The 72089-nt window shown below is 37.5% G+C and overlaps 1 protein-coding gene and 1 non-coding gene across 4 annotated transcripts; one reads left to right on the forward strand and one right to left on the reverse strand.

The window, feature by feature from the left end:
* Positions 1-229: 229 nt before the first annotated feature.
* STRIT1 (small transmembrane regulator of ion transport 1) lies at positions 230-23450 on the reverse strand. Of its 3 annotated transcripts, none has more exons than XM_090273051.1 (3): positions 23325-23433; positions 20109-20207; positions 230-463 (listed from the first exon to the last, which is right to left on the reverse strand). In XM_090273051.1, the coding sequence occupies exons 1-2, from the start codon at positions 23335-23337 to the stop codon at positions 20113-20115; spliced, it is 108 nt and encodes a 35-aa protein (XP_090129177.1). In that variant the 5' UTR covers positions 23338-23433; the 3' UTR covers positions 230-463; positions 20109-20112. The 3 variants fall into 3 exon arrangements, with proteins under 3 accessions (XP_090129177.1, XP_090129193.1, XP_090129186.1); XM_090273067.1 differs by having other exon boundaries at positions 20109-20204; positions 23325-23409; XM_090273060.1 differs by lacking the exon at positions 230-463 and adding an exon at positions 19086-20009 and having other exon boundaries at positions 23325-23450.
* Positions 23451-52691: 29241 nt separating this feature from the next.
* Positions 52692-52798, forward strand: LOC150020755 (U6 spliceosomal RNA). The gene has a single exon (XR_016513905.1). It is a non-coding gene; the product is annotated as a U6 spliceosomal RNA (small nuclear RNA).
* Positions 52799-72089: the final 19291 nt, after the last annotated feature.

Below are 72089 nucleotides of genomic sequence, written 5' to 3' on the forward strand. Positions count from 1 at the left end.
ATCTTCTATACCAGAGCCATCTATCTGCCAGTGGGCATCTAAACAGTAACCCTGAAAGAAGATGTCCCAGGGGATGCTGTCTCATGGCCCAGTACTTCAGAGAAAGGCCTCTCCTATAGCCATCACCCCTGTGCTAGCAGAGAAAGGGGTACTTAAATGCCAGTTCTAAAGATGTAACATAGACCACTGTGTCTGACCCATATGTCAATTTTGAATAAATTAATAGACAGCATTTTCAATACATATATTTGACATTTTAAAAGTAGAACTTTTCAGAATCTTCTAAAAAAATGAAAGACCTGATCAGAATGGTTTTCACAATCCAAAATCTTGCTCCAGATGAGTAGCAGCTTTCTGCTTCAGATGGGGCATTTGTTTCCAGATCCTCTGTTCCTTCTCGACCAGCTTCATTCTTCCCTCGCCTGGACCCTGCAGACATTGGAGTTTATAGCCCATGCTTTAGCTAAAAGGAGCAACAGAGGAAGAAATACATGTTTCAGAATGAATGATTCCGATTTCAGCTCTACAGTTGACCAATGTCTTTGGTAAACTTTCAGAATTTTATCTACTTTACGTTTAAAAATCCCGGGATATAGAGAATTTCACTGTCATGAGAACATAAATACATGAGTTTTAAAACACATAGATGATCTTGTTTTAAGGAAAACAGTAAAAGAGAGCTTATATCTAAATTTTATTTAATTTAATAGTATAGTTTCTAGGAGCCCAATAAAACAAATATATTCATTAGCCAAAGAGAAATAAATGTCTATTTTTCTAGTTTTGAGATGAAGGAGACGGGGAAATATAAGCTAACCGAAAGCTAAAATCTTCTCTTTTAAGGGAAAAAAAAACAGAAGTGACATTTCCTTTTCTAAACCTTTGTTAGAGGAAAAGAAATCAGTACCACTTACTTTAAACTTTTTTCATGCATAAATTTTTAAAAGTGCCAATAGAGCAGGTTAACATAGCATGACATTTGGGCAATGGATTTTATAATAATAGTAAAACAAATTTCAACTGAATAGGTCATAGTATTTGGAGATTCAAACTAGTCTTCAAAAAATAAAGCATATGAATGATTAAGCAAAAACAACTAATTAACAAATTAATAAATTCAACAACATATTTTTAATTGAGCACTCACTAATTTTTAGACCCTGTTCTACATGCTTGGGATTGGGTGTCTAAATTTTACATTTTAGTAAGTTCAACTATTAATAGGAATTTCACCTTGATGGCAAGTGTCTCGGGTTTGAATTTCCAAGGGAAAATAACTACAATACTATATTTTGAGCAAGATTCAACGCATGGATAATTCAGATCCTTGGTTAGTTTGATTTGGTATTCTTTTACCTTAATTTCTAATAAGAATATTTCAACCCCGTATAAAGTATTAAATTTATGTTATTAGAACCATAAAAGATGTCAAAACAAAGCTATAGAAATGTTAAGCACAAAATATTAGCTATTATGAAGACATATATTTCCCATGATGGTTTTATGTAAGTGGTATAATATTTAAATATTTAATATTTAACATTTTGTTTTAATTGTTATTACAATATGTTTTATCTGCTGTTTAGGATGTTTGAAATGTTCAAAGGCACCCATAATAAACATTTTGTATTCAATGTTAATTGTCTAGGGATTTTTAATCAATAAAATCAATAGGTAGGTAATGCTTACATATTTAAGAAAATTTGGTTTTCAGTGTTCATTTGTTTGGTCTGAACTTCAGGGAGAGCTTTCAACATGACTCTGGATTTGCTTTTTGCAACTCTTCCATCTAAAAAGTAGCAAGTTAAGATAAAAGTAGAATGTTGATTGCTTCATGCTGTATCAAGCAGATTATACTCAGGTATCAGAACTGTTCATTGTTACACCTCTGATTGATGAGTTTTATCTGTATTCAGTTGGAATGTTCTAAAGGAGGGTTGCCTGGAATATACAAAGTTGGGTGAGAAATGATAAAGGCTCCATTTCTAAGTTGAAGTGGTCCACACATGCTTCCATTTCATCTTTATTTTTGCATCTTTATTTTTTAAATAGTTTATTTTTTATTGTATGTTTTCTTCCTATAATTTTTTATCCAAAAGCCCAAGAGTCCTGTATCATGGTGATCTTAGATCAAAAAAGTATACTTTATGCTAGTTCCTCTCCCTCTCCGTACTTTGGTTTCAAGTGGCAGCTGTCTTGGATTTGCTCATGGGTATATTTCTTAACTTAATGCTAAGTGAAATCAGGTGAGGAAATAAAGGCAAGTCATTATAGAAAGATTTCAAAACCTGCATTAGTCTTTCAACCTTGTTATAGCTTTGATTTCCTATAGTCTAGCTCAAAGCAAAGAGTTTTACTGCACTACACATTTTTAAATTTTTTATTTATTGTTCTTAGAAATAGAAAGGAAGGGAGAGAGAGAAAAACATAGATTTGTTGTTTGTTTATTTATGCATTCATTGGTTGGTTCTTGTATGTGCCCTGACAGGGGATTGAACCCATAACCTTGGGGTATCAGAACAACATTCTAATCAACTGAGCTACTCAGCCAGGGTGTACTACACATTTTTATTTTCTTTTATATACTTAGGTATATATATATATATATATATATGTGTGTGTGTGTGTGTGTGTGTGTGTATGTGTGTGTGTGTGTGTGTGTGTAATTCCAACAGCAATCAGAATTAAAGTCACTATTTACAAATCCTTTTCTTGAGAATTGACTTGTAAGAGATCTTTTAAGTCTTATTAACTATAGTGTAAACCAAAGGCTGTAGACAAACATGGTCTGTTTTAGCAGACCATATTCTTTTAATATGAATTTTACTCTCCATTTGTTCTCATAGTTGTTAGTGTTCTCTTCTTTCTTACATTGGTTTTGCATCTCTCACTTTTGCTACCTTGCTGTCACCAAAACATGTGGGTTCTTGACCCCTGAATCACCAATGAATGTACCAGCATACTGTTCACCACAATTAAATTAGAGCCAGACTCAGAAAGAGAACAAAAACCATTCTGTAATCTTTACTTTTAAAAAAGTCACAGATTTTAAGAAACACATTGTGTCAGGTTGTTGATTGATATATACCCAAACTGAGATGATATTTCAGGGAAAAGTTGAAGAGGTGGCTTGGAGACAGTGTTTCTCAGAATTACCTAGAGGACTTATTAAAACACCAATTGCTGCCCCCACTTCAAATTTCTAACAGTTTTCTAGATAATGATGATGCAGCTTGTCTGGGGACCAAATTTTGAGAACCACCTGAGTAAGAAATACCCAGAGACTTGAAATAGTTGTAAAAGAAAGTAAACCATCAGATTTATTTTTCAAGTCACATACACATGCAGAGCCTTTATTTTCTTTACTAAATGATTAAAATTTCTTTAGATAGAATTTAGTGAAGCAGTAATGCCAATGAATTACTAAAAAGGAATAACTATTATTTGGAGGGATATAGCGAGATGGGTAGAAGGTGGTTTGAAGTTCAGGCTTTGTCCACACGGAGTATCCTGATTTGAGAGAAACCATCTCTAACTAGAATACACCAAACAACAATGTGATTTTAGACCCTTATTTGCCAAGATAATTCAGACTACAGAGGTCTTTGGTCTGGTTGTTTAAAAAAATTATCAATTTGCTAGGAAAACAAAAAAACTGTGTTATGTTCTCTTATCAAATGATACATGAACCAGGTGTGAAAAAAAGTACAGTGCTTTGAGTAGTTTTGTCAGTAATTGTGCAACATGGCTACAACATTTGATGATTATTGAACCTTTATCTTCATCCTTCTGCAAGTCCTTTGCCTGCAGGCAGTGGCCAACTCATGCACCACCTGTCCCAGGGCAGAGGAATAATAGCAGGTTTTCCAGGACAAATATTGAGTTAAACTTTTCCTTTACTGTTACCTTATCTAAGATGATTAATCAGAAGGGCATTAATGCTTTCACTTTTTGGGATATGGCTTTCTCCAAAAAAAAAAAAAAAAAAAAAAAATCCAGTTGATAAGAAGCAAAATTATTTCAGGCACTGAGTTTCAAATGCTTCTCAGTAGCTAAATTTCTTAACGCGACATCAAAGGAAACTCAGATATGGTTTCAAAATGTTAACATTGAGCTCTGCCCGCATTTGACCCTGAGCCTGCTTTTCTTGAGATAATGCATCATAAATCCTTGGTTTCTGCTTTAACCCCACTTCACTTCTATTACCTGGCATGTTTACACAACACACCACTTTTTTTTTTCTCAAAGTTCTCCTTTTCACTATCTGAGGCCATAAAGTTACAAAGATTAATGAGTTGTCACTGCTGCTGCTATTATTTTTAAACCTCTTCGGATTTCTGGATGGGAGTCACCACCAAAATGCCCACTGTTTTATTTTTTTCTCTTTTCTCTAAAGTGAATTTATGTAGATGTGGATTTTTAAATTTTATTTAAAAACCAGCCTTCTAAAGGGTTACTTTTGTGGGTATTTTTGCATTATATCTAAATCCCAGTCCTGTGAAGCAAAGCCTCTAAACTTGAAAACATTTTAAATCATTACCTTCTAGAGACATATACTAGACAAACCCAGTCACACGCTCAGAGCTCCCACGTGGTCTTTACTGTACAGCACTTTCAGTGGGTACGCAATTAAGATTAGTAGGAAAACACATGCATCAGCCTCAGCCTTAGTTAGAAGAAGATGAAGGAGGAGGAGGACTAATGAGCATCTCACACCAAGTGGAACAGTTCATAACTAACTACATGAATACATAGGGCAATGGGATATAAAAATGTAAGCACTTTGAAACTGGGAACTGTGAATTTTCCTACTTTGCTCTTTTTCAGGAATTAAAAAAATATTTTATTGACTATGTTGTTACAGTAGTCCCAATTTTTTCCCCTTTGCTCCCTTCTGTCCAGTACCCCACTCCTCTCCAGCAATCCCACTCCTCTTAGTTCATGTGTATGGGTCATGCATATAAGTTCTTTGGCTTCACCCTTTCCTATATTATTCTTAACTTCCACCTGACTATTTTGTACCAACCAATTATGCTTCTTAATCCCTGCATCATTTCCCCATTTCTCCCCCTTCCCCCTCCCAGCTGATAACCCTCCAAATGATCCCTATACCTATAATTCTGTTCCTATTCTGGTTTGCTTAGTTGGATTTTGTTTTTATTTTTTAGATTTAGTTGTTGATAGTTGTGAGTTTATTGTCATTTTAATGTTCATAATTTTGATCTTCTTTTTTCAAAATAAGTCCCTCTGACATTTCATATAATAATGGCTTGGTGATGATGAGCTCCTTAAGCTTTACCTTGTCTGGGAAGCACTTCATCAGTCCTTCCATTCTAAATGATAGCTTTTCTGGATAGAGTAATCTTGGTTGCCCTGGCTGGTTTAGCTCAGTGGATTGAGCGTCGGCCTGCGAGCTAAGTGTCGCTGGTTCGATCTTCCAGTCAGGGTACATCAGAGAAGGAAAACTCTGACTCCAAAAAACCTCCGCTGCCTTGCGGCATACCTCTTCAGGGGAAGGGCTAAGGGAGTAAACCCCGACAGAAAATCCGGAGCCGGAGTCCCTAAGGCGGTTTGACGTTGTAGTCAACACCGGCAACTCCTGCGGCGCACCTGAAGCCAAGCTGTATTGACTCCGTCTTTCCCTTGGACCCTTCAGCTGCGAAGAGAGGGGGGGTCTACTGCATGGGCAACAGCAGACCCTCCATATCACCCTGCCCAGGCTCTGTAGCTTCAGCTTCACTGGAGAGGACACTCCAGCATCATCGCAAGATGTCGATTCAACACGGGAGGAGACAGATACCGTGTCACTCCCGAGTCGGACTGCACAACCATTCTCGGCGGTGCAGATAGACTCTTAAGAAGCTACACCATCGTCTCTCGAGACGGACGGCTGCCGACGACGACTCTGGATCTGGGCAACAGCACAGATAAGATCTAAATCATTTACTGTAGAAGTACCATGCTCTCTCTCTCTCTCTCTGTTCATCAGGCTTAAAAAACACACAGTGTGAGATGGGATTTGTTAAAGCACAAAGACTGTACAATACAAAACAGTAATCTTCAGGCTCAAAGGGAGACTGCCTGGGTTCAAGTTCTGACACCGAAAAAATGTCTGACCGAAGCTTGTTACTTAACCTCACTGAACCCATTTCCTCACCTTTACGTGCACATAATAATCACACCTACTTAAGAGGGCCATCATAAGGATTCAATGAGCTAACACATGCAAAATGCTTAGAACAGTACCTGGCATATGCTTCCAGGCCCTGGGTCAAAAATTTAAGTTCTGCTGAGCTGGTGACCAGCTGAGAGAATAGGGACAAGCTTGTCTTCGTAAGTCTCATTTCACACATCTGAATGCACTTACCTTCCATGAGAATCAAGTGAGATAACCCAGTATAGAAAAGCACTTTTAAAATCAGTCAGAGAAAGACAAATACCATGTGATTTCACTGATATGTGGACTCTAAAGAATAAAATGAACAAACAAAACTGAAACGGACTCATGGAAACAGAGAGGGAACTGGTGGTTGCCTGAGGGAAGGGCAGTTGGGTGACTGGGATTTGGGAAGATGGGAGGGGGTTGGAGTAATGGGTGAAAAAAGTGAAGGAATTAAGAAGTACAAATTGGTAGTTACACAATAGTCATGAGGAAAAGTACAGTATAGGGAATAGAGACAATAATATTATAATAACTATGTATGATATCAAATGGGTACTATACTATCAGATGATTGCTTAGTAAGTTATATAATGTTCAATCACTGGTTATTCATCTGAAACTAATATAATATTGTATGTCAACTACAATGGAAAAATAAAAAATGATTTAATTAAAAAATATATGAATTGCAAAGAAATAAAAAGACCAAAATAATAAAATAATATTGAATCAGTAGAGATTTAAAAAAAGCTTTTATAACTATAACATGTAAACTATTTTGTAAACGCATTAAAATGGTTTTAGATTGATATCCACTAAATTGCTAATGGTCGTTACCTCTGAGGAAGGGAGTAAAACTGAAGATAGATGAAGGAAATCAAAGCTTTTTACTTTATTCTGAACTGGGAATTTTCAGGGAAGAGAGGTCATTTATTACATATGTATTTTTTAATGACAGAGCCTTCTTCACATGTGTTTGGTATTAGCAAGAATTATGCAAGCATCTAAAAACCCTTTATATCTAGGGAGTATAGTTTTACTTCCAAGCACCTGTGTGAATATCGGTGTACAGTACTTACGACCTGAAAACCCTCAATTCACTCTCCATATCTGCAGATACAATGAAAGATTTAATATTTTATGTCCCTTTGCTTCTTGGAAGAGACTCATATTGAGGCAAAATTTAAAATCTGGAAGGAGGTAGTTGTATAAGTGTAGTTGTTAAAAAAGGGGGTGGAATATTTTAGGGCCAAGAGTAGTTTTTTTCTGCAACAGAATGAGCAAAGCTGGCTTATAGCTAGAAATGAAAGCTGGCAGCCCAGATATACCTGGTTAAGAACCTAAAGTTCCATGATATAAAGATCCCTTTATGTCAAGGAACTATTAGAAATAGGGACTGAAATAATAGAAGAGCAAAAGGAGGTGAAAGAAAGGAGATAATGGAGGTCTTGTAGGATTTAATTATGGAGACCAAGAAGCATGAAAATTAAGTGCTGCCCAAAGAAACAAATGTAGCCATCAATCTTTTATATATAGCTTGAAGATTTCTTTCCACTGAAATCTGATGTACAATATCTTACAGTATAGTTGGGAAAAGTCTTGTAATTTGATGATCATAGAGTATAGTTGAAAAATAATTTATAATTTGGAATCAAAAGATATGCGTTCAAGTCCTGATTGAACCAATCATTAACTATATAATCATGAATGAGTTTTAATCTCTGTACTCCAATTTCCATATCTCCAGCATGGAGATGACAATAATATCTACTTCATAAAATTGTTGGGTAGAATGAATAAGAAATGTATAAGAAGTAATAAGGAAAATTGTGATATTAATAATGACTAAAATAGTATTTTAAATTAGTTGAGCACTTAGTGCTAAACACTATACTAATAGTTCCACACACTTGATGTAGCTCATGAGGCTGTTTGGTCAAAGGTGATGTTCAGACATTCATTCATTTATTTATTCATTCACTCATCATATATCTATTGCATATCTTCCTGTCATATCTAGTGAATTCTACATTTTACACATCCTACTTTGAAAAGACAGCCTCTAAGGAAGGATGTGAAGGGAAAAAGATCTCATCTAGGAATAACAAAGAACTCTATGGGTGTGTGTGTGTGTGTGTGTGTGTGTGTAAAGGTATAGGTGATGTTTAAAGACACTGAATTCTAAAGTAGTGCTCTTCAAACTATTGATCAATCCACTGATTTTGAAATTAGTTTGGTGGGATGAGACTAGAATTTTATTTTAAATTACCAGCGACTCCGCTTTTTTTGTCTTAAAGAACTCTGAGAATGCAGATATGTTACTTCAGTGGCAATGAGAGCCAAACCGTTCTCAGCATGTTTGGGTTCCTGATGGGGCAAATAAACTAAAGCCTGCTTTTGTAAACCTGAGGAGCCTCCTGGGAGAACTAATTTTTGTCAAGGAAGAAACCAGGCTTCAGGGTTTTGACTCAATGATTGTGAATTCAGTGTGATAGGAGACAGTTCAGTCTGTCTGGTTCTGCCCTGGATGTATTCCTGGGTCCTAGAGAGAAAAGGGGAGGTTGAGAATAAAAATTGAAAAAACTTTAATTCAGCTCTGAGGTACATTGCATCATAAGCAACACTGCTTTAGAACTCCACAAATAGCAGTTTGACCACAGACCACCACACAGGCCCAATGAGGGCTGGGATGGGAGAGATGGGGAGAAATGGGGAACCACCCATAGTGCCTGGGATAAACTTCTGGGTTTTGTATAGGAATGTGGTAACTAGAAGGAATAGACATATTTATAAGCCCACATGAGACCCTCCTGGGTTCCTTATCAGGAGAGAGACAGGAGCCAGGGAGGTCTAAATTACCAACATGAAAGTAATACTGTTACTCCCCACAAGCTACTGCCACCAAAAAAAAAAAAAAAAAAGAAAGGTATTTGTCATATATACCATGATAGAGAATATTAAATTTAAAAAGAAGAGCCAAAAGCAAAAGGAAAAACAAAATTGGATGAATCTGACCACATGCTTGAAGAGGCAACCATACTTTGACTCCAAAGCAATCTAGCCATCTATTATCAGGCTCGCAGGCAAGTTTCTACCTTTAGCAAGATCAGTGAGAACTATACCCAATGTCTGCAACATCCTTATGAAATTTCAATGCTTATTAGACTAAGGGATTGCATTTTCTAAATTAAAATGCATTCACTCCTAACTGTACCTTCACATGATAAGGATGAGAGAAAATGTATAAGGCGCTGGTTTAGAGACTTTAGCATATCAATGTGGAAACCAATAAAAAGACTATTTCCATATTCTCTTCACTTCTGGGCCAATTTTACAGAGCAGGTAATGTACAACTCAGAAATGGTTTCTCCATGACCCTGTTTCATCAGCAGCAAGATTCCAATCAATATCCTATTTCCTTTAATATTCATAGGCACAGGCTTCCAAGAAGATCTTTGTCAGATATACAATCTGTGTCGCTTGGAACTTTAAATTTATAACTGCATGTATGCCCATCCCAAGATAACTGAAAATGGACTTAAATCGAGGATAACGACCAAAGTCTTAAACCCTGGAATATTTCTGACCTTCCAAAACAACCTCAGCTCTGTACCCACTTATGATTTGTGCAGATAATTTATAAGAAATTGCATGCCTATCCCCCTTTTGCAAACCAAGAAATCAATTTAGAAAGAAAAAGTAATGAAAGTGAAACATTCAAGCATCTCATTCCCTGGGAAATTACCAACTCACAATATTATTCTTCTGCTTGTGGTGTACTTTTCTTTCCTCTAAAGAAATCTTGGGCTCATGTATATTTATGTTTTAAGTGAAACTTCTATGCTTGTCCAAGAAACGAAAAGAGGGAAGGGAACATCTGAGAAATAGCAATAAGCAAAAATAAGGCTTTCGAGTAGATAGAAATAGGAAATAATTTCTCAAAAATAAAAGGGAATTTAAGATTTATACTATTACAAGATCTATAGATGGGTTTCACTTGAGAGAGTTACTTCTGAGAAAATCTACAGGACTTCCAGTCAAGATGGCAGTGTAGACAGACATGGCTTGCCTCTTCGCACAACCACATCAACATTACAACTAAAAGATATGACAACCATCACTCAGAGCCATCAGAAATCTAGTTGAATAGAAGGCTGACAACTATAGAATTAAAGAAACCACATCCATCCAGACTGGTAGAAGGGTGCAGACATGAAACGGGTTTTGGTCCCTCACCCTCATGTGGTGGATAAATATCTCAGGAGCAAGGAGTCCCAGCCCCATACCAGGTTCCCCAGCCCAGGGCTCCTGCACCAGGAAGTTAAGTCCCCACAACTGGCTGCAAAAGCCTACAGATATTGAGTCAGTAGAAGAAACTTCTGGAGCCCCAATGAGACCTTCTTAAAGAACCCACACATGGACTCACCTACTCAGACTCATTACCTCTGAGCTCCAGCACCAGGGTAGCAGCTTGAAAGGCACCAGTGGCATAGAGGGATAAACTTAAGTGTCTGGCATCAAGGCAAGCAGAAGCCATTATCCCTTTTCAGAACTCTTCCCGCACAGAGCCAACAAGTTGGTGCCATATCTGAGACTCCATCAACCTGGCTCACACTGTTTGATCTGCCTTAGAGATCCCCAGAGACTATGCCCCATCCAACTTAACGGCCCACCCAAGTTGCTTTTCCATATGAAGGGCTGGTCTTGGCTCATGCTTTAACACTTCCTAAATCCTATTAAACAAACAACAGCTGTCCTCAGCAAGCCCCAGGCCCAGCACTAGCAGTAGCCAGCCTAGATTCACAGTTTGGCTTCGCCTGAGAATCTCGAAGCCCAGCACAAGTAACAGCCATCTCAGATTGCTTTATAGCTCAGACAAAGTGGCCCTAGGCAAAATATAGCTGAGGGTAGACCTTGGTCTGCATCACCTAGGAAACCCCAGGGCCAGCGCACTAAGTGGACAGCTACAGACCACATCAGAGCACCACCACACTGCACCTGCACAGCTGACCCTCCGTGGAGGATGGAGGTTGGTGCTAAATGGTTACAGCCAATCTTTGCAGCTGACTGGCTTAGGTAAATCCCTCCCATTGACCTGCCAACAGCAACCAAAGCTCAATCCAAGAGAAAGGTATACTCGGCCCACTTGAAGGACCCACCTTGAGTATCCACCTTGGGTTATAGGAGAGGCTGTGTCACTGGACCCTACAGGACACCTACTACATTAGGCCACACTATCAAGACACAAAGTCAAAGCAGCTCTACCTACTACATAGAAACAAACACAGGGGGACTGCCAAAATGAGGAGACAATGAAACATGGCCCAAATGAAAGAACAGATCAAAACTCCAGGAAAAGAGCTAAACAAAATGGAGATAAGCAACCTATCAGGTGTACAGTTCAAAATACTGGTTATAAGTATGCTCAAGGAGCTTAATAAGGACCCCAGCAGCATAAAAAAGATCCAATAAGAAATAAAAGATGCACTAACTGAATTAAAGAACAATTTACAGGGAAACAACAGTAGACTGGAGCAACTCAATGATTTGGAACATAAGGAAGCAAAAAACAGCCAGTCAGAATAACAAGAAGAAAAAAAGAATTCAAAAAATGGGGATAGTATAAGCAGCCTCTCAGATAACTCCAAGATGTCCAACATTCATATCATAGAAGTGCCAGAAGGAGAAGAGAAAGAACAAGAAATTGGAAATCTATTTGAAAAAATAATGAAAGAAAACTTCCCTAATTTGGTGAAGGAAATAGACATACAAATCCAGGAAGCACAGAGAGTCCCAAACAAGATGGGTACAAAGAGGCCCACTCCAAGACACATCATAATTAAAATGCCAAAGGTTAAAGATAAAGAAAGAATCTTAAATCCAGCAACAGAAAAGTGGTTAGTTACATACAGGAGAGTTCTCGTAAGACTGTCAGCTGATTTCTCAAAAGAATATTTGAAGGCCGGAAAAGATTGGCGAGAAATATTCAAAGTCATGAAAAGCAGGGACCTATAGCCAAGATTGCTCTACACAGAAAAGCTATCATTTAGAATTGAAGGGCAGATAAAGAACTTCCCAGACAAGAAAAACTGAGTTCATCTTCACCAAACCATTATTATATGAAATGCTTTAAGAACAAGAAGGACAATAAAACTGCAAAACTATGAACAATAAAATTTCAAAAAATACATCTCTATCAATAACTGAATCTAAAAAACAAAATAGGCAAACAAGAACACCAGAGACAGAATCATGGATAAAGAGAGTGTTTTGATGGATGCCAAATGGGAGGAGGGTATGGTATACCGGGTGAAGAGGTGAGGGGATTAAGATGTACAAATAGGTAGTTACAGAATAGCCATGCAGATGTACAGTATAGGAAATGGAGTAGCCCAAGAACTTATATGCATAACCCACAGACATGAATAATGGTGGGGGGATTGCCTGAGAGGGTGGAAAGTGCTGGTGGTGAGAGTCAACGCAAGAAAAACCAGGACGACTGTAATAGCATAATCAATAAAATATAAATTTTAAAAAAGAAAGCTTTACTTCTGTTTGTGGACAAGGATATCTCCTCTAGGATCTTATACTCTAGGGAATTTCCTCAGCTTCACCAGGCTTGGTACCTCATGAGGAGTTGCCTTAGTTACTTAACATCCAGTTGGACTTTATCTCTTTTACCAGGTACAGGGAGTAATAAAAAACATTTTTCAAGATGTTTTTGTATATTATGTCCTAATATATAGAAAAAGTAATATTTCTCAATTCTGACACAGTATATGTCTACAGTGGGGGAGAGGCATAGAGTGCAGGAATGGTGATGATGGAAAGCTGGGCATTATACAATAAAAAATTTTTAAGTAACAATTACCTCATAATCTTCTCAAATTATTATATCTTCCCTTTGATAAAATGTTAGCTGATGATTCTGTAAATTTAAAAACAAAAAAGATTCTGTGTCTTGTGAAATCTGTATGGAATCATCTGCCTGAACCTATTGTTCACAGATTACTAATCACTTCTTTGAGAATTCCAGTCAAGCTTAAATTGCTCCAGTGACATCTCTAAAGTTCAGTGTTATAACATCAACATTGTGTATTCAAGAATATGGTAAGGGGACAAAAAAAATATGGTAAGGGGAAATAATTAATCACCTATTTGATACATACTTATTGTTGTCTATTTTGGACTATATTCTATGAGTCAGAAAGATGAGAAATGGGTTCACCCATTAAGAGCTTAAAACTTAACAGGGGCCAAATATTATTATGTATCATTATACTTTGTGTAATTAAAAACATATTGTAATATTATAGAACAAACATAATAAAGTGCTAATTTTTTGTTGTAGTAATAAACCAAAAAGTGGTTGGGACCTACCAAAATAAGTTGTATCATGGAGTAATGCCTAAACACATACACACAATCAATAAATTTGTTTTCCAAACTTCTGTGATAATAAAAATCACCCAGAGGACTGATTTTTTTAATAGGCCTTCTCCAGACCCATTGAGATGAACTCTCCAGAAAAAGAGCTTGAGAATCTGTATTTATAACAAATGATTCCATTGATTCAGATCAGGTAGGTTTAGAAAATATTACAGTCCTCACAAGAATCCTATAACATGATTATTAGTTGACTTTTACAATTGATAACATTAAAGTTAGAGAGATTACTTAACTATTCAAAGGACCTCCAAGTCAGGATAAAACAATCTGACTTCCCAAAATTTTGTTTTTTCCACTGCATTAAGACTTAATTGCTCTCTAAGAAAATGCTCAGGTTGGATGTGGAAACATAGAATTAAAATACATACTAGAGAAAAATTCATTTCTATAGCTGCTTGTAAAGCAACATTACAGTCTGTTTTAAAGTGCTGGAGAAAAGAATATTGAGCCCCTAAAATAAGAAACGTTTTTGTCCAAAGTAGAATTCAAGATTTATGGGAACTCAGGGGCATTTTGTGTTCCAGGGAAACACTGAGCACACATTTGAACATGAAATAAGGGGTCCTGTAGCTTCAGAGAGGTACAGGAATGGAGAAAAATGCTTCAGACTAAAGGAAGGAAGCTATTCTGACAAACCTAAGACATAGGTTGTCACAATTTCGTTTTCTAACTCTGCTTGTATAACAGACAAATTCCAGGACCCTGAAATTAAAAAAAAAAAAAAAAAAAAAAAAAAAAGCCAGAAAACTGACAAGTGATGCCAAATTTGCGTCAGGAAAAAGAATAAAAAAGCTCAATCTTTAGCTAGGAAGAAAGCTAGAATATAAGATGATGTGTTCAACTCCACGTGGAACCAGAGTCAAGTTGTGAAGAGGCCTCAGGCTTCAGAAAGTAAGAGCTATTTAACCTGGGAAGTCTTTTCAATGGATTTCAGGAAGTAGCATCTTGATATAGCATCTTATTTTTATGTGAATGTGTTGTCTGAAAAAATCTATCGCATTCATAGCTTTCTCATTAGAGTCTATGGCACAAAAGGAGGTCAGACAAATAGAAAGATCATTTTTTTAAATTAACTCAAACAGTTTAAAAAGAAGAAAAAACATAGTTGGTCTTAAAGCCCTAACAAGCCTATGTAAGGATCAGGTGAGCCAACAGGAGTCACATCAGGAGTGTGTAGCCAAATGCTGAAGAACTGGCTATCCAGTGGAAAGAAGCTATAATTTATAAAACTTGTTGATTTTTGTGGTATAACTACTACCATTATGGCCAATTTCAAGCTACCAATGAATTGTCAACTCACACAAAATTCCTGCAAATTTAACAACCAGCTTTCACAAGCTTATAGGAGCTAACTCCAGCAGACCTCTGATTCAGGTCGTTACCATCGTTAGCTAGCTAATTGTTAATAAAGGAAGCAAAGGGAATTAGACACTGAGTGTAATAAACTTGGGAGAATAAGCCTGTTTGCTTAGCCAAGAAGCTACAGCTTCACCTACTTCAGGGAACTGCCGCCAAGGAGACTGCATCCTCAAAGCGGACAACAAAGTCTCCCAGAAATGCTGCTGGCCTAGTACCAGATTCCCACAAGGAAGAGGGGGGCAAATTTCTCCGCTGTGCACATGCGCAATAGAAACCAGACGAAATACCAAAACTTTTTGACATGCGCGATAGAAGTCAAGATAGTGCAGGGGAAGGTTTCTCTATTTTGGGGCATGTGCCGTGAGAGCCAGGGTGACAACATTGAAAGGCAGAACCTAGCCCAGGAAAAACCGGAAAGGGCATTGAATTGGATAAGAGGTATGGAACCCCAGTAGGCCAAGGGAAGGAATTGGTTGGGCGTAGGGCCAAATTCTAGCCCAGAAAGAAAGTTGGGTTGCATGGTTTGAATGGCACCTTGCTCTTTATCAAAAAAAAAACAAGGAAATACACGGAGGATTAACAGGAGCCTGGTGGCGGTTGCTGCGAAAGCCCACCCACCCTCTACAACTCTGAGGGTATATTAATTCTCTTACCCCAATAAAATCTTGACATCACATTTAAACTTCTGTACTCATGTGACATTTGAAATTCTTTTCTGACGGCACAACAAAAGAGATCGTTTTGACTGGCAACAAGGTGAGTTAGTTCTCCTCAAGTCTGGAGAAAACTAAAAATACGTTAAGTCATTATGAAAATCATTTATGTTAAACTTTTAGAAATATTGCTTTAAATGGAACTTTTTAAGAAGCCTTTATGAAATATTTAACCAAATTTAAAACATGAAAATCGTGAATAAAGCCGAAGCTTTCTCTAACTTTTTGATAAGGAGATTCGTTTCTATAGAAAAAATAATAGAATAGAAAAGGATGCTGAAGTTGTGAGGAAGAAATCAGGTCCCTTCTTATCTTAGACCATTCAGGCTGCTATAACAAAATACCACAGACCAAGTACCTTATAAACAGCAAATATTTGTTTCCGGTTCTGGAGCAGGATGCTGGGTGCTGGTGTGAGTGGGTTTTAGTGAGGGCCCTCTTCCAGGCTGCAGACTTCTTGTTGGATCCTCATCAGGTATAATGGCTAGGGCCCTCTCCCCACTTCCTCTTATAAGGGCACTGATCTCATTCACAAGGGCTCTAGACTCATGACCTAATTCACCTCCCAACATTCCCCCATCTTCCTGATAAGCATTATATGTGGGCAATTCGGATATCAAACATATGAATTGGGGGGAAAACATACATTAGGACAGTAGTTTCCAAAATATGGATCCTGGGCCAGAAGGATCAGCACCACCTGCACGTTTATTAGAAATGAAAGTCTCAGACCTTCACCCCAGATCTCCTAAAGCAGAAACTCTGAGAGAGAAACCCAATAACCTGTGTTTTCACAAGTCCTCCAGGGCACACTGATGTGCACTAAGGTATCAGAAACATTGCTGTAAAGCAATGGCTCTCAAATTTCAGTATGCCCAAGAATTCCTGGGAGAAACATGTTACAATGCAGATTCCCGGCCCAGTACACACCTACTCAATCAGAACCTCCAGTGATGAGATTCAGAAACAGGTTTAGGTTTTATTTCATGTTAGTTTATTCTATTTTTATTTATTTGCATTATTTATAATTCACAACTCAGAGCCATTGGAGGAAGAAAGAAACTAACTTCTTATTTAAAAAAATGTTTAAATATCTACAAGAGTAGAGAGAAGTATGATAAGTTCTCGTGGAATTAACATCCAGTTTAAACAAATATCAGCATTTTACCTGTCTTATTTCATATCCCCTTTATTTTTTTAGTTTGTTTTCTATGGGAGTACTTTAAGGCAATTTCTAGACATCATATCATTTCATCTCTATATTCCAGTACGTATCTCTAACAGATAGGAGACTTTTCTTTTCCATTGACAATTGCCATTATAATAATGCACAAAATTAATGACAACTTCTTAACATCTCTATTACAGAAATTCAAAAGTGGTTTCAGTAGTTGGTCCATACATCACATTTGTTTGTTGTCCTTTTAAATTTCTTTTATGCTGTAATACTCTCTCCCTCAGCATTCCACTTCTCTTTTTTTATGCTAGCTCAGTATTTTATTTTATTTTTATTGAATTTATTGGGGTGGCATTAGTTAATAAAATTATATCATTTTAGGTGTACAATTCTTTAATACATTATCTTTATATTGTATTGTGAAACCATAAAAACCCTGGAAGAAAACGTAGGCAGTAAAATCTCAGACATTTCTCATGTCAATATTTTTTCTGATATAGCTCCTCAGGCAAGGCAAACAAAAGAAAAAATAAACAAATTGGACTACATCAACCTAAAAATCTTTTGCACAGCAAGGAAACCATCAGCAAAATGAAAAGACAGCCCACTGAGTGGGAGAACATATTCTCTGTTTTACTTCTTAAGGCAAGGTATTTGTTGAGAAACTGGGTCATGTGTCCTTTGTAATTTTATACTCTGTGTACTTGGCTGAAGGTGTCCTTGTGATTTTTGTTTCGAGCAACCTGGTAGAAAGATCTAGAGACTTGTTTTACTCAGGCTCACTTGTTTTGGGACAAACACTTCACAGGTGGCACTGTGTATTTTCTACTCTCCCCAAGCAGGAGGCTCACATGGTCTGTTTATTCCACTTTCAGTGATGTTGTTGATCAATGGGTTCAGCTCTCATCAAACTGATCAGCCAAGTATAAAATGCCCCCATCAACAATTAACCTAATTCTCTTAACATCCATTAATAATTGTTGTCAAGATTTATTATATCATTAAGGTTTGCAAAGTAACAATTTTCAATTTTATCTCACCTATGTATTTAAACTAGAATACTCCTCTAAAGAAGAAATACCAAAAATTATTTAGTTATCTGAAAGTACTTTATTCAACAAAAACTAGATTCTTTACATCTACTTACAAATTTTACCATAACAAATTGCTTCCTTAGCATCTCCAAATATAATAATGAGAATTTTGTTCACTTATTTTTATTTTTTATTACTACTATGGAGTCATGGGTATTTATACATTTGATGTATTTTGGTCCTTTGTAGCCATTATACTTTTGATGTTCAAATGATCACATCTTTGTACAAAGAAGTCTTTAAAAGGTTCTTTAATTTCTGGAGCAAGAGGAGACCCCAGACTCCTCTTGCACATTTCCTGCCCCCAACTCGGGCAGGGACCCTGGGTCCTTTGAGTGCACCCTGGGATTTAGAGGCCACAATGAAGGTACAAGGGTGCTCACCCCTATTAGGCTTTTTCAGTGGGTGGAGTTAACAGACTTTTATTTCTAGATGAAGGAAAATTAATTATGAGTCCATACTGCTATTTACAATTCAGATTGTAAGATTACCAGGTATTTACTTGACTTCTTGTTGCTGATGATATGAATTTCAAACTAATAATACCAATATTACTACTAACAAAAAGACTACTGAGTATGGTTAAGACTTCTATCCCATGATAAATGTACAGTCAGAAATACTGTGTTTTAAAGTCATTTAAAAGAAATTTTTTCTCTGTGTAGTTATGCCACAAACTTGATATACTATTAGGTTTATTTGTTTCAGTTTGTTTTAAATGGGGGAAATGACTTTTTTTTCAATTATTTCTTTTTTTTTAATTGATAAGATACATGATTTGAATAATGAAAACTATAAAACAAGGTATACCAAAAATAGCTTCTATTCTGGTTTCTTTGTTTCAGTATTTTAAGATAAGCATGTATGCATATTGGTATAGACTTTTCTTTTCTGTCTCAAAAGGCGGCATACAGCCCTGGCTGCTGTGGCTCAGTGGATTGAGCATTGGCCTGCAAACCAAGTGTCGCTGGTTCGATTCCCAGTCAAGGCACATGACTAGGTTGCATGTCAGCTCCCCAGTTGGGGGCGCGAGTGAGAGGCAACCACACAGTGATGTTTCTCTTCCTCTCTTTCTCCTTTCCCCTACCTATAAAAATAAACAAATAAACAAACAAACAAATAAATAAACTAAAAAAAAAAAAAGAGGCAGCATACATTGTTCTGTTCCTGGATTTTTTTACTTAATACTTTGACCTGGAGATGACATCACGTCAATATATAGAAACCTGCTTTATTTCTTTCCACAGTTAAGTACCACATTTCGAAGACAGACCATAGTTTTTTCAGTCAGACCTCTACTAACAAACATTTGGCTTATTTATAGATTTTTGTGATAACAAAATACGCTATAGTGAATCGAATTGTATATATGCATTTTGTATTTCTACCAGAGTCTCTATGGAAATTACAATATTCTTAGAAGAAAAATAGTAGGGTCAAAGGTTAAATACATACATAACTTTGGTAGATATTGAGTACCAAATACTCCTTAAAATGTTGTACTGCATTGAATTCCTAAATACAGAATATGAGTGTTTCTTTCTCCACAGCCAGACCAACACATATATTGTCAAATGTCTTCCTTTTTCTTCCCCATCCAATAGGTAAGCAATGGTTCTTTAGTGCAGTTTTAATTACAGTTTTCTTATTATGAGCAAGTGGTTAAGGGACAAGTTTACATTTACATTTTGTTTTCCATAAACTATCTTTTCTTATCTCTAGTTCATTTTGGGGTGGCCAAAAAAATTATTGTAATTGAATCTACTAAACTTGTTTCTATTGCTTACACCTTTTTAGTCATAGTTGGGAACATTTTTCCTGCTCCCATGTTATGGAAAAACTCATACATACTTTCATAAAGTTCTTATTTATACCCAAAATTTTAAACAAATTCCTGAAGAGACTCTTATGTACACCAAAGTACCAGTTTACAAATCCAAGCTGAAAAAGTGATGTCAAATGTTGCAGTTATCTACATAAGAAACACTTAATAAACTGTCATGTTCATGATTTTCTTAATTCTTCTAAATGATGCCAATCTGAAGTCTTCTTGCCTGCACAGTAAAATTTTTTGTTAATAAAGCAGAAAAGAATATTTCTGGACTAATGTATGCTCTTTATAAATAAACATACTCAATTATTAAGAACTTTACCTTTCTAAAAGAAAACAATGTAAACCATTAAGGCACAGCCCACAATCCATCCAACGAAGAGAAGAATAGGGACCAGAAGGTTTGATGATGTAGATTCTGCTTAAAAATAAATAAAGCAAAACAGATTTAATAGGTCATTTTGGCAGTGTATCTTCTGAATCAAGAGAATAAGAGGAATCCAGTGATATCAAGGGGAAAAAATATATACTCCCTATTCATACCCAAACATGACTATTACATCTTTTCTATAAAAGGTACATGTGACTCAGCTGGGTATTTGGGATAGAAGGCCTGTGTTCAATCATAGGTCTTCCTTTTACAGGTATGTGACCTTGGGACATTCTGAGCTTGAACTTCCCTATTTGTAAAATATGGACAATGGAACTTGTGATATCTATCTCTTGAAGTTGTTGCAAGGATCAAATATCACATATGAACAAGGGCTTTGTAAACTCCAACCACCATGTGTGTGTTTAGTGTAGACAGCACACATTCATGTATGTGTTCAATAACACAGAGAGCAGCTGTTTACATACAAACAATAGAAAATGACTGACGCAATTCCTACTAAACCAAATAATAATCATAACAGGGAAAGGTATTGAAATTGTTCTTGGCCTTGATAGCTAACTTTACTCTTAAATGTCATAGAAAAAAAAAGCATTATATTTTATATAATCATTCTCTACTGGAAAAGAGGGATTCTATTTTTTTAACCATTCAATATTGCAATCAACACTGATCCAACACATACTTAAAAGACATTAGTATGATTCCTCCTGTGTTTCCTATTTGTACCCTAACCTGTCAAAAGCAACTTTAAAGTATATTTTTAAAAATATTCACTGCATCTCAATCTTATTCTTTCAAACACACACATATCATGCAAAAGGATTCAAAAGCAACACAGAAAGACATCATATATAATTAAGGTTATGTGTTGAGGACTCAGATATATTCTTAATTGAAAAACACAATTAGGTCTTATGCCATCAACTAACAAAGGGAATACATAGTCTTAGCAATTGCATTTCTATTCCAACTTTCACCACTTTAAAATGTGGAGCTTTTTAAGTACTATTAAAATAAAATCATCTGGAAACTTCTAAAGACACTTCTAAAATTAGAAGACATACTTATAAAAGCAAACTTTCTGAAGTTAAAATGAATAGTAATAGTTTAAATATATGCTTCCAGAAATGCTGGAGTCTCTCTTAACTCTCAGAAATTAATTAGGCTTTCCTTGGTTCTCCACCTTACTGTGACCTTTAACAAAGCATTAACCACTAAATGAAAAACTCATTTTTTTACCTGCCATGTGGTATTGCTTTAAGGATAAAGTGAACATTATGACATATCCTTTACTCTCCTGTGGATGAAAGCTTTTTTATGAATTAAGGTGCCATTACAGTGGAAGTATATAATAGTATTTTTTTGAGCTATTCATATATGATTTAGTTCTTTCCTAATTTCAAAGAACTTAAAAAATTAATATTGATATTTTAATCAAGTGTTATAAATATTTTATACAAGCCTATTTAATACAATTCAAAATGTACATTAAAACACCTTAAAATATATGTATCATTATTTATTATTCCATGTAAACCAATATAATTGACTGTGCATTTTAACACTCAAAGTATAACTGCACTTGTATTCTGTTTTTTCTTTTTTTAATTGTATTTTATTGATTATGCTATTGCAGTTGTCCTGATTTCTCCCCTTTGCCACCCCACCCAGCATCCCCCCACTTCCTCAGACAAACCCCACACCATTGCTCATGTCCATCAGTCATGCATGTAAGTTCTTTGGCTACTCCATTTCCTATAATGTACTTTACATCCCCATGGCTATTCTGTAACTACCTACTTGTACTTCTTAGTCCCCTCACCTCCTCACTCATTCCCCTACACCTCCCTCCCATCTGACAGCCATCAAAATGCTCTCTGTATCCATGATTCTGTCTCTGTTCTTCCTGTTTGCTTAGTTTGTTTTTTAGATTCAACTGCTGCAATTAGGGTTTATTTGTTTGTTTTGTTTTTGCCATTTTATTGTTCATAAACTTGAACATTTTTTTCTTAAATAAGTCCCTTTAACATTTCATATAATAATGGTTTGGTGATGATGAACTCCTTTAGTTTTTTTCTCATCTGGGAAGCTCTTTATCTGCCCTCTGATTTTATTAATAGCTTTGCTGGGTAGAACAATCTTGGCTGCAGGTCCCTGCTTTCCATGACTTTGAATATTTCTTGCCAATCCTTCTAACCTGCACTAATATTTTAAGTTTTACCAAAATCTGTACCATTGCTTTGAAATAGAAAAATCCAGGAACTTCGCATATGTCACTTACATTAATAGCACAAATAAGCACAAAGCCTTTTTTAAAATAAGGACAATTTTAAAATGCTTCTTTCTCTGTCCAGTCCTGAGCATGCACAAGTAGTTATACCTGGAAGTATTCTTAAGGTCACTGTGCTCTGTCTGAAACAAGACTGTCCAAGTTCAAAACATGGTGCCACCACCTCTCTAAGAGTATGATTGCAGGCACGTTACAAAGTTTTGCTATATTTCAACTTCCTTATCTGTAAAACAGGAAATATGGTAATATTTCATGTTGTCCGGGTTAAAAAGCAACAATTCCTGTAGGCATTTAAAAACTGTTTCTTAGACACAGTATATTCAGCCCATTTTGTCACATTAGTGATAATCATTTTTCTTAAATATAAAAAATGTTTAAAACCAGAAAAAAAGAACTTCAGATGCAAAGCATATTAGAGATGACTAAGCCCATTTTATTTATTTTAATTTTAGAATTAGTTGTGGGACTTCTTCAAACTCATGTAGCCATTTTAAATCTCCTTAATTCTGGTCCAACATGCCACAATACCTCAAATCTAAGGCTTCAAATTTAGTACAACACTGGACAATAACCGACCTCTAGCTCATCTTACAAAACAAGGTGAACAAATTTAGCTCTTTTGTTTGTTTGGTCCTTTTAATATTGTTCATAATGTATGAACATGTATTACATGTTCCATAAACTGCACGTCTAATGCACTTTTTGTGGCCACACTAACATATATGGTTAATGCTTCTTCAGCAGAAATACCACATTCATCAAATTAACCGAGTAACACCAAATACTGGGAAAGATAAAATAAACCAGTGAGCCTGGATCTTTTTCGCCAAGAGAGTCTTATGCTTAAATCTTACCTTTTTCAGCCATTCTTCCTGTTGCTTGGTAAGTTGGTCAGAGTCAGGCTTACCTCTTTGTTATTGTCATCCAGCATAGCTTTGAACTTTAAATAGATTATCTAAAGAGTGTGGCAGCTGCCCCTCTTCTGGCTGCCAATTGTCTGCAAGGTGATGTAAGACGTTGGAGAGCAGGGCTCCTCTGGCTCCTCTTATCCTATTATGATAGAGGGGAATGGGGGCTACATGGCCTGAACAATTAAAGAGACCGAGTTATCATCTTAACCCAGAGATATGCAGGTTTTTAATTTGCCCAATGCCTTCAGACCACAAAAAGAAAATGTGCAGTGAATGGGGTGTACAAGAAAAATGGCATTGCAATTCGAGAATTTCTACCAAAGAGGGAGGGTAGCATATTGGGAAAAAAGGACTTTGAAGTTAGAGACTGGACCTCAAATTCTAGCTCTGCTATTTCTGTAATGAAGGCCAAATTGCTTAACCTGGGTGTCAGCTTCTTTAATTTTAAAATCAGGATAGCAATACCTACCCACAGAAGAAGTGTCATAAAGATGAAATGAAAAGGCCTTGTGGAATATAGACAGTTTTTTATTGCACTACAGATGCAAAAGATAAAACAAATTAAATGGCTCCCCTTCAAATGAACTGTTGTAAAAGAACTTTTAATATAAATGTGCTAGAAACTAAAACAATAAAAGGCTATGGTATTGTCTAGAATTTTCAAAGAACAGTCATAATCTTGTTATTTTTATTAGCAATATAAATAAGACATTTCATTTTTTAAAGTCCAACCTGGTTTACGTAACATGACCTAGACTATGCTCTAGATTCTCATTGGAATAACTTTAATTATTACATTTAGATGGAAAAGTTTTACAAGATGACCCTGTGACCCACTTTCCCAAAAATCCAGTGTGTGATTGAGGGTGTCCTCCTTTAGAAGACAAGACTGGTGTGATCAAAGCCATTTCCACAGAGCTCCAAGAAAGATGTTTCCCTGCAAGTGACCATGTCTCATCATTGATCAAAATTCACCAATGGTTCTTCATCTCCTAGGGAATAACAATCTGAAGTCCTTGTTAAGACACCTAAAAAGCCTCATCTCTACTTTCCTATTTGCAATGATGCTTCAGTGCCACTGAACTCCTTGCTGCTATATGAATTCGAGATATGCTTCCACATGCATGGGTGAGGAGAACATTTGATTTTCTACATCAAGTCATATACATATAGATTAGAGTGTGTTGCCAACCATCTGGTAAATTTATTATATGTCATTTAAGCCAAGTTATCATCTATCTCTCTCTCTCCAATTTAATATTGAACAAAAATATAATAACTGGCTATACCAGGTAAGAAGAGAAACTATGCATATCTATGTAACAAAATCCCTGGCAAAGTCAGACATTGTTTTTTTAAATGAATGAATTCAAATAAACACTTTATTGTAAAGCAGAGAGAAAGAGAGATTCAAAATGAACAGTGAAGTACCCTCCAGACAACAAACATACATATATATATGATAAAATAATTTTCCTAAAATGAATGAAAATAAAAATATTAAAATATTTCTACATTTTAAATATTTATTGCCATTTCAATTATTTTAAGCTTTGTCTTTTGATATGAAAAGAACTAGTATTAACATTATTGCTATCAACTTGGATTCTGAGAAAGGATTACTTTATAGCTCATTGTTTATTTATTTATTTTTCTAGTTTTCTACAGAAAAAGAGGAGTGGAAAAAATTAATTCAATGAACATGAATTGCTCAGATCTCAGAAAAGGGTTCAATTGAGAATCTCATTTTCTTGATATCCCATCACTAAATTAAAAAAATATTGCATAGTATTTATTAAGGAGAAATGTTTTATTCATCAATAGACTAGTTTCACTTTGAATTCATAAACCCATTTTCTAATTTTTCTCTTAATGTATACCATTCAGACACATTTTATATTTCTACTTTGCATACTTTCTTAAAGATTTAGCTTTCAAATCCCTTATTGTCAAAGTGACATTAGATTCTTCTAGGCTACTTAAGCTAAAAATTTCAACTATTTGGCTCCTTATTCAAGATTAATCAAAATTCTTTACTTTTTAAATATTTTTAACCATCAGTGTCTGCAATTGCAGTAGATAGATGTGAACACGATAGGTTAACTGGACAAATTCCTATAAAGGCATAAACTACCAAAACTGACTCCCTCAAAATAAGAAATTTGAATAGACTTATAACAAGTTAACAAATTAAAGTCATAATCAAAGAATACCTCACAAAGAAAAGCTCTAGAACAAATGGCTTCCCTGGTAAATTCTCACAAATATTTAAAGAGTTAACACCAATACTTTAAAAACTCTTCCCAAAAATAGAAGAGGAGCAAAGACCTCTGAACTCACTCTATGAAACTAGTACTACTCTAATACCTAACGAAAGTGTTATAAGAAAAGAAAAATAAAGTCCAATCTTTCTAATGCATATAGGGGCAAATATTTCAACAATAAACTAATAAACCAAATCCAGCAACATATAAAAAGCATAATACACCATGACCAAGTGGGATTTATCCCAGGAATTTAAAATCAGCACAACATTTAAGTACCAATTAATATAATACACCATATTCATAGAATAAAAACAAAAAACATATGATCATCTCAGTAGATGCAGAAAAAAGCATTTGACAAACTTCAGCACAGTTTCAAGATTTAAAAACTCAAAAAATTAATAATAGAAGGAAACTTCCTCAACCTTATTAAGTGAATCTACAAAAACCCACAACTAACATCATACTTAATAGTGAAAAATGGATGCTTCTCCCCTAAGATCATGAACAAGACAAGAACATTCACTCTCACACTTTGGTTCAATATTGTACTGAAGGTTGTAGCTGGGAGACCTAAGCAGAAAATAAAGTAAAAGGCATCCAAATTGGAAAAGAAGAAATTAAACTACAGTCATACCTCGGTGCGCATCAGCTTCAGAACTCATCAAACCTGGTACTCATACATTTTGACAAAAAACATTTCGCACTAGGTGCTTGCTTGCCACTTGTCACACTTGCTAGACTTTGTATGAGTCATGATACCACCCTGCAAGAGAAAATGCTTCATCAATCATTGCTTACTAGCCACTCGTTGGAACGAATTAATGATGAATAGGGAGGTACCACTGTATTTCTATTTTTAGATGACACAATTTTACATATAGAAAATCTTAAAGAATCCACCGAAAAAGACTTTAGAGCTAATCATCAAATTCAGCCAGATTTCAAGATACATGATCAACACACCAAAATCAATTGTATTTCTACACACTAGAAAAAACAGTTTTAAATTTAAATTAAGAAGAATGTCATTTAAGTAGCAATAAAAACTATAAAATACTTAGGAATAAATTTAACTAAAAATTTACGAGACTTGTAGTTGCAGACTAATGAAACATCTCTGAAGAAAATTAAAGAAGATATCAATAAATGGTAAGGCATTTTGTGTTCACAGATTGAAACATTTAATATTGTTAAAGACAGTAATACTACCCTAAGCAATCTACACATTTAATAAACTCCTATCTAAATACCCATAGCCTTTTTTGCAGAAAGGGAAAACCTAATCTTGAAATTCATATAAAATTGAAATGGACCCTGAATAATCAATAATCATGAAGATTAAAAGCAAAGTTGGAGGACTCACTGATTTCAAAACTTACTACAAAGCTACAATAACCAAGAATGTGTGGTATAGGCATAGAGATAGACATATAGATTAATGGAATACAATTGAAAGTCCAGAAATAAATCCATACACTTATGATCAACTGATTTTCAACAAGGATACCAAGACAATATATTATGGGGAAAAAATGGGCTTTTCAACAAGTAATGCTGGGACAACTAGTTTTCCACATGCAAGAAGGAAGGTGAACCCCTACCTCACACCATATAAAAATGTTAACTCAAAATGCATCAAAGACCTAAATGTAAGAGCTAAAACTATAAAATCAGAAGAAAACATAGGGTAAATCAAGCCATGGTTTGTTAAATATGATACCTAAACTACAAGCATTCAAATAAAAAATAAACAAATTGGACTTTATAAATATTTATAAGTTTTGTACATCAAAGGGCACCATTAATAAAGTAAAAAGAAAATCTATGGAATGGGAACAATAATATTTGCAAATCATGGATGTGGACAACAGTGCGGTGAATGTGGGGTAGAAGGGCAAGGGCAGAGGTGAAGAGGTTATAAGGGGACTAAATGGTAATGAAAAAAATACAATAAAAAATATTTGCAAATCATATGTCTAATAATGGTTTAGTATCCAGAATATAAATATGTAAGTGTATGTATGTATGTACATATGTATATATATATATATAATTTTTAATTTAAGTTTAAATTAATCTTCAAACAAGCAAGTTCTAGAGAATGCTCACCTGACCCCTAAGACAAAAAAAAAAGGGGGAGGCAGAACAGGATTGCGAGAAATGCCAGACAAAATAGTAACAAAGTTGAAAATTTTATTTTTTGAAAGAAGTATTTACTGAGCACCTACTATGTGCTAGACACCATTATAGGCACTAGAGATACATCAATGAGCAAAGACCCTTGGATCCTAGAGTTACATTCAGAAAGATATAAATGCTATGAAAAAAGGAAAAAGTGGAGCTGACTAAGGTTAATAATTAGGTTGATCCTAAGGCTGGGTTTTCTGGCAGGATTAAAAAAAGAGCATGGAATTAATATGGCTCCAGAAGGGTGAGCAACAGAAGAGCAGAAAGAAAAAAGGTCAGAGAGGTGAGTAAGGAGGGTTTATCAGCCATTGTTATAATGTTGGGTTTTGTTTTGTTTTTATCTGCATGTAACAGGTTTTAAAGAGAAAACTAACATGATCTGACTTGCATTTTTAAAGAGTCATTCTGGCTACTGTGGTTGGAAGCAAAGATAGAAGCTGAGAGACTGGTGAGGCGACTACTGTAATAAGACAAGACAGTTGATGGGGACTCAGACCAGGGTTGATGATGCATCAGAGGAGGGGACTATCAATGAGGCCAGAGAGTAGGGTAGTGCATTTATGATGGGTGTGATTAGTAATCGTTTTTGATGGATTTGGTGAGACTTTCCCATATTAGCTACTTTTATTGACTGAGTTGCTGTATGGAGCAATTTATGTGTTCAAAGTCCAATCAAAGGGCAGAAAATTGCAGTAGAATGTATAGAGCAAGGTCTTTACAGCCTGAGGCATTTTATTTATTTATTTTTTTATGTCTGTATGTTTTTATTTTGTGCTTTATGTTTGCAACATGCTAGTTGCTTCATGGGGCACAGCCACTATAACACATATCAACACATATGGGGTATGTTAGGAAGATAAATTATACTCTGTGCACCATAATGAACACTCAGTAGCATGTTTTGAACACTGAATTATTGGGGTCATACATTCTGAACAGTTTTATAGTCCAAATTACTCACAACATAGTTTCTATAGTTCTGGTGAGGGAATATTTGGGTGAATTCACTAACCAGTGGGATGAGGTTAACTTCTCTGATTAGGTTTACAATTGCCCACAGTGCTAGTTTCAAAGCTTGGCTTATGTGTGGGTTTCTAAGAACAGGAGTTCTAGAGCAATAGTACAAATGGTTGAGGCTGGTCAGTCAGGCAATATCCCTTGTTATTCATTTTCTTTTTTTTTAATATTCTTCTTCTTTTTTTTAAATAAATAAATGATTAATTATTTTAACAATAAAAAATAACAATCCCACCCTCTCAGATATTAAGACCCTTTATAATCTTATAAAGGACAATGGGCGAAGGTCGCAAGCTCCTCTAGCTGCTTCAAGCTGGACATGGTCGTCGTCCTACCTACCCTTGGGTCCAGGCATCCCTAATAAGAGTGGGGGTGTGGAGGGGAGGGTTGTCTTCCGACATGGGGAAGGATCGTGCAGACTCCAGGTCAGTTGGCTGTCCCCGGACAATGGCGTGCTTGGTTTAACAGGCTGGCATCCTTGTTGTATTCTGGGGGCAACAGATTTGGCAAAAGGGTTAAAAGACATTATTCAATCCATAACCACTAGATGACAAAAGGCAGGGATTAATTTTTCAATGTTCCACATTGGGGGAAAAGAAAAAGGGGGCTTCTTTGGAGGAAGGTGTGCCAGGCACATCTCACGTGTCCAAAACCCTTTTGCCCATTATACTTAGTTTGGGCTGAGGGAAATATTTTAGGTTTCCCCCCTCTTAGACCTCTGGGCCCTTTCAGTCCAAGCCATTAGGATAAAAAAGAGGAACCAATTTTAAAGCGAAGCCCACAGACTGTCCCATTCTTCACCAACCCAGCCACTTAGTTCAGCCAAACCGTTGAGTCTCAGGAGGCAGCAATGCAGACAGGATTAAGTGAGGCCTATAGGTACAGACAGTCACTCAGGTAATGAGATCGTAGGCTTATGCCCTTTGAAAACAGAAAACACATGTTAATTTATGTAGCATAACCCACAAACAAGTCTCTAAATCTGTAAGACTGTCTTATTGGAAAGACATCCAGTTGCAAGGCATTTGATATTCTTCTTGCCTGTAACTTAAATATCTTTGATGATACCACAGACATAGTTTAACTTTCAAGTGAAAACATATTTTAAATGAAAGGAGACTTTAAAGACGGTTAGCTGCACTACTTTGTAGTCTACCACTGATCATTGTGATTTTCCTTGAATAATGATTTTTCTCCCTAAGATTACCCTCCTTGTCATTAAAGGGACTACATTAAGTCCATTTTTAATTTATCCTGTTCATTTGCAAAAACACAACAAGAGCAGCAAATGCTGGAACTTACCCAAGGAACATTTAGGGTGACCTTAAGTCTGCCCTTCACAACCTAAGGCATTTTAAATGTGGAATATATTGAGACTAACAAATAAAAGGCAACAAGGATTACAGGCTATCTGGTTTTCCCTGCAACTCCTCCTTGCAGGTCACAGAAAGGAAAGGGTGACTCAAAACGGAAGGCAGCATGGAGGAGCAGGGGTCAAGTTGGAATACCAGCTGTGATAATAGCTGTGTGAACTTAAAACAAGTGACCTCTATTTCTCTGCTTGGAAAATGAGAGGAATAGCTGCTAGGCTTGTTGTAGAATTAGACATGAATGGATAAAAAGGGCTCAGCAGCAGCCTTACACATAGTAGGTTCCCAATAGATGGTAGTTGTTGTCATAAAACTATGGTAAGCAGGGATAAAGAAGAAAGAAAAGCCACACCTACAAAAAACCAGATGTCCCTGGTACATGTATCACATTTACCCACAGTCATTGCCACGATTTGTCTTAGAGGGACCATATCTTTTGCTCCTCAGGACACAGCATAAGAGGGTTGCAGAAGTCCATTTTTCAACTTCCATTGATTCTTCTGCATTTACGATCTGGCCTCAGCCTGCATTTCTCCATTGACACAGCTTATTTCTAAGATTACTAAAATCTAAGATGATGTAACTTCCATGTTGATAAAGCCCATGGAAAATTTTCAGTCTTGCTCTTCCTTATTGATGGCCTTTTGGCGTCACTTGAGTCCATTGGGTACTTTCCCCTCTTAAAGTACTCTCTTCTCCTGGTTTCTGTGCTCAGACTTTTCCAATTTTTGACTATTATTCTTAGTCTTGTAGATTTACCCTCATCTACCCAAACATTAAATATTGGTTCCAATATAAAAATATCATAAAAGAGCTTTCCTGATAGGGAAGATGAATTGGAGAGAGCCAGTAGCGAAATCACTAAGCCATGTGCATCTTACAAAGTCCTGAGTGTTCCAGCCTCTTGGGCTCACAATCTGCTCAGTCCTTCATGCTAAGAAGGACCCCTTGCTTATTTTAACACTCTCCCGTCTGTGTCTTGAAATTTTTAATTTTGACTTTCAACTTGGGTACCATCAATCCATGGGACACTTGAGCGTGCTCATAAGCAGAGATGATATATGGGAGACAGTGTATGTGCTCTGTAGTGGTCCAGCAGCGGCCACATGTGTACTGGCTCAGGCTCCAGGAAGCACATACAGCAGCCACATAGTCATTTGCCCTGTGAGCAAGCCAGTACCTGGGACAGGTCAAAGCCATGGGGAGGGAGAGAGAGCCATACTGGGACCTAGTCACGGCATGGTGGTAGTAACAGTCGCAGGCAGCCTGAACAGCAGTTGCTGATGGACAGGCATTAATTTCTGCAGTCAATTATGGAACCTCCAGTTCTAAAATCTGCTATAACTTTGCAGGACAAAATGTACACAGACTTAGGAATAGAATTTAAATGTAAAGATTGCCAAGTTCAATGGAAAATACAATTCCATATGAAGCGTTGGATGAACCAAGTATTAAGAAGTAGACTTTTTTTAAATTAATTTTTCCTTGTAATTGAAGATATGGAAATAAAATGCACAACAGACATTTCGAAATTACATACGAATCATGAAGATACTTTATGTTTCTAGAAAAACCTTCATAAAGTTACGGAAAATGTCAGAATATCAAAATGCCATTGTATAAATTTACATTTAAAATTAAATTGAGACTTAAACAAAACTGACTTGTATAGAAAGTTAAATCTTTTTCGAGAAAATGTTTAACAGAATCATCAGCTCTAAATGTACTAAAATTTACATTTTGATATAAGTTTATCAGAAATTTATCCTAATATTTTCACTGCCTATAAAATACTCCTAACAACTTTCTAGTAATAGTTACATTTTTCTTTATTTTTAAAATTTTAAATTTTATTTTTCAATTATAATTTATATTCAATATTATTTTGTATTAGTTTCAAGTGTCAGCATAATGGTTACACATTCATATACTTGATAAAGTGTCCCCCCCCAGTGTTTCAGTTACCCACCTGGCACCATACATAGTTATTACAATATTATCAACTATATTCCCTATGCTGTATTTTACATCCCTGGGACTATTTCCTGACTGCTAATGTGTAGTTCTTAATCCCTTATGATTTCATTTATATGTGGAATCTAAAGGACAAAATAGATGAACAAACAAAATAGAAGCAAACTCAGATACAAAGAACAAACTGATGGTTGCCAGAGGAAAAGGAGGTTAGGGAACTGAATGAAAAGGTGAAGATAAAAAATCTTATAATTAAAAATTATCAAAAACTATTTGCAGTCTTGCCTTTGCCAAGAGTGACTAACATTGCTTTCAATTAAATAGAAAATGAAGTTGTTAAAAATATAAACTTCGATGGTAGAATATATAAAATCTATGATCAATCAAGATATCAAATTATTAAAGTATTATATATTGTAGTACATTAAATTATGACATCAAAATATTTTTTTGTACTGTGTGAGTTTATATCATTACTTATGCATCAGGACTACATCTGTTACATTTTGTAAGCCATACAATATTTTTAAAGAAAAAGCTTTCATTTGATCATATTTAATGTTTTTTTTACTATTTTCTGAAAAGCATTTTTGAATTTTCATCTTGAACTGGGCCCTGAAAATTTGGTAGCCAGTCATGGTTCCATCCATAAGTGAAAGAGGAAGAAAGCAAGGACTTCCACATCATTTTTTCCCTCCCTTTCTTTAACCAGAGTGTTTTTTTTTTTACTTGCATCATATTTTGGAGTTGTGGTGTTTAAAAAGTTTGGAAACCTCTCATCTAACCCAACCACACATTTAAGAGAAAGCAGACGAAAGCATAGAAAGATGAAATGACTTTTCCATCTTCAGACTCAGTCTCCTGACCTGCAACCTCTCTCCTTCACGCTGCTTTCCTGGCATCCGTGACCTCACCATGGGGACACAACATATTCAGTAATTATGTATGAGTCATGACATGGTGTGTCTGATGATTATATATCAGAGCTCCTTTCTTGAAACCCAGTTTGGAGACCCCTATTATTAGCAGAAACAAAAGGTATTATTACTTCAGATTGATGTTTATTGACCGAGCTGGATGGCTTTGTCATCCAGAGAATCCTCATGCTTCAGAACTGTCTTGGCTGTAAAAATTACCTGCACAGATCAGAGAGATCCCAACATTCTTAAAAAACAAATTAACTCATTGCTGAGTCATAACCAAGGCTGTGCAGTCACGGGGATGATTTGGATATTTGTGAAACTTGGGGGCTGGATGCTGTCATGAAGATTCTCCAGACTTGTAGATAAGGCAAAAAGATGGGGACAAACACATTCATTTTTACATGCTCACAAAGACAAAAGTCACCCAAGGATTGTTGAGACCTGTACTTAATTCATCTCATTTTTGCTAATGATTAGTTTCCATACTTAGGTAATTTACTTGCTAACTGGTACATGTTTGTCCAGTAGAGATGCAGATAATTTCCATCCAATGGAACAGATAATCCCTAACATTAATGACCTGCTGGATATCAACCCCATCTATCTCCAGCTCAGCAACCTCATACTAACATTTCTTCATTAAGTTTTTGATAAACAAAATAGCTTCTTAAATGCTCTTTGAACCAATCATAACATATTTTCTTTTTTGAGTTAATGAGTTCAATAAAATACATTTTTATTAAATTTATTGAGATAACATTGGTTAATAATATTATATATCAATAAAATGTTAGGTCTGTGTCCTTTTTATATTGCCTGAGAGTCCTGATTTTATCTTTTTGAAAATCATGACTTAACCTCTTGACCTCCGGTCCTTTACCTGTAAAACAGAAATAATAAGACCTACCTCACAGGTTCTGAGAATTAAGTGGCAAAGTACGTAAGACACTTAGCACAGAACCTGTGGCTAAATAAACGCACGTGAGGCCTTAGGCTTTGAGTGTGAGTTTCTGAAGACGGCAGCAAGGCAGCCGGAATTGGGAAAGCTGTCTAGTTCATCATTAGTCGGCTTCTGCTTCTTTCCTAAACACCCACATTTTACAAACTTGACTAAAGTGACATCTCCTTCTATAATCACATTCTTTCAAATCTTCTTTGCTGACCCTCTGCTAACTATACACCTCACACCTCACGAAAATCATGTCCAGTGGGAACTACGTGTAAGAGCTTTCCAGTGCTTGTTCCCAACAGGGCTCAGGCAGGGGCAGGGTTTAAAGAGCCCACAGTCTTGTCAGTGAAGTAAATTTAAAGAAACACAAAGAAGGTTTTTCTCAGAAACTATGCATTAGCGTTCCCATTTTTCAAGGGGCAATTTTTCAAGATGGAAAAAAATAGCATCAAGGATGATATTTTCAATGAACGATATGCTGAGGAAAAATATTTAGTTGTAAACATATTCCATGAACTACTTTAAGACTTTCCCCTCCCTGAGAGCCCTCAAAACTAGAGAATGCTCATATATGTGAATTTCTGGTATTTCCCCTTTGCCACCAAAATATATACTTCTTTTCCCAACCCATACACCAAATAAAAGGAGTCCCAAATGTACCCATCAGAGTCTACGTACAACTTTATGGTTGAAGAAACTTCGTCGGAATACCATATGATTTCACTCATATGTGGAACCCAGTGAACAAACTGAACTAACAAGGAAAATGGGGACAGCCACATAGATGAAGAGCAGGATGACAGCTAGTGGTGGGGGAGGAGGGGAGACTGAGCAAAAAGGAAAAAGGACTCATGGATATGAACAAGAGTGTGGTGATCGCTGGGGTGAGGAGGGTAAAACGTAATGGAAAAAATACAATAAAGATTAAGTTAAATGGCAAAAAGAAAGAAAGAAACCCTGTCAGTTCTCTCCACACGGTGGCAAAGGTCCTCCTGCTGGGAGCTGGGCTGAGTCCCTCGGAACCCGTTTTTGAAACTGCATATAGAACAGCAGACTCGCGATCCTCTCCCAACACCATTCCACACAATCCTTGAGAAATATAGAGGGTTGAGTATCAAAAAACTACAGGAAACAAATAGTTAAGTAATCGCACTTTATGAATGATTCAGAACGCCTGAATACACTGTTCTAAATCCTAAAACTTTTAGCTATAAGAGCAACTTTACCAAAAAACGCGGAGTGAATAATCATCATGCTTGAGGAACAGCTGCCCTTGGCCTGTCTAGTACAGTGACTGCTTTTTTCTCCTAAACCTTTGAACGTGTGCAGTCCACAAGGACCACATGTCTCCTTGGTAGCCAACGTGGCTCGCGATAGGAAGGCACCCTCCCAGCAGAGAATTCTCATGGGGAGGGGTGCCAACTTCCCACACAGCCTGACAAGCCAAAGCACCAGGAATCACTACAAAATCTGGGAGATTCACCCCAGGACTCATTCTGGTCCCTACACCCAAGTCTACCTATCAGTATTCTGGTTCTTGAAACTGTTTAATGAGATAAAATTTTTCATTCCATAATTAAATCTATAACCTAAAGATTATTTTTCATTATTGTATTCTAAATTTCTCTATACATTTGAATTTATTTTTTCAACACTTCATTATGAAATTTGCAAACATACAGCAATGTTGAGATAATTTTACATAATTGCAAAATTTCCATATATTCAACCTCCTAGCCACCAATCCATCTTAGTTTCTGACTTCTTTTGTTTCAAAAAATTGCAGCTATCAGCATATTTCCCTCAGAATACATTAGTATGCATGTCATTGGACTAGAGCCCAATAAATTTTAATAGATTTTTCTTTCAAAATAAACTTTATTAGAATGAAATGTACAAATCTTAATGGTATATTCACTGAGTTTTAACAAATGCACACACCTTTGTAACCCAAACTCCAATCAAGATATAGAACTGAAGATAATTCTTGACTTGCTAGTTTTTACCTATGAGCTGTCTATTCACACCCTAGCAACAATCCATTTTAAATATCCCAGTTTTAAAATATTTTTAAAAATCTGAATGTCTTGTCCTGTTTATTACTATTGTTTTCAGGTTTATTTTTACTATTATATCATGTTTACTTTTTTTTTTTTTGAATTTTCAAATCACTTTAGTTAGTACCCCCCCAAATAAAAATTTTGTTATTTTTAATTGACTTATATTAAGTATTAAGAGATGAAGGTAGGAATATGTGGAACATTGTGATAGTCAGTCCACCCTACCAAGAACAAGAGATGCTTTTCCATTTAGTCAAGCCTTCTTTTGCATGTTAGAATTTTCTTCATAAAATTCTTGCTTTTTTTTTTTTTTTTTAGTTTATTCCTTTGAAAATACTTATTGGTTGTTATTATAAATATATTTTCCATATACTTTTTATGTGAATTTTGCAAACAACTTAACAAATTGGATTGTGGTCAATAGGAATTGTTCAGTTGATTTTCCTAGGTTTTGATATACTTATCCTGATCTACAAACAATAATTTTACCTCCTCTTTTCCAACTTCTGTGTCTCTTTTTTCCCCTACATTAATTATTGCATCAGTTAAAGCAATGCTTTCATTAGCAAGGCATTAGTGCTTGTGACAACTTTTATCTATTTCTTATAGTAAATTGTCTCTAAATATAGTAAATGGTCTTCCTCTTCTGGGGATGATTTTAGCAATTTACCTTTTTCTAGTCAATATTGAGTCGACCACGAGTCAATTATTTCCATTTCCTCTGTATCTCCGGTATTTCCCTATCTCATTTCTTATTTTGCATAATTGTGCTTTTCTCCTTTTAACTAGTTTTTGAATCATTTGAGAGAATTTTTAAATTCCTAAGTAGTATTTTGCTTTCAAAATGACCCATACGCTGTAGTTTTTGTAGGAAGAGATTTTAGTGTAAAATAGTATATACTTATGTATCTGTGTAGGGAAATTTTGTTTCTTCTATATTGGATTTTTTTCTACAAAATACTTCCATTTAATGTATTCTTTTGTATATAAAATATATATCCTTAAATACATTTTTAAGTAACATGAATTAATTACAACATGCTAGCATTGAATTTGTGACACAAATACGCTGATTGACTTATTCTTTCATTATCCTCCTTTATCACAAAAGACCAAGCCCCAGAAACTAAGCAGTTTTTCAAACACCATATAGTAGATCTCAGAATCAGAATAGTGGAACCAGGCAGCCTGCCCAGGTATAGCTGATTCTAAAGCCAACACAATTCTACATCCATAGATGGCATCACTAGGACCACATGAGAAAACAAAGCACAAATTATTATACATACTATGTAGAAAATATATACAAAATACATCATTATAAATATGCAATCAATGAGGATGTTAGGGACACCAAGTGAGGAATGTAAATATGTAATTTCATATTTCATAAAAGCACAAGCTTCTAATAGATTTCCAGTGTAGAGAGTGCTCCAGGACATTACTCAGCTTTTGGAGGTCTTTCAGGTTTTAAAATATTCCTCCAAGAGGTTCTCTTCAACGGTCCACTCTCACCATTAGAAATTCCTCCTTGTACTCAACCTAATCACCTCACGCTGAGGGTTATCCCCCCTCTTTGGGATTCTTTCGTGATGGAGAACAGCTGGTCTCCGATCTCTGCATAACTCCTCATAAACTTGAAGCCTTCCATAGGAATCTTCTCTGAGATAAAGAATTCTAATCTCTAAACGCTATTTTTAAAATATTTTCTAAAACTGTGGCTTTTTTAAATCCATGGTTGTCAGACTTCCATACAGTTAGATTTTCTGGCACTTCTGGGTGTTTTTTGTTTTGAGGTTAGTATAATTTTTCTTGTGGTTGCATAAGGAAGTGAAGCACTTCCATCTTTACTGGAAGTCCCAGAGAAATGAATTTTAATTGGAACATTTTCTTGTGCTCCAGTACAAGTAAGATTAAGGAAGACCATGCCTGTGGTTGGATTTTGAAAGAAGACCTTCATCAGATATATACTGCTGGATCCAGTTGAGATATTTTTGAAAACCATCTCCAGGGGAATGCACTGGGTGGTAATACACTCCATCTGCAGTGTTTCTACCTTGAATTTAGTCACTCCAGTGTGTTCATTTTTTAAGGAATTCTTTTAAGTATTACTTGTGTCTATACCCTCCTTCACCACAAGATTACAAGTTCCTAGAAGAGCAAGGATTCTGCCTTCTTTACCCTTGGACTATCCGGATCTAATCCTCTGTACTGTTCCTCTCTAAAAAGCACAGACCAATAGAGAGCACACCCGGGAAAGTGTTCACCTGGGGCACAGAGTGAAAACAAAGTGCCTTAAACATATAGGATACCTGGTGTGAAAAATCAGACGTCAGGTGCAGAGACCTGAGCCGCCAGCAATGAAGCCAGATAAATAGTCCAAACACACATGCCTCATCTAGAAACTGAAATGAAAAGTGGGAATGAATAGAGCAGGAGAAAAACTAGGCATAGCGAAAGGGGGTTAAGACTATGAAGTGTTAAAATAAAACCAGACTTTTGTGCATCAAACCAGCATCTATCTCACTGAGTTTTCATAGTGAAGCTTTTTAAATGTCCCCAGTTCCATTTTGGCTACGTTATCATTTTTGTCTATACAGAGGGATTTATTTAATTATCATAGTACTTTTTCCTATTTCATAAAAATAAGTGAGAAATGGAAAACTGCCATGAACCTTATTATAAAACCCAAAAGCACAGGACTTACTGTTACACAGACGTAAGACATTCTATGTGCTTTAAGCAATAACTTCTTAGGTTCAGTCTACAGTTCACTGGACTTGAACTGCTCAAGTATGGATTCGATTATGAAGAAGAAATACAAAGTTTAAAAAGAGTTAAAAATTGCCACAAAAAAAATCTTCATAACATGCTACTAAATGCAATGGTAATTAAAGAATTTAATGTTCTTGTCAGTCCTCTTATATAACAGAAGTCTTTATAACATATAAATGGTTGTTCACCTCTTAGACTTTTGATTTTAACAGATTTTCCAGAAACTCAGTCTGGAAAAACATAGGGGACTCTTTTTGTAAAAGTTTTAAGACTAGAAACATTACTACATTAGGCCCATATTCCTCAACTAGAGGCAATTTTGCCCCCAAGGGCACATTTGAAATGTCTGGAGGGGGTGCTATTGGCATTCAGTGAGTAGAGGTCAGAGATGTGGCTAAATATACTACAATGCACAGCCCCCCTCAACAAAGATTTATCTAGTCCAATAAGTCAATAGTGCAAGGTTGAGAAATCTTGGCTTAGGGTAAGAAAAGAGCTGTGAAAAACAAACAACCCTACTATCTCTTTGACTTAACACACCAAAGGTTTATTGCCCCTGTCCTGATCCAGTGTGGGCTGGAGGTAGGGGACTCTGCTCTTTACAGGCATTCAGGTAATGGCGTGTATCCATCCAATGGCCACTCTAAATCCTAGGGCGTCAAAATCTTCCACTAGACCCTTCTGGAAGAGGAAAAATAAGGGCCTGTAGAGAAATGCATGAGAGACGCTTTGGGATCTCTCTGATGGTGTGCATCAATCTCTTCACATGCCATTGGCCAGAACTCCAACACATGTCTGTATCTAATGCCAAGGGAGGCTGGAAATGGTACTTTAGTTGTGTTTACAAGAAGTGAAACTATGTTTCAGTACACATAGCCAGTCTCTGCCACCATGTCTTAGTTACCTTTGTGACTAACAAAATACTTTGCTCATGAGTGTTTAATAATAATCAATTAATAATATGAATTAATACAAAGGAACTTGTATTAGTATGAAGCAATGTTTCCTTTAAAAAATAGTAACTAGCCCTGGCTGTTGTGTATCAGGTCACTGCTTTGATTCCCAAACAGGGTACATTCCTGGGTTGTGGGCCATGTTCCCAGATGGGGGTGTGCAAGAGGCAACCAATTGAAATATCTCTCGCACATCAACGTTTCTCTCCCTCTCTTTCTCCCTCCCTTCCCCTCTGTCTAAAACTAAATAAATTAAATCTTTTTTAAAAAGTAACTAGAAGAATCTTAAAATAACATTTACTATAAGATTATATATAAATTTTATTTTAAACAATGTATGTATGTCTCACAATAATGAAATTTGATGGTTCACTAACCAGATTTTCGAGCACTGTTTCTCAAATAAAAGCATATTTATTACTTGATGTTTATTTCATATCTTACACCTTTCAAATTCATAACTTACATGAGCATAACTTACATAACTTATATAAATCTCATCCATTTTTAAGGTTTCTTTAAATTTTGAATTGCTTGACTTTTAAAATAAAAAGCATACAACATTTACACAAATAATAAAGTTATTATTCTTATAAAATTAACATAAAATCACATATTGGCTTTCTCTACATACCATTCTAGCAAGGACAAGAGATAAAACAGCAACCATAATCAACGGCATAATGTTTTAATGTTTTCATTTGACCTTTTGACATTTTTAAAGAGAGATATTTAAAGCAATTACCTACATAGCTTCCTTTTTTTAAAAAAAAGAGGCTAACCTAAAAATAATGAATTTTGCACCATATCCCATATGTCTGGAATTTCCCAGGCCAAATTGTGTTTATTTCTCTAACAAAGAAAATAAAATTTTAATACCATCAGTGAATAAATTAAATTACTAGGCAACCATCTCCCAACTGCCTGTATTGACATTGTCCTGAAATGAACTATTGGATTTAGTTTAGCAATAGACAGCATATTGTTCATAAATAACCAGTTTCAGCAACTTCTATACAATATTTTTCCTTTCATTTCTTTTTGAATGTTGAAGTTTTTCTCACTTTGGATTATGTATAATTAGCATATAAGCTAAGGAGTCCATCACCAGTAAAAAGTAAGGGTAGAGGTGGAATGAGGTCATGATGAAATGCTGTATTCCATTGCAGAGGTGATAAAAATGCAGGGTGCCTCATAAATATATATTTCTGATCCATTGCTTATAGGGATAAAAGTATTTATGGTTTGGAAATCTCCATCTATAAAAATATTCTGGTTTCCTCTATGCTATCAAGTAGCCTTTTGTTAAAATAGAGTTTTATGGGTAAGTTATTACTGGAAAAACTGCCTTTAGAGCATTAGTAATGCAACAAATTCCATCCACCTCATCTAGGTTATTTTGGGCAGAACTATGTCTAAATGAGCCAACTGCATTTCACCAAAGATATTATATTCTATTCAGAGGCTCACATGTGATCTCCTTTGTCCTTGTCTTTTTGAGATTAGACAGGAATAGTCATGATGGGAGTTTCTTCTATTTAGAGAATTTCAATCAAAAGATGATATAAAAAATTTACCGAACAAGAATTTGTTGTTAAACCAAGTAACTGTAGTGATCTTTATTATCTATTTATCACATTGCAGCTCATGAACATAGCATGTGAGCTTCATGAAGATAGTTTTCTATTTTGAATCCCTTGCATATGAAGTTTATAACTCTTTCTTTCAAATTTAGTATGGGCACTATGAAGTCATTGTTCTACAGCTATATCATGTGTGTCTGTTTTCTTTCCAAATTAGACTGAAAACACATTGACATAAGGATTGCATATTTACAAGAGGCAGTTTAGCTTTGGAGTCAGATATCCGGGGTTTCAATAATGGCTCTGCAACTTGTTAGCTGTGTAGCCCTGGACTCAGCAACACTGTGCCTCACTTTCCTGCTCCGTAAAAGGAGGACACCAAAAATATCTATTAGATGATTACATGTGTTTGCTCCTAGCATTAATATTCTCCTTCTGTATGTTCTCACACAAAGCAAAATATGGCACCATAGGAAGGATTTGGTAAATGTTTATTGAATAAATTTCCCAGAGTATATTTAATATGGTTATAGAGGTATGTACTAGTTATCCAGTATGGGTAGGGGGATGTGGAGATGCAGGGGTTGGGAGCCAGAGAGAAATGAAAGTCTAGTTTATTAGAAGTATAACCCCTGCTGAGTAAGTCTTGGTTTTCTTATCTGTAAAATGCTGCCAAAAATAATGTCTTAAGAAATCATTGGAATTAGAAACTATATATGGTGAGCACTGGCAAAATATCTGGCACTCAATAAATTATAGCTATTGCTAATACTATGATCTGTTTCTACTTACAGAACAGCTCTGATATCAAATGTGTGAGAGTTTTTCAAACACCAACCAATTCTCCAGCTCTTCTGTCCTACAATTCCATTCTGATACTAATTATCCAGAGTCCCTGCAGACTTCAAAACTTAAAGAGTTCAGTCCCACTAAACTATCTCTACTTCAGACACAATCCCAAGTCCAGGTTTCCTGTACTTCTGGCCAACTGGCTATAAATTGAGAGTTCCCACAACCTCCTCCTCTGGTTCAATAATTTTTAAGAACAGATCACAGAGCTCATGAAAAGTTTACTGACTATTACTAGTTTATTATTGAGCACACAACAGAAACTGTCAAATGGGAGAGATGTGTAGGGCAAGGTATTTGTGGGGGAAGAAGGGCTGCATGAAACTTCCATGCCTCTCCAGGTACACTCTCCTCTGAGTACACTGATGTATGCACCAACTCAGAAGCCCTCCAAACTCCTCATTTGGGAGTGTTGTGCAGGCTTCATTACTTCATTACAGAGACATGATTGATGAAAGCATTGACTATTGGTGATGAACTCAGTCTTCAGCCCCTCTATAGGTCAGGGGATGTGGAAGAAAGTTCTAACCCTCTAATCACATGGTGGTTGGTTCCTCTGGCAACCAACCCCCATCCTCTAAGAGTCACCTCATTAGCAGGCACTCAGGTATCGATGAGACTTGTTATAAACAACAGAAGATGCCTCTAGTCGCCCTTATTTTTTTTAGTTTATTTATTTATTTATTTTTAGAGAGATGGTAAGGGAAGGAGAAAGAGAGGGAGAGGAACATTGAAGTGTGAGATAAACAATGATCAGTTGTCTCTCTCATGCCCCCAGCCGGGGACTTGGCCCACAACCCAGGCATCTTCCCTGACCAGGAATCAAACCAGCAAACTTTTGGTCTCCAGAACAATGCCCAACCCAGTGAGTCACATCAGTCAGGGCTCTACTCATCCCTATTACTCGGGATGTTCCAAGAGTTTTAGGAGCTCTGTAACATGAACTGGAGAAGAAGACTAGATATGTGTTTCTTATTGTATCACAGTATTATTTCTGGACCAAATCCTTGTGCCCAACACTTTGAAATGCCAAAACTCAAAATGTCAAGGTTTGGAGTAATGAAATGTTTATTGATCAAGAAGGTGCCAATCAAGAAAATGGAAGACTTAGGGGTGCCTCAAATCCATCTTAAGAAAGTACAGAGTTCAGACTTCTTTTATGTCAAGGGAAGGGGGTAATGGGAGAGACAAGAGGTGATGGATGATCACAGACAGCTGGGTGCCAGCAGCATTCTGAGGAAGATTGCACTTAGTCTGTTGACTCTAGTTGAAGTGAGTCCAATTATGAGGTTCCTGCAAATCTTTGATAAACAATACATACTTTCTTTGTCTCCTCCAGAGAGGCATTTTCTGGTAAGGGGCTATTTTTGTAAAACTCAAACTGCAAGCAGGATTCCTCTAATGATTAGCACATCATATGCAAGACTAAGCAGAAGTGATTGAACAAAGCAGTCTTGGAGTCAGAGGGGCCAAGCATTTCACTCTGTTACACATAGACATCAACCCACCATATTTTGTAAATGTCTATCTTGTGCAATGCACTGTGCTGTTGATGTGGAATGGAGAAATGGAAAAGATGTGGCTTCTGTTGCTCATAGTCTACTGAGAAGAGGATTTTTAAAAGATGATGAAATAGGTACATTAATGCTTTAAAACTAAAACAATTTAGTAACAAGCTTGATGTTCTTTTTTAAAAAGATTTTATTTATTTATTTTTAGAGAGAGGAGAAGAGAGAAAGAAAGAGAGGGAGAGAAACATCAATGTGTGGTTGCCTCTCTCACACCCCCAATGGGGGACCTGGCCTGCAACCCAGGCATTTGCCCTGACTGGGAATCAAACCAGCAACCCTTTGGTTTGCAGGCTGGAGCTCAATCCACTGAGCTATACCAGCCAGGGTTGATTTTCTTTATTAAAGGGGGTGCAGGGGGAAGTGGTACAGTGTCTTACAAGCAGTAGAGCTCTTCCTGAGGGATTTTGGGCAAGAGAAAGTTTATAAAGTGTTTATTAGAAGCAGCAATACAGAAACAAGGTATGATTGGCTGAGGTTGCATATCTGACCTTATTTAGAAATATCAAAAAACAAGGAAAAAGTATTATTAAAGAGAAAAAACAGGCCCAATATGGCATTACCCAATTTTCTGGTCAACACCAATATGGTAATTACTCATATGGGCCCTCTCCATCCCCCATTGTAAAAAGAGGCAATCTGAACAATAAAACCCTTTCTAGTCCCTTCTCCCAAAAAGGAACATGTCCTGGTCTAAAAATAAACCTTTTTATTTTTTTCCCTAATAACTTTCCAGCAACACCCTTCATCCTGTAAAAACCTTCCATTTTGTACAACTCCTCCCTCTTGAATGGGACGTTACCTGATTCATGCACTGTTTAATAAAACCAACTAGATCTCCAAATTCAGTCATGTAAAAAAATAATATAAATAACGCTACTTTAAAATGGAGCTGAAGCTGCCACATCAGAGGAACTGCCTAGCATGTCTTATGCTCAAATCTTTGGAATGTTAGGCCAGGGCAAGACAACCTTTGGTTTAGGCCCAAAGCAACACTGTGTCCCAGAGAACTATTTGCAAGGATCACAAGGAAGCAGATATAAACTGCACATCTGAAAATATTTTTAAAATTTTTTTTAAATTAGCGTCCCTATGTTAGCTTATCTGCCAATAGAAATGCCTTCCCCCTATTGATGTAGCTGTTCCCATTCCCTTTCTCACAACTACCCCTTCCCCATAAATACCCCTTCCCTTTGTCTCCTAACTGGAACACTATTTGAGTTTCTGTCTGAATCAGTGCTTCCCAAGTAACTATTCCTTTTTTAAAATCTCAAATGAATGTTTGTTGCCTCTTACTTTGGCGTTTTACTTTTAGGTTAACACTCAGTTGAATTTTGTTTTATAAGAGTATAGAGCCCAGAGTTAGCTTGGTATTTGTGTTTTGGGTCAAGTGAATCAGTTACAGAACACAAAAGTTTGGTTTGCTGTCAAGGTACTCTGGGCAGGAGTGGCTCTAGCTTGGGCTTAGAAATTTATTTCAATAGCATCCATTTTCAAAAGTAACCCCAAAATAAGTAGAAAAGCATAAATATAAATCAAAAACCATATTGCAGTAAATCATGGCCAGCCTTGGTAGGTGTAATAGTACAGTAAAAAATTAAAAACTAGGTTATGTATAAGATACTGGTAAATGTTAGGTACCTTGGTGGGGCAAAGTGGTACCCCAAAAAGTTAAATCTGTTACCCAGAAGATTGGTCTGAGTAACACGGTTTAAGTAAAATACAAAGATTGTTTTTTAAGTACAGGCCCCTACGAACTGACATGCACCCACCAACACTCCCCCAGAGTGGTGACTCCTGTAAGCTAACAGACCCTGACTCCACATGGACTGCTGAGACCACCAAAGACCAGCATGCCTCTGTGAGAGCAAGGTTGATACCATCAGGTCCAATTCACTCACTGACATGAATCTTTAAGCTCCTTGTATATCTTCTAAATTGCTTGTTTGCTGATTAGAAAGTCAAACATAGAAAATGTTATGTTTCTCAAAAAACAAAAAGTCTTGTTGCTCAATAAATAATTTTCATTAACCCTCAAATGTGGGGTGACTTTTGTTGTCTGACCCATCTTACCAGAGAAGAAATTGAAAGATTTAGTAATATTTTTGTCATTATTGTAACAATTTTTTAGAGCAACTGGATATAATTTTTCCAATTCATTCAAATTCCAATTCAAAGCTGTGAAAGCTTTTAAGAATATTGAAATAGAAAACAAAAGTATAGGTCAGTATTTCCAAAACTGAGCCCTGAATCCCTTTTTCTAATACATATTAATGAATGGTGCGCTCAAAGAAAGATTTTCTGGTTAAATAATTTAGGTAAGTGCTACATAGGATATCCTTTTCTTGAAGGTTCATACACATTTTTGTATAAAAGACTCCAAGAAGTTCTACAGTAAAAAAGAAAGGAAGGAAAGAAAGAAAATTAACCAAGAATTGTGCATATTTATTACTGTAAGCAATCACTCCCTTTTGGGGGCCCCATACTTTTTCAAAAGCAAAGAAGTTCAGAGACCCCAAAACAAATGATGACTAACTCAATTTGAAAGATATCAGATTTCATCAGGTCAGTAAATATAGACCACATCCCCTTCCCAAAAAGTTAATAATAAATTTGTAATACCTCATAAGTCTGACAAATAATTACATGATTCTCTAGATATACATGTATATATTATTATTTAGATCTTTCAAGGGGCACTTTATTCCCTTAAATATTAGCATTAATGTGATTTATTTTTACATTTAGATTTTCCATCATTGGTTCTGACAGACACAAATGAAACTTGGAGGAACCAGAATTAGCCCCAGAAAAAAAAGGGTGATCAATCTAGGTAGAAAGAGTAAGAAACAAGTTATTTTCTGAAACTTCTATCCAGAGTCCTCTTTAATTATTGACACCCAAGTAGAGGCATATATAAAACAGAACGGGCTTTCAAGTCAGCTTATGGGAGCCCAGTGTAATTCCTTTACAAGAGTGCTCTCTAAAGCCTATAAATACCATGTATATCTCGCATGCTATTTGAACACTTGGTTCTAGCCATGATGCCTCTCTGCTAGCTCCATAATGGCAGGTCAGACTTTAACTGGAGATGCTTTTATATAGCCTTCATTGTGGGTGCTAATAATATAGTGTTTCCTTGCCTCAGCTTCACATAGCTGGCATTTGATAAAGAAAAGTGTTCATTGTGCAAGCCATATTGGGCTATGAACACCATGGCCATGGAATAAAACAAATTTTCAAATGAAAAATATTGCATTTCATGCACAAAAATTTTGGAATCTTCAGCCTCAAATAAATTTGTAAATGCATCTTGATTTCAGTACTGAAGAGCCATCATTTTGTTTCATAAAAGACGTTACAAAGTTATGAATTCCTCTATTTCCTAGAAAAATCAAATGTCTATATGTCATATATGTATAACAATCAGAATTTCTAGATGTCATTTTGATATTAAGTCCACTTTTGTTTTGCTTACTAATTTCTAAATCTAACCAGAGACCATAATACAGTATTCCCTCACTTATCACGGGTATTACATTCTAGACCCCCACAATAGGAGAAAATCCGCAAAGTAGGAACCTTACATTTATTTTAGTATTTACATGTATTTTAAGGCTTTATAAACCCTTTCCACACACTTATAAACCATTCCCAGTCCCTTATTAACCTTTCCCATTTCCTTATTAACCTTTTCCACACTTTTATAAACACTACTTATGTTCTTAAACATATTCTACACTCTTAAACCTATGTAACTTTAACATACATATACAGTACCGAAAAATCCCACGATATAGCAAAAAATCCACGATAAATAATTAAATATAATATTTTTTAAAATCCCACAATACAGTGAGGCCGAGATAAGTGAACTACGATATAGAGAGGGACTGCTATACTAAAAACTCAACATTTTCTTAACATTATAATACTAAAAACCCAATCTTAGTTGAACATCTCTTTTGTTTTTGTTAAGAGGTGGACAAAGTTTACTAAGTTGAATTTTTATGATGTCCCTCCCAAAAAACTGAAATATTTAGAAAAAAATGGAATTTTCATACAAAGTGCAAGGCCTAAGAAAATGAGCTGGTACAATTAGCACCAGTTTAGGCTGTTTCTTCAAAGTTTTCATTGTTTTTATGGTGGTGATTTGAGTTACAACAATGAGGAAATAAACACAGTAATCATAGGAAAAAATCCAGTTATGTATATGTTCAGCTACATTAATTATTTCTTATACAACCAATATCAAGCATTTTAATTTCTCATTCTAATGAAGATTCAAAAAGGCTAGCAGATAAATCATGTAAAGACCCTATTAAAAGAGGCAGTACTTTGTAATTGTTTAAAGACTGCTCCAAAATATCAAAAGATTAAATAAGGTTTTAAGGATACTTGAATAAATAAAAGGAATTATTTTTACACTAGAATCATAAAATCACATCCACTTATTGTTTTTAAATGCTACTAGACACTAGAGTGAAATAAAAGCAAACACTAAATTTAATATGTTAAGATACTAGACAGCCAATACCAATCTTTCCAGAAGAGTTCACATTAATAAAAGTCAGTGTGGACACTGGTGATGTTCCCTGTTAAGTCGCCCTATCTTTGGTGAGTTCCAGGGAAACCAATTCTGAGGCTGAGATTAGAGGGCAGGAGGCTTGCTGGGGGCAGGATCTGGAGAGGCGGGACAACAGGAGTAACAGGACAGTGAGGTAGAAAGGGCTGTGGGACCGAGTGGAGTGAAAGGTTGAATAGTGATTCATCTGCGAACAAGGTCTCAAAGTCAGTTTCAGGGAATGCTATAGGAAGCTGTGGAGCTGGGATGACCCCTCAGAGCTCTGCAAACTTGAGGCCAGCGGGCCATACCTTGGTAGCTCCACATTGACTAGTCTTTGTGTGTGGATTACCATAGAAAGAAGAGGAACCCTGGGGCCAGATCAGTCCTTCTGGCCAAGAGCAAAGCCTGGGGGAAGGGTTCAGCTGTGAACTGGTGGCACACAGCCCACAGGGCGGCCGGTGGAATGAAGGCAGCCTGGGCAGTCTACAAAGCAACCGCTACCAGTCCCTAGAGTGGGGACTGTTACTAATCGGTGATACTGAGCTGCAGGAATTTCTGACACTGGAAAAGGGCAATGACAACTTCATTTCACGCTTGTCTACTCAGGTAAAATCCAAAGAAGGAAAATCACCACGACAAAGAAAATAAAAGCTAGAGTGTACGTTTGGTAAGAGGAGAAGCAGATGTGACGCAATTCTGAGATAATTGGTAACTGCTCGAGTCTGATATTAAATATTTATATCAGAATCTCTCCTCCACACACGTGCACATACCATGCACACCATGATCCTTAAGTCAAGAAAATTTAGTCTAGTAAGAGCTCCTGGTCAGAAGAAGTGTGGCATCACTCTGATGAACAGAGAGCAAATGAAGAACTTTATGTGCGATTATTTATTAAGGCCAAAACTTAAACTGTGCTCTCATAGATAAGTAATACGAACGCACAGGAATGTTAGCTTAGCAATAGCTTTTTATTTCTCCCTATTGCACTGTTGGCTGTTGAGAAAGTTCTATTTATGAACACTAATCTGAATAAAACGTAAACTGTTAACTCCCCATTTCCTATTTCTTAGCCTTCACTGCCTCTCCAACCTAAAATGTCTCACACCAGTCACACCACTATATTCACTCAGAGATTTTTTTTTTTTTTAGGTTAACACAATACAATACAGATAAGCTAGGTGCATGATGCTTTTCACTGCATTCACTAAAACCAACCTGAAAATCAGAAAATCATTAATTATTTTTAAGTCAGAGTTGTAAAACATTAAAAATTTGACTGATTTGAGTGGCACAATTTCTGGGCGAAAGTATAGATGAAATACATATCACTCATTTTTCTTCAACCAGAGACCGACCTTTGTTCAAAGCTAATACACACAAATAGTTTCAGAATCATCCCTTCACCTAAAATATATTGCACAAACTACTACATGGGAAGCAGACAGTTTCAGAATGAGAAATGATCTTAGGTCATCTCCTTTAACCAACCCATTTTACAGATAAGGAAAGTGAGGCCAGAAATAGGAAGCCCCTTACCAAAAGGCACAGAGAGCATTACTAGCCTCTGTCACATGAGAATGCAGCTCTCCGAACAGTGTTCCTCGATTAACACGTCAGAAAGTTTCAATGTGTTCTTGTTTTCTGCCATTCCTGCAGTGAATTAATCACCAATTATTTTAATCTAGTAGAAGATCGTGGTCCCTGATGTCATGGTTAACACTAATGTTTAAGTGCCTAACCTACGTTAATGTTTTGTGTATAATAGAGAAAACTGAGGCCAGATTTTGTATCTGGTATAAGCCTGGTTGTGTATTTTGTATGGCCCTTGAAGCTGGGGAAATGTGGTGATGTTGTCAGTGGAAATGAGGCTCTTCCACAGGGTCACAAGGAAAGTGTTTCAAAGACTCACGTACAGGAGACTGTGGTGTGGCAAAACAGTTCATTTGTGTGGAAGGTTGCCCCTGGGTCCCCTCTCCATCTGTCCCGCCATGGAAAAAGTCCAAGTGTGTCCTCAGCAAGGCCAAGACAAAGGCCAGTATCCAAAGTTTCTGCTTATATTAAAGCTTAGTGCTTTGGAGCCCACACAGCCTGCCACAGCCCCCGTAGCTGCTAGGCCCACATGGTCATGTGCCCCCTGATAAGATACAGCATGAACAAACAGGGCAAGTGCCAGTTGCCAGAGAGGGAGAGGGAGAGGGAGAGGGAGGGGGAGAGAGAGAAAGTGAGCTTCTTTGTTCTGCTGGGACTCCATTAGCTTGGGTTTGGAACAGACCAGGTGTTTTTTCAAAAAGAACCAATCAATTTCCCAAGCTTTTGCAGGTTTTTGATAGGTTTATACCCTCTAGGTAGACTGACAGGCCTCTATGATCAAGCTTCTCCCCTGTGCCCCCCAATAATTCAGTGCTGGACAGGGAAAGGGAGGAGTGTTAACCCCCTTGGCAGAGCAATGCTGTGATCCCCTGGAATGGGAAGTTCTAGCTTCCTGGTCAAGCAAACAGGGTCATGCCCCCCAGTTTGTTAAACTCAATCTCTAATCCCCTTTGCTCCCCTTTCCTTTATTAATAATTAGCTAAATACCAATGGGACCAGTTATAAAGTCACTTTTTTAAAAATAATATACTTATTGATTTAGAAAGAGAGGAAAGGAGAGAGAGAGAAGCATCGATGTGAGACAGAACATTGTTTGGTTGCCTCTCATACATGCCCTGACCAGGGATTGAACCCACAACACAAGCATGTGCCCTGACTGGGAATCGAACCTCCAATGTTTTTGGTGCATGGGACAAAGCTCCAGCCAACTGAGCCACTCCAGCCAACTAAGCCACTCCAGCCAACTGAGCCGCACCAGCCAGGGCAGAATCACATTTAAACACATCTATTATAAATTCTTTTCTTAGGCCCCAGGCCCATGCAAAAGACCTGAGTCCATGAGACCCATGTACTGGTGGAACTGGTGGGTCTAATAACCTTCAGCAATATTCTGCCTGGTGACGGATTTCCATCTTAAGAGGATGCATGGCCTAAAGCCAGCCCCGATCCTACAGCACAAACAAATTAAAACCAGAATATAGTTTCAGAATCTGTAAGACATTTTGAATGTGTGGTTAACTTTACATTGTAATTTTCATTCTGTTTTCCCACTTTATTCATAACAGGATTTTATGTTAGAATTTTTAAAGGAAATACAGAAGGGGGGGGGGGAAATCTATCGCTATACTTCTTCCCAACCCCTAAAATTTCCTCACTGCTTTTTGCTTTTATTCTGAATCTTACAAGAAAAGAGTGTGTGTCTGTGTGTGTATGCACATATACATAATATTTCATATTTCATGTAATTTAATCTTCATTTCAAGACATGACACACTTTCGTTAAGCGTATTTTATACATCATGTATGGCAGATTAATTCAGTCCATGCTTATGAAGCCAAGATTAAAAGTTCAATTGCAACAAGATTCAAAGACCTTTGGCCTCCTCATACTACTGAAAAATATCTTTAATGATACATCTTTTTTCCAGAAACTAGTATCACCCTCTTTACATACAAAGAGCAGAAGTGCTGACACTTTTTAAAAACCACTACATTGCATGCCTTGCCCTGGACCCTGGGGACACTGTAGCGAGAGGGTCAGGTTCAGTCTCTGCCTTATCAGATCTGCATTCTAATTCTGCTTCTTCTAGGAATCTTGTTGGAAAATTTTAAACTAATCCTGATTTTTCTTTTTTTATGAGTTTCTATAGCACTTAGAATCTTTAAGTGAATATAAGACCGTTTGGCACTGGAATTCTGCTTATTTCATTTTCATTCATTCCTGCAACACTATTAACCTCATTTCTCCCACTAGATTACAAATTTCTTTAAATCAAGAACCATTGCCTTTTATTCTCTGTCCCACACAATGCTTAACACAAGTAGTTTTCCACTGACGCCTTGGACTGTTGCCTTTTCATTGCTCCTAACCAGCTAAAAAAAATCAGTTAAGAAAGACAGTGATTTCAGATAAAATTTTGACTGAGATTCATTTCTTTGAATATTGTCTCTCAAAGCTTTGACAATAACCTTTAATCCACACAACATGCAAAGCCTACACATAAATTAATAAGCAACATATTCATACATAGCTGTTAATAAAGTATCTATATAATATCAAGTGAAAAAGCAAATTATTATCATTATATATGCATAGAAAAAAATAAAGATACCAAAATATTAAGTTAAACCACATGAAATTGTGGTTTTTGTTACTCAAGAATGTTCAACTCGTGCTCGCTTCGGCAGCACATATACTAAAATTGGAACGATACAGAGAAGATTAGCATGGCCCCTGCGCAAGGATGACACGCAAATTCGTGAAGCGTTCCATATTTTTATGGACATGGACAGCGGGGAGGGATATGATTGCGGGAGAGGGGGTGGGCTGGGTGGGGGAGAGAAATTGGGGGGAAAGGGGACAACTGTAATTGAAAAACCAAAATAAAAAAAATAAATAAATAAATAAATAAATATAAATAACAATGAAAAAAAAAAAAAAAAAAAAAAAAAAAAAAAAAAAGAATGTTCAACTCTCAGCAAGTCCATATGGTTAAACCTGTTATTAATCATGCTTGGTTCTGGACGTGGACATTATAAATGAATTAAAATGTTCTTCATAAATTTAGGGTATTTTATGACTTTTCTCTTTTTCTATAGTGAACATTTGTGTCTAAATTAGAAAAAAATAGAAATTATTCTGATTTATTGACCATAAGAGTAAAGAATTATTAATTTTTAATTTAAGAAATGATGTCTCTGCACAGTAAGTCTAACGCCTCCCCCAGTTTTGGTCAGATTTGCTGCATTAGATTCAGCTCAACGCTCCTTGAGAAACCAGCTCTTTAGTGTCTAACCCCCTCTAGTGAGCAGCTTGCAAACCTTCGGTTCATCCGTTGTAACTACTTGTAACAGAGGACACCCTGCAGTTAATGCCACCAACATTCTTCCTAACAGTTTTTAATTGCAGAAAATTGTAAGCATGACTTCCTAAATGAGCTCAGTTTTTTACTTTTCTTGAGCCAAATGCGTCTAGTATTTCTGTTATTAATTGGTCCGGTTTTTACATTCAATTTCAATTGCCAACATTAAGGGCATCAGGGTTAGCTGGATCATCTACGACCTTTCTAACTTCAATGCAATGTGTCTCTGTTACCTCATGCACATGCCATAGGGATAATGCCCATGGAATTGGCAGGAAGTATACCAAATATGTGTTTGATACAGAAGGGCTAAGGATGACTATTAAATGCTACTTAATGAAGCTGGGGGCCTGAGCCAATCATGGTTTTCAATGCGGGTATTGACTTAGAAATACCAGTCATTTATAGAATTGCAATTAGCCTTCTGCTGAACTTATACTGTAAGTTTAGGTTTATTGTGAAATTTTTAATTTGATGCATCAAATAAATAAATGAACATCTAAACTTACATATTCTTTTCTAATTATACATCACTCACTTCCTAAATTGCTTATCAGTTTCTTTCTGAGGCTGAATTACTTCAGATGGAGACTTTAATGGCACATCTGTAGGATAACTCCCTTCGTCCCCCAGGAAGGTCCCAGCCACAGACCCACACACGTCTCCTGTTGCCCTTGACCCTGGGAAGGCTTTTTGTGAGATACAAGCTGCAGGCTGAAAACCGTCGCACGTCTCCTACTTTCATCAGTTCAATAAGCATTTAGTATGATCCTATTAGGAGTAAGTCACTGTGTCTTGTGCTGTGAGGGCTATAAAGATGAATTTGTTTATTCTGTTAATGGGAAATTCCTCAAGACAGCTGATAATCAGAAAAAAAAACCCATAAAGTAAGGCAGAATATGGCAAGCGCCCCCTGTTACAGATGTGAATGAGAAGTTACTGAGTTCTGAGAAGGAACAGGTATCATCGTCACAGATGACTTCAGGGAGAAGGGGGCACTGGAACTGGGCCTCACACAATGACTCAGCTCAAAATCATTTCTCGGCCCATTCTCACCCCGCTCCCCTCTGCACCAACCTCTTCTCTTCCAGTTGTTTTCTTTTTCCTTGCCTATCACCTGTCAGAGCTATGTCAGAGCTAGGAATTGGTCAGATGCCAAAAGGAAGGCAGATCTGTTCAAGGGAAACAAGAACAAAAATGTCAGGAGCCCTGAGATGGAGAAAAAGCCACAATGTGTCCATCAGAGACAAGCAAAGGGCTCACACTTCAGTCATTGCTGCAGGTTCCTTTTAATGTGTAGCCTGGTGCAGGCCGAGGGGCAAGGGTACTGGGCATGTAAAACATATCTACACCAAGACTTGTCAGTGCTGAGGGCTCCAGGGAGCAGGAGAGAAGTGTCCTCCACTCCAGCAGAGCCAACGGTCATCTAGGCTGGGGAGAGGACCACACTCCCTGGGTTATTCCAGCGAATTCAAAGCTTTGAGCTTAGGTTCACTTGGTTTGGATCATCGTGTTTCATGTATGTCAAAAAGGCAGAAAAAGACCCATCCTTCTTATAATAGGGAATAGGATGAGCTGTTTCTTCAACACCCATAATAATGTGTTAAGAATAAAAAATAGAGTGGAGTAGACCTGGGAAAACAGTCCTTCAAGAACACAGCCCCACCCGACATCCTCACACAGGCAACAACAGAAACCCAAAAGAACCAGCACGTGCAGGGACCAAGCCAGCAGCCCCTTCTGCTCACTTATTGACATGTCCTCCTCCTCCTGTCCCCTGCCTTTGTGAGACAACCTGCACCTCTGTCCCCTCCGCCGCCCAACTGTCTAAGCTTTCAAACTGCTCTCCAGAAATACTTGCACATGAGTCCTCTGATAACGATCCAAGAGCCACATGATCTCACTTCTTTAATTTCCTTACCTGTCGGCAGCTGTCCGTCTCGAGAGACGATGGTGTAGCTTCTTAAGAGTCTATCTGCACCGCCGAGAATGGTTGTGCAGTCCGACTCGGGAGTGACACGGTATCTGTCTCCTCCCGTGTTGAATCGACATCTTGCGATGACGCTGGAGTGTCCTCTCCAGTGAAGCTGAAGCTACAGAGCCTGGGCAGGGTGATATGGAGGGTCTGCTGTTGCCCATGCAGCAGACCCCCCCCTCTCTTCGCAGCTGAAGGGTCCAAGGGAAAGACGGAGTCAATACAGCTTGGCTTCAGGTGCGCCGCAGGAGTTGCCGGTGTTGACTACAACATCAAACCGCCTTAGGGACTCCGGCTCCGGATTTTCTGTCGGGGTTTACTCCCTTAGCCTTTCCCCTGAAGAGGTATGCCGCAAGGCAGCGGAGGTTTTTTGGAGTCAGAGTTTTCCTTCTCTGATGTGCCCTGACTGGAAGATCGAACCAGCGACACTTAGCTCGCAGGCCGACGCTCAATCCACTGAGCCAAACCAGCCAGGGTGATTAACTACTTTACTCCAATGTCCAGAGGATCACACGAAATGATGTCATAAATTAAATGATTTTATGTATGTACATTTTAAGCCCATGATTTTATGTATATAAATGTTTTTAAGTGAGGTGATCGCACATTGCAGCATTAGAAAATGCCTAGCATGCAACAGTCCTTCAGCCCATTGCTGTTAGCACCTCGGAGTGGCTGGCATTTACCCTATTATGTAAGTTAAGCGTCGTCTGTGTGAAAGTGATTTGTAAACTGTAAAGATCTGTGCAAATGTGGTATTGCTAATGAGTTACTTATTCTGAGGTGTTACTTTTCCCAAGGGATATTTGCATTTTGTTTGGAGACAAAATCTTAAGCTATGTTGATGCTGCCCTAGCTGGTGTGGCTCAGTTGGTTAGAGCGTCATCCTGTAACCAAAGGGTTGTGGGTTGGGTTCCCTGTCAGGGCACACACCTGGGTTGTGGGTTTGGTCACTGGTGGGGACTCCGATGATCCCTGCTCAGGGCGAGTTCAGGAGGCAACCAATCGATGCTTCTCTCATGTGTCATATTTTTCTCTCTTCCTTTCCCCTCTCTAAAAGCAATGAAAAGAAAAATATTGTTGCGTACGAATTTTTAAAAATTAAAGGTGATGCTATATTGCTGGGAATTCAGATATCAGTTAAATGGGTTGGGGAAGAGAACATAGGAAAGGTGGACAATCTCCCCTTGAGAGTCCCCCCAAATTATGTTAAGTGGGAAGAGTAAATCAGCTCTATGCTTTCTCTACATATGAAGGCAACTCCGACTAAAGTTAGTGATTATTAAGAAAAAAACAGATAGATTGTTCCAAAGAGTTTGTCATAAAAGCCGGGTATTTCAGGCCTCCTCGGACCTCTACCATAAGACAAGGACGCCCACAGACACGCATGAGCAAGCACTCACACAACTGCGATCATGAGACACTGAGCCTGTTCCCCTCACAGCTTTGCCCCACCTCAGACAACTGACATCACTCTCTTTGAGTTGAAGAATCAGAAGAATTCATCAAAGAAGCTTCCATCTGACACACAGGATGCGAGGCCAGAGAAGAGGTACAGCTGAGCATGGACCACGTGCTAGGGAGGGCAGACCCAGCTGGAGCCCCTACCCCTCATCCCTGCCACCCATGCCCACTCTGCCGCAGCTTTTATTCTGGGGTCCAGGTGAATACAGCCTCTGGCCTTGGAAACTGTTGTAAAAGGAGAAACTTTGGTAAATTACTCCTATTTAGAGTGAGTGCAGCATCTGAGTCCAGCAGATGGCAATGAAGAACTTCATATGGGTAAGAAACCCAATTTATGCTCTTAAATAATTATAACAATTTTTGTTCTGCTCTAACCAGTGTCTAGGTACAAAAATAGGATCCCAGTCCTTCTCTTCTGAATGACAGTTTTTTCCCTTTTTGTTTTTGTAAACAGAAAATCTGAAATCTCAGTTTATTAACTCATCTGACCAAAAAAATGTGGCTCTGTGGCTTTGCACAAGTACAGCTGAAGCTCTGTGGGATAATATTGAGATGTACGGCCCAGAGAAAAACTGATGGGTCTGGTCTTCCCATGCAGAGGCAGTCACAAACGGCTCAACAGCCACCTGTTAAAGATAACAAGCTTTAAAAAGACCTACTTACTTCTGACTCTAAAACTGAAGACTTGACAAAATCGGGAAGATGGTTGGACCAGATCACCTCCCAGATCACAGCCCTGCTTCCGGATTGTCTGACTTGCTAGTCCCACGGATGGACTGAGATGTACGCAATTTTAAGCTCCCCATGTGAAACTGATAAACCTGACATCGGGTTTGGGATCCTCGTGCCACTAGTTGACCTTTGATGTCCCTTCCAACACCAAGGGCCCTCTCTACTGTGAAGGGCAACAGAATCAGCTCCTGCTGGGCCACTCATCTGCTCAGCTGAAGGCAGAGCTGAGAGTCCTGAGAGTTTTGAAAGAAGTCTATCAGGAACTACAAAAGAGCCTTTTATTCTGCATATGAACCTGAACTAAGATTAAAGCCTTCTACCCTCAGTAATATGTAAACACCAACGGTGGTTATCACAATGAGGATTAGGAAATGCTGTTAATGCCATCTCCAAGAAAAAGAGCCACTACTTCAATCTTTAAAAGCAACATATGTGATGAGAACATTTTTGAAGAAATATATCAACATTTATAATTATTGAACAGAAAGCAGCATGATGTACAGCATTGCTAATCTGCTTTACTTGAAAGCAGTTGGAGCATGAGTATTAGCATATATTCCATTTTCAAGGAGTCAGTTTAACTAACAGCCAAACAGACAACACAAGCTCTGTAACTTACACAGAAATAGTTATTAAAACTGTCAAGGGCACCACATACTTAAGGATGAAAGCAAACTGCAGCTGACAGCTTGTATTTGTTCATATCCACATCTCCCTTGGATCTGTGCTTGTCAATTCAAAACTATTAAGTTCCAAGGACTCACTTGTTTTGTTTTGATGGGTGTCTGAGATTCTTGGGGGTGGGAGATGTATTTCTGAAATAAAAATAGCAATGTACTCCTACTGATTATTAGCAGATTTCTTTTTACATATAAACTCCCACAGAATAGACCTGGGGTCCAAATTGACATTGCTATCCAGGTATCTGAAACGTTATCCTGGCGTTCTTCTTTTAGGGAAGGGGTTATGGTGTGATGGAGTCCACTGGGTCTGTGAACCCACCAAGTGGCATTCACCTGGTCCCTAAATGTATCACCGGGATTGGTATGCTTAGTCAATCTCTTAGCCAGTGAGTGTAACACCCACATTGGGTCTTCAGCCTCTGAAAGAAGAGCTAGTATAGTGAGGGAGGTCAAATTGAAGCCTCTGAACTGCCTACCCCCAATTTTTAAAATCCTCACCTGAGGCTATGTCTATTGATTTTAGGGAGAGAAGAAGTGGGGGAGGGAGAGAGGTGGAGAGGAACACCCATTGGTTGCCTCCCATATGTGCCCTGACTGAGGATCAAACCTGCAGCCTTTTGGTGTATGAAATGATACTGCAACCAATTGATACACCCCAAATTTTGTTTTAAAAATCACATCCCAGGTACTGGGGATGGTAGCAGAAATTAATGTCATCCTTAAGGATCTAAAGGATGCAGGGGGCTGTGGTCCCCATTGTATTCTCATTTAATTCTCCAGTCTGGCCCATGCAGAAACCATGGGTTCTAAAGTGACTACATGTATTGAAAACTCAACCAGATAATAGCCCCAATTGCAGCCACTGTGCTAGATGTGGTATTTTTGTAGAGCAGATTAATCAGCCTCAGGTATATGGTATGTGGCCACTGGTTTGGCATATGTGTTCTTTTCTGTCCTAATCACGACATAGGGGTGGGTTGGCTCAGTAGGTGGCACAGATTGAAAATGGACGGTAGCTATTTCAGGTTCGCTCAGTGAGGTCTTGAAAGAACAGTTGCAAGTCTTCAGTATGCTTGTAGTGGGGCCAGGAAATAATCTTGCCCATGGAAGTTAAACACCAGCAACATCGGATCTACACTGAAATGATTTCCTGTTCAACGGTGTCACAGGTGTTCATTATCCAGCAGATGCTAACTTTTTCATATTAACTGACATCCTGAAAGCCAGGCAGCTGAGCTACCCTCAAGCTAATCGCAAATGCTTTTTCAAGTTCCAGATCTCTTCAGTCTCTAATAGCATCACCTTAACCTTCTGAGGGTAGAAGGCCTTAATATTAGTTCAGGTCACAAAACAGGGTTAGCCAGAAGCTCCAGAAAGCCTAGGACACACACTTCCCAGCAACTCAAAGGAGTAAAGGCAAAGCCTCTTCCCATGTTAATTACATTAATATCAAGGAGACCTGGCTCCCACTTAAAACAGAAGGCTGTTCTCAGAAAGAAGGCTATTCATTTCAACCTTATTCCTTCTTGTAAAACTTATTCAGAAAAGCCATTATACTTTACAAATGGGAAGACAAATTCATAGTCATTTTAATTACACCACATTCAGGAATCCAGCCCAGCACCTACTGTTATCCATTCCTAGCAACTTACATAGTTTTCTGATTATATTTTCATGTGCTGCCACACTTTGCAAAAGGCCACCTTTCAAACACAATCATCCTGACGTGGAACTTGCTGTTCTGCAACATGGGAGTTGCTAGGTGGCGGGGCTTTTTGCTGAGTCTGACAGGTGCTGCTTCCCCTGGCTAGCTCCTTGCATGGGAAGCTGACAGGGACTGTACAGAACCTCTCTGTTACCTGTCCAGGAGGCTGTGCATGCCAAGAAGCCAAATCATTCCGTTTCCTTAATCCTGTCTTCACTTAGCCCAGGGGAATTAAAAAAAAAAACAAACATGATAGCTTTTCTGAACTGGCCCTGGGCAAAACTGTCAACTACTTCAAGAGAAACTTACAGTGGAAAGAAGGCATAGAATTCATCTAGACTGATCCTTACACTTTGCCAAATGAAAAGTGCCTTTTCCTAAATAATGGAGGACACCTCTGCAAGGCCTCTAAGCTAGAGAGCAAGAAAATGCTAGTAGGCGTGCCAAAGCCCCTGGCAAAGCAAAGTCATCGTCCCGCACAGCTCAGCTCTTTTCTTCAGTTACTGACGCCCTGCTCTACCTTGGGTGTGTCTCTGGTTAGTTCCAGGTGTTTCTTCTGGGGTGGTATCATCTGGTAACTGTTCAAGAGAATAGTTATGCTAGATACTTAAAACAGAGGGGATTTAAGTCAGGGACTTGGTTCTATGGTTGTTGGAACACTGAAAAAGCAAAATACAGCATGCCAAAATAACCAGGAGGCTAGTACCTGCAGGAAGCACTCACCGCGATGGGTGGGGGAGCAACAGGAAAGAAGGGATGTCACCAGAGGCTAGATATCAAAGGAGGGCTCTTCAGGACACAGGAGCTGCAACAGCCAGGGCTGGTGACTTGTGGCTGGTGCCTGGATCTATGAAGGACCTGCCACATGGTGGTTGTTGGTCAGATCATTCCAGCAGGAGTTATACCGCTGCTCAAAAAAACAAACTGCTTAAAGAAAGAAGGCATTTAATAGCAACCGAAAGCCTTGTTGCTCTAATGGAAGATCATTTTATGTAATCATTAAAGCTAGTCCCTTAAGGATATATACTAAACAAAACTTTGTAGCCTGGTTCTAATTACTGCATGTAGTTAGGCCTAATCAAAAACCATGCCTTCAAAAATATTCTGTAATTAAGACTGTTCACTCAGTTAGGTTTGACTTTTTCCCTATTCCAACTTGTCTGAGTTAGTGAATTTCTTACCAAGAGCAATAAATCAAAACCATTATAATTACACTGTGTTTAGCATCATTCATCATAGGTCTGTAATAATTTGTAATTGCTTTTGTTATTGCTTAGTTTTATTAACAACAGAAATTGCTACTATTTATTAAGAGTTGATTATATACTGAGTAGCTTATAAAAATTTTCATCAGCACAACTTATCTGTGAAGTGAGTGTTATTATTCCCATTCTAGAGATGAAGAAGCAGTTTAGAAAATTTCTGTGAGTCACATTCACAAAGTTTTGTTAGGGGGCACTTTATGATCTAAATACTTATCTCAGTCCTTTATGCTATTAGATAAATTAAATGGAATTGTGCAAAAAAATTAATCCAAAAGAACACATATTATTGGAACATACAAAACATTTTATTATAGTTGTTATAGCATCTGCGTCTGCTCATCCCATTATCTCAGCCATTTCTTCTGATTGATTTTGTTTGTTTGTTTGTTTGTTTGTTTATAGGTCTGTTGTCCTGCTTCTTTACATACCTGGTATTATGGGTTTAATTTTGTCCCACCCCAAAAAATATATTGAAGTCATAATCCATAGCACCTCAGAATGTGACCTGGTTTAGAAACACGATTGTTGCAGATGTAATTAGTTGAGATAAACTCAGACTGCAGGATGTGGGCCTTCAATCCACTATGACTGGTATCCTCCTTCTAAAAGGAGGAAAGGACAGGGACACAAGGAGGACACCATGCCATGACCCGCAGAGACTAGAGTAACGCAGCTACAAGCCAGGGAACGGGAGGATTGTCAGCCACCATCAGAAGCTAGGAAGAGATAAGGAAGAATTCTACCCAGAGTCTCAGAGGGTCACTGTGGAGTTATACTCTGAGCCTCCAGAGCTGTGAGAGGATCCATTTCAGTTGTTTTAAGCCACCTCGTTTGTGTTCCTTTGTTACGGCAGCCCTGGGTAACTAATATACCTGGTAATTTGGATTAGGTGCTGGATATTGTGAATTTTACATGTTGGGGTCTTGTATTTTGTTGTATCACTTTAAAGAGTGTTGGACTTATTCTGGCATGCCGTTGTTACTTAAGAACAGTTTTATCCTTTCAAAACGTGCTTTCAAAGTTCATTAGGATGAGTCGGGAGAAACTACTAATCTAGTGCTAAAACCCTTCTTCGAACTCTGCTCCCTGTCCAGGTCCTACAAGAACTCCCCACTCTCGCTGATGAACCGCTCCCAGCCCAGTGTGCACTCTGGAAAATGGGTGACTTATTGCTGTCTCAGGGTCTTTCCCTGACCTCAGGGAATTTCTTCTTGTGCGTGTGCAGATCAGGACTCAGCCAAAGACTAGAGAAGACCCACATAGTATCATGTCTCAGGGATTCTCCGGGTAGCTCTCCCCTCTCAGGTACTCTGTCCCAAAAATTTTAGGTGCCTATTCTCCCAGAATTCCAGTTTCTATCTCTTCAACGCAGCCCGACTTCTGGGCTCAGCTTACCATTTGATTGTCGTTTTCTGAAAAATGACAGTCCTGTACTGCCTCTTAGCCCATGCATGGAAACCCTTGTTTCATATATTTTGTCTGGTTTTTCCTTTTTTTATGCTGGAGATTGAATCCAGTCCCTATGACATCATCATGGCTGGAAAGGAGGTTATTTATTTTTCAAGTAAACAATACGGTGTTTCAAAGCATTTCATTTTCCCCCCCTTTTCAGTAGCTGAAGGGCATATCCCACCTCACTACACTAATATGCAACATATCATGTATCATTTTGGCACAAAAAGGTTTTGCTGTGAAGCCTCCAAGAAAAAGAAATCTAAAACTTGAACCAGAGCCCAGCAGATCAGACCGAAGACACCCCAATCTCAATGAATGTCTTGTGTTACTGATGACTGTTATAGGCAAACCGGTGACAGAAAGCACCTTTTGCTTCTTAAGTGATTTCATGAACCAAGCCAATGGCAAGTTTTCTCATTAGTCAACAAATGCAAACTTTGTGGTTCTCTTTGAAACAGTCTTTACCGCGGCACCACATTGAACCAGGGAAGGGCAAAGGGCTGGGGAGAAACAGAAAATGTTCAGATGACAAATGAAAACAGATTTCTTGTGTGTGCGGTGTGGAGGGATCACTAGAAACCAAGAAATTCACATAAGAGTAAGTTGGACAAGAAGCAACACTTTATTAAACACATGTTAAATTGCAGACTTTATAAACATGCCAAACTCTACAGGCTGACATTTTTGTAGCAATTTATACATTATGAGACATTGCCCCATTTCTTTATGTCCTTCTAAACTACTTCATCCAGTCTTCTATTTCTCAGCTGATGGCAAATGTATTCTACAGATGCTCAGGCCAAAAGCCTAGAGACATTATTGGCTCATCTCTTCTCACACATCTATTCAATCCATCAGCAAACCTAGTGAACTCTGGGTATAAAGTAGATGTAGATGCAACCATTCCTCAACACCCCCACTGTCTAGTGACTGTTGTCTCTCTCCTGGATTCCAGCAAGAGCCAAGTAGTGAACCTCCCTCCAAGCCAGTTCCCCAAGACTATTTTCAATCCAACAAGCAGAATAATCCTAATACGACTCAGATTGTCACTCCCCTCCTTAAAACTTAACCAAGACAGAGTAATTTTTTTCTTCTCTTTTCCCAGCCACAGCTATTGGTCAGTCCCTGGCAGCGCGTAACAAGCCTCTGTGGTGGCAGAAACTGAAAATCCAGCCATAAAGAATTGCAACAGCAAGAATTTTACATCAAAATTCCTTAAGTGTAAGTAACTGCCCCCTCCACACCAAAAATTTCTTGTGTCTGTGGGAGGAAATAATGGAAAAGAAATGGCTTTTCTACAAAATCAGAAAATTCTTGAGCTAGAACATAAAGTGTAAGGGCAATCAGGAGTCTTATATGTCAATCATTTTTATTCTTTTTAAATAATTTTGGATACTTTATGATTTGAATGATTCTGTTGTGAAAATAAAAGAATTGGTTCTTCTGTTTAAAAAAGCAATAATGTATTTCTAGTAAAAGTGCTAGATTTAAAATATTCTTGTCATTGTATGCCAACATGTTTCATTTTAATATATGCTAAAGTGTCTTAGCAACTAGAAGCATCAGATCGGTTAGACATAAATTTCAATGTAAAAATCATTCATTGTACATGAGTCAACAATATTCCCTACACAAAGCTCTGCCAAGTGCTATTAACCTAAAAAAAAATATTGTTCCATCAAGCCATGCATCATCCAGGGTGAGTTAAAAGAAAATCTTTGGTAAATTTTTTATTGGGTTTGCCAAGCCATATTTCTAATATTTATGTCCTTCATATCATAAGGTCTCTAAAAAGAGCTATTTCAAAAGTGATCTTAAATTATGGAATAGGAAGCCACATGGTTTTTGCCAAATTTTCAGTTATTGATGAACAAAAACAAAACACATGTTGATTCTGGCAGGACCAAAGTGGGGTGAAAAAACAAAAAGCTTCTGTCCTTGGAGGAGGCGTGATGTGGGCCGGGCCTTGGCTGGTCGTTGGTGAGAGGCGGTGGCCAGCTGAACACAAGTTTGTCCTGGAGACCAGAGGAGCATTAGTCAGGGTGAGCATGAGGCTGGGCGGGAGCTGCAGCACAGGAGGGAGGAGGGCTCTGAGTGAGGCCGAGGACGGGAACCAGCCTGGCAGACGCAGGCACAGGATCTCAGCAGCAAATGAAGTGCTTGTTTACGGCAGGAGAGGAGCGCGGGCCCCAGACAAGGGGAAATGGCAAACGCTGTCAAGTCTCTCTGGGATTTTGCAAAATGCAATTCTAGAAAGGGGGCTATTTTCAACGTGCGTGTAGCGTGGATCTTTTACAGATGACTGATGTCTTATTTGGAATTTTGTGAAATGAGTGATGAGGGAGGTGCGGTCCCATCATCCCCTTTGTCCCACAGCTTTGAAGGTCTTATCTGGGCTCCAGCGGGGCTCTAGGAAAGAAACCCTGGAGAGGGAATCAGGAAAATACACCGGCGTCAGGGGAGAAAGAACGCGGCGTCGTGCAAAGGTTACTCGGGCAGTGATGCATGAGGTGGAGGCCAGCACAGTGGGAACTGCCGCATGGCAGGTGAGAGGTCATGGGGCAACGGCCGGGAGGACTCGCCCAGGGATATTGTGAGAACTCTTTCATTTATCATTGCAGGAAGCAGTGTTAAAAGTAGCATACGCCACTCTCGTCCTGTTTTTGTATGGCAAATTTATCCGACTGATGTAGGTTAAATGTAACTAAATTTGTTAGTATTGTTTGTCAACAATTCTCCCTCTGATATCAAATTTTACAAGCCGTTATAGGTAGGTAAATAGATGGATGATGGACATAGATAGATGTGATTAAATTACTGAAATTACTAATATCAATGTATCTTTTCTGAACGCTTTGAGATAATAGTTCACATACCATACAATTCAGTCACTTAAAGTGCAGAAATGAATAATTTTTAGTAAATTTACAGATATGGGCAATCATCACCATAGTCAACTTCAGCACATTTTTATCACCTCCTCAATAAACCTCATTTTCTTCAACTATCACCCTCTACCCTCCCCTCAGTCCTCTTCCAGCCCAGGGAATCACTAATCCATTTTCTGTCCATATTCTGGATATTTCGCATGAATAAAGTCATACAATATGTGGTCTCCTGTGACTAGCTTCATTCACTTACAATGTTTTTAATGCCATACGTGTTGTAGCACATACTAGTACTTCATTCCTTTTTATGGCTAAGTAATACTTCATTGTATGCATGTATCAGGTTGGTACAAAAGTAATGTCCAACTTTTTTAAAAGAAAGTTTTAGATAGTGTTTATTAAATTTGTGCCTCTTCTTACAATTTTTGATGTCTCAGTGACTAATTTATACCATATTTTTTCAGATTATCAAAGTATTGTTCATAATTGTCCACAATATTTGCACCCATGTTTGTCCCATCTAAAGACCGCATTAGAAATGTTTTACTCTGTGAGATTCATAAAGGTGCCAATGCAAGTACAGCAGCAAAGTCTATTCAGAGCGCTTATGGGGATGATGCAGTGACTGAAAGAAGTTGCAGGAGGTGGTTTTCCCATTTCCAAAGTGGGGATTTCAGTTTGAAAAATGAGTCAAAGAGGGTCATCCAAAAAAACTTGATTCCCAAGTGTTGGAAGCTGCTGTCACAGAAAACCCCACCATTATCTCTAGGGAACTTGCAGAACAATTTAACATAGCCTGTACAACCATGCTAAACCAACTGAAAAGGATCGGAAATGTTTCAGTAGTTGGAAAATGGGTCGCACACGAACTGTCTCCAGAGAATCTGCAACAGCGCATTGCTTGTTGTGAATCATTCTTTTGCAACACCTTCACGCACCATTTTTAGGTCAGCTTGTTACAGGTGCTGAGAGGTGGATCCTTTACCATAACGTTAAATGCCGGCAATCGTGGATCAGTCAAGGAGGAAAATGAGTTCAACAACCACGAGGAGGACTTCATCCAAAGAAGATCATGTTGAGTGTATGGTGGGATATGGAAGGAATTGTCCATTACTAGGTGTTAGACAACAAACAATTACTGCTAATCTTTACTTTGAACAACTTTGTCGTTTGAAAGTAGCTTTGAACCAAAAGTGACCCTCCTTAGTCAACAGAAAGGGTATCATCTTCCATCACGATAATGCTCATCCTCACACGGCTCAACTCACCAAAAATTTCTTGAAAGAGCTTTGTTGGGAAATATTGCTTAATCCTCCAAATTCTCCTGACCTTGCTCCTTCTGATTATCACTTGTTTTGGGGACTACAGAATCATTTTGATGGTCCTTGGTTGACATCAAGAGAAAAGTTGAAAATGAGTTGGATTCATATTTTGCTTCAAAACCTAAAGAATTTTACAAGTATGGCATGTATAAGCTAGTTGCCAGATGGAACAAGGTTCTAGAAAGCAAAGGAGGTTATGTTAATGAATAAATATTTTCATAATCATGGGCTTTTTCATTTTTAAAATAGACCTCAAAATCGAACATTATTTTTGCACCAAGCTTATACCATGTTTTGTTTATCTACTCATCAGTTGATGGACATATGGGTTGTTTCCACCTTTTGGGCATTAAGAATAATGCTGGAATAGACATTCATTCACAAGTTTTTCTGCAGACATATGTTTTCATTTATTTTGGGTATCTACCTTGAAGTGGAATTTCTGGTTCCTATGGTAATTCTATGTTTAAGTCATTTGAGAAACTGCTAGACTATTTTTCAAAGTTTCTTCACCATTTTACATTCCCACCAGCTGCGTAGAAAGGTTTTGATTTCTCCACTTTCTCAACAACACTTGTTATAATCTAACTTTTGAATCTAGCCATCCTAGTGGCTGTGAAGCAATATCTCATTGTGGTTTTGATTTGCATTTTCCTAATGATTAATGATGCTGAGCATCTTTTCATGTGATTATTGGCCATATATATATATCTTCCTTAGAGAAATGTCTATTCAGATTCTTCGCCCACTTTTAAATTAGGGTATTTGGTTTTTTAATTATTGAATTTTAAGAGTTCTTTATATATTCTGGAAACTAGATACTTATCAAATATATGATTTGCAGGTATTTTCTTCTACTATGTCTTTTCACTTTTTTGATGGTGTCCTTTAAAGCATTAAAATGTTTACCTTTGATGAAGTCCTATCTAATTTTCCTTTGGTTGCTTTTGCTTTTGGTGTCACATATAAGAGTCCTTTGCCAAACCCAAGGTCAGGAAAGTTTACTCCTATGTTTCTTCTAAAAGTTTTGTAGCTACAGCTCCTACGTGTGGTCTCTGATTCAATCTGAGTGAATTTTTACATGGGATGAGGTAAAGGTTCAGTTTCATTATTTTGTATGTGGATTTCCAGTTTTTTCAGTACCAAAAACTTTTCTTTCTGCATTGGGTGTCCTTGGCACCATTCTTAAAACTCAGTTGACTGTAGAAGTCTGGGTTTATTTATAGACTCAGTTCTACTCCAGTGATCCATTCATCTGTCCTTCTGCCAGTACTACCATGTCTTTATAACTATTGTTTCATAGTAAGTTTGAAATCAGGAAGCACAGATTCTCCTTTTTCAAAATTGTTTTGGCTAAGCTTGGTCCCTTACAATTTCATTTGAATTTTAGAATCATTTTACAATTTCTACAAAGAAGTCAACTTCTTGCTTGGGAAAAAAATAAAATAAAATAACAAAATCATTCTATTTAATACCTGAAAGATACTTTAAAGTCAGGCAAACCAATCATGCAAAACAGGTACCTTACATTTTTGTCAAAAGCACATAAGAAAATGAAAACTGTTCTTTTGTTTGTTTGTTGTCTCTTTTTCAGCCAGGTAGATTCAGCACTATCAAATATTTAATTGTATCTTCCTGAAGAGGAATTTAACTTTAAAACAATCAAAGAAACAAGGTCAGGTCGTGGGACTAAAGGTCAACAGGAACTATTTCTACTATTTAAATTAGGAGATATTCATCACTTTTTTCAATGTCCTAATTCCAATCTTTCCGCATAAACCTAATACAGACAGAGCAGATGCACCATTTTATTTTATTTTTTTAAGTATATTTTATTGATTATGCTGTTATAGTTGTCTCAATTTCTTTTCTTTTTGCTCCCCTCTTCCCAGTAGCCTTCTTCCCTCCAGCAATCCCACCCCCCTTAGTTCATGTCCATGGGTCACACATACAAATTCTTTGGCTTCACCCTTTCCTATATTATTCTTAACTTCCCCCTCTCTATTTTCTACCTACCAATTATGCTTCTTAATCCCTGCACCATTTACCCATTCTCCCCCTTCCCCCTCCTAGCTGATAACCTTCCAAATGATCCCCATACTTATGATTCTGTTCCTATTCTGATTGCTTGCTTAATTTGTTTTTTATTTTTTAGGTTCTATTGTTGATAGCTGTGAGTCTGTTGTCATTTTAATGTTCATAGTTTTTATCCTCTTTTTCTTAAGTAAGACCCTTTAACATTTCATATAATAAGGACTTGGTGATAATGAACTCCTTTAGCTTTACCTTGTCTGGAAAGCACTTTATTTGCCCTTCCATTCTAAATAATAGCTTTGCTGGATAGAGTAATCTTGGTTGTAGGTCCTTGCTTTTCATCACTTTGAATACTTCTTGCCAGTCCCTTCTTGTCTGCAAAATTTCCTTTGAGAAATCAGCTGATAGTCTAATGGGCAGCCCTTTGTAGGTAACTCTCTTTTCTCTTGCTGTTTTTAAGGTTCTCTCTTTATCTTGAAACTCTGATATTTTAATTATGATGTGTTTTGGTGTGGTCCTCCTTGGGTCTAGCTTGTTTGGGACTCTCTGTGTTTCCTGGACTTGTATGTCTATTTCCTTCACCAAATTTGGGAACTTTTCCTTCATTATTTTATCACATAAGTTTTCAATATTTGGTCTTCCTCTTCTCCTTCTGGCATCCCTATGATTCAGATGTTGGCACGTTTAAAGTTTTCTCAGGGATTCCTAAGCCTCTCCTCATTTTTTTCAATTCTTGTTTCCTCATTATGTACTGGTTGACTGTTTATTTCTTCCTTATGTTCTAAGCCATTGATTTGAATCCCGGTTTCCTTCCCTTCACCATTGGTTTTGTGTGGATTTTCCTTTGTTTCATTTAGCATAGCCTTCACTTCTTCCCTCATGCATTTTCCATACTCAAGCATATCTGTCAAGTCTGTGAGCATCTTTATCACCAGTGTTTTGAACTCTATGTCTGTTCAGTTGGCTATCTCCTTGTCGCTTAGTTCTCCCACTGGAACCTTGATCAGTTCCCTCTTTTGGTCCATACTTCTCTGTCTCCTCATCTTGACAGGCTCCTGTGTTTGTTTGCCTCTGTGTCTTAGGTAGAGCTGTCACACCTATTATGTTGTAAGGGGCAGAGCCTTAGGTATTCATCAGTGTGGGGCAACCTTTTTCATCAGGTTGTCGCACTGTATATGGGGGAGAGGTATGAGAGGGAACAATGCCACTTGTGCAGCACTCACCCCTTTTCCAGGCACTTTTCCCACTTTGTATGGGACTGGCGCCTCTCTAGCTGTTGCCCTGGCCATCATTCCCAGAGTGAATTGGTCTGAGGACATTCTAGGACCATGGGGACCCTTTAAACAAGCTGACTCTACTGAGAGACCAGCAGTTTCTGTCTCCACCCCAACCCCCACTGGTTTGCAGAGTCAGAAGCAGTGAGGCTTTATTTTCCCTGGTGCTAGAACCATGAGCTGTGCAGTCTGGTGTGGTGCTGGGAGTGCGCCCCAGGTGTCCTCCCTATTTTTTTAATATGTGGCTGTGCTTTCCGCCAGCCAGCCTTAGCCACTGCCACCACCACCACCACTGCCTCCACACTGCACCCTCTCTGCCCTAGCTCTGTCCCTCCTACCTGTCTGGATGAGTATATCCTTGTTTGTTAGATTTCCATGTAGCTCAGTTTTCTGAAACTTCTGGTTGTCTCCAGTTTTGAAGTAGCTGTATTCCTTCTTAGTTGTGGAGGGAGATGCAGCATGTCTACCTATGGCTCCATCTTGGCTGGAAATCTCAGATGCACCATTCTGAATGCTCATTTCCCTTGCTGTTCTCAGAGAACCTCTGAAGCTGATGGCTTTTTTAAATTGGAAGACATCTGAATTCCAAAGAGAGCACTGGATTTTGAAGAGGTTGATAGTGTTAGAAAATTAATGTTTTCTTGGCTTTTGACTTAGCTGATTTATATCAATTTTGTATGAATATATATCATAGTTGGGTAAAATGTTACTTGTCCTAAAAGGAGCTCAAAATAGTAAAAGAATTTTTCCCCAACTCATTTTACTCAAAAATTTCTGGAAATACTACATTGTAAAATATCTCAAGGATACACGTTGGAATTATTTTAGTTAACAAAAACATTCAAATACAGTTTCTCACTCCCTTTTTATAAGATATAGCCAAACAAAAATTACATAAAGATGTAACTAATCAATATACTCACAAATCAGCAATCATAGACATTTGTCACCAACTCAATTAAAACCATAAATGTAAAATGTCCTTTTCATTATTTCTGTTTTTTCCTCTAAATTTTTATTCTAAGAATATATTTAGGCTTGCATTATTGGAGCCTTAGAATCACACTGAGGTTTTTTGTTCTTTTTTTTTTTCCTTCCAGATAAATAAAACTATGTGATCTTTTCTTTTCATAAGAGTTTTTGTTTTGTTTTTTGGCTGTTTGTAAAACAAATTTGAATTTTTTCTATATGAACATGTTTTAACTGCAATATATGCTCCTCATGAGGTACTGGGCATTTGGGACCAAACTGTGTGATAATGATTCACTCTCTACCCATTTAAATTAGCAACATTATGTGACATGGCCAAGCGAACAGAAAAGAGTTAGACAGCCTTGGGCTGAGTTTTGGTGAAGCTAATTCTTTAACTCTGTAACATGGGTCAAGTTAATCTGGCTCAATTTCTTTAGCTCTACAAACAGGATAAAAATATCAATCTCACAGAATTGCTCTGATTACGTTATTTTAAGAAAAGGAAAAAAGACTAGGTAGTCTTTAACCCACAATAAAACTATAAAATATTCCCACAAGATCTATCTATTGTAATTCATGTTGCCCAAAAAACTCTGAATTGTACAGATAATACACTTAAAAAAAAATCTCAACTCTGCCTTGTCTGACTAAAAATTAATATTTTAATTTTGTTTGTCTTTTAAATCCTACATATGATATTGAGAAATGATTTGAATTATCTCATGTCACTAAAGCAGATCTTTAGAGAAGATTCTACTGCAGGATTTTGTCTGTTATCCTTCAGGGAACAAATAGAGACAACTCAAATCACTTACCATTGCTAACGTGCATTTCTCACTTTATGCCACTAGGTGGCGTACCTATACATCAATAAAACCGAGAAATTTGTGTAGAGGAGGAAATGAAATCTAGCCCAGCAATATCAAGCTGGGTAGCCAG

Source organism: Furipterus horrens, unplaced genomic scaffold, assembly GCF_987537825.1.
Source record: "Furipterus horrens unplaced genomic scaffold, mFurHor1.1.pri manual_scaffold_1, whole genome shotgun sequence".
Lineage (NCBI taxonomy): Eukaryota > Metazoa > Chordata > Mammalia > Chiroptera > Furipteridae > Furipterus > Furipterus horrens.